This window comes from Eretmochelys imbricata, chromosome 8, assembly GCF_965152235.1.
Source record: "Eretmochelys imbricata isolate rEreImb1 chromosome 8, rEreImb1.hap1, whole genome shotgun sequence".
NCBI classification, from domain to species: Eukaryota; Metazoa; Chordata; order Testudines; family Cheloniidae; genus Eretmochelys; species Eretmochelys imbricata.
The window spans coordinates 88,768,714-88,840,802 of record NC_135579.1 but is presented as its reverse complement, the minus strand read 5'-3'; the positions used below and the strand labels follow the sequence as shown (position 1 = coordinate 88,840,802).

Sequence of the window (72,089 nt, the reverse complement as noted above, 5' to 3'; positions counted from 1 at the left end):
TGGAGGACACAAGGAGCCATACTCCCATCTTCAGCCCTCTGAACAGTGACTAACCACAGTTATCCCTGAGCTCCTCCAAGCACAAGGGCTGCTCAGGGCTAGCACTAGCCTCTTCCAGAGGGAGAGAAAGGAATCAGGGCCATGGACCTACCTACTCTTTTGCAGAAGAGTATGCATGATGCACCATCCCTAAAGGGGTTCAGAGACTTGGGCTCCAGAAGGCATGGTGCCTCCCATAGGCTTCCCACCAGGGACAATACAGCTCCAGGCTCTCTCCTTCTGAGAAAATGTTCCTTAATGGCACAATCTGACCATTAAAGAGCAATTTCCCCCTGAAGAGCGATTCTGTAAAAACAGCCTCTTCTGACTGAGCACATCTGCTCTCGGTGTGTGTTCAGGGTCATAGCTGCTGAGGTTGATGGAAAAAAAAGCAAGTTTTTACTACTGTTAGCCCTGCAGAACTGAGAGAGCTAACCGGATTATTTTCTGGCTCACTAGCATCAGTTGAATTGTTTGCTAAGTTCCAATTGCAAAGTCACCTCTGAAACTCTCAATTGCTCCGGTGCAGACCTTCTTACACAACCGGTTTGCACTGGTATAAATGATGGAATGATCTAAGGAGCATGAAGTTGCACTGAAGGCAACTTGTAACTGAAGGCAATATTTGCCCCACAGAACATTTATTACTGGTGTTGTTGCACAAGCCAGAAATTACTACATTTGATTTTTAGATCTCAGCCTGTCAACCAGTTAGACAAATAATCTTTTACTTGTAAATGGAGCAAGTTTGATAGGGAATCATTGGAGACACAATAAGAGCGAACCTCACGATAGCATTTTTATAAGGTCACTTTTCAGAGTAGAACCACATTTTTAATCTCATCTCATACCATGACTAATGCAAGATTTAAGTCATAAAAATAAATTTAAGAATGAAAGAAAAATGTAAGTTGAACAGATGATATAATAGGGAAACATTTAAACAAGTTAGAATTATGCACATTTAATAGTCCATTTAGGCAGGATGTGTCCTTTTATCCAGTTGTCACAGCTAGTTTCTTCAAGTAAAATTTTCCTTCTAATACGAATCTAAGGCAATGCAATGCTACTGGTAAATCTCCATGTATTTTCCTCAGCTGTAAATACGGAGGGATTTCACTGATTCTTACCCATTAAAGCTGTTAGAAATGACTCTTCATTCTGACTACTGGCACTTGTAGGAGGGCACCAATGAGAAGTGTCTGTATGGTCAAGAGTAGATGGTAAATGGGCTTGGCTGTCTTGCTGACAGAGGACATCCAGCTTCGGAACATTTTCAACCTGGATATGAGGAAGTATTTGTACATGTTAACATCATATCATATTTGTAATGAGTCACCATTAAAAATATAACCCTAACATGGAAACTTTTAAATCATCTTCATGGTAAACAGTATGTCAGAAACTTTAAATGATCATGCATTTAAAGCAAAAAATCAGACCGAATAATAAAAAAAAAAGATTAGAAAGTATAGTATTTGTGGTAAAATGAAAGAGCCCAGTCACTTGAATTATAAATAAGAACACAGGACCTGCTATACCAGATCATTGCGTAACCATTTATACTAAGCTCATGACAGAATCTCATTGCCCAATATAAAGTAAGTATGCACAAAATGTGGATCGCTTATACAAATTTTGTAGATTTCACATTTAGAGACAGGTGCTAGACTCAGATATGTGAGCAAACACTGCCAGCCTCTCTCTCTCTCTATATATATCTCCGTAACACTGCTTGTGTGCATAGTGTAAGAACGTCTGTTAAAAAGTCAGTATTTGTCAGTAGATACCCATAGGATTACAACTGATATTTCCTCTTTTAAGTATAGGGATAAGGTGTGGCAGCTTAGATATCACTGTGTTGTAGTTATTGGCAAAATGTTACCATATTCTTGAACTACATGCTGATGTACATCTGAAATTGGAATTTGGCTTTACCCTGAAGGAAAATCCTCAGGTGTATCAGAGTTGTGAAAGCAGGCACTAGTTGTTATGGCTCAGCGGGGAAGGAAAAAAATCGGTCTATGCCAATCAGAATATATTTAGCCCCACAGGGTTATAATTCCGTTGAACAACAAAAACAAACTCCACACCTGCTCCTTTTACCTTCTTCTCCCCTGCCCTGTCCCTCACCCCCTCCCCTTGCCTTTTCTTTCCATTTAGCTCATCCCCTCCTAACTAAACCCAGCTCCCCAAAAAACTGTGAAATTAATATGACAATGATTGCCATCGTATTGTTCACATCCTGCTTTTGTGTTTTGCCCCTTTCCCCCACTCTCTCTGACTTGCCTATTTAGATTATAAGCATCTCAGGGGAAGGACCTTCTACTAAGCACCAAGCACAAGACAGCCCCATTCTTGGTTGGCCCTTCGGCACTGCCGTAATAAAATGATTAATAATAAAAGCTAATTGTTTATTACAAGAAATATTTTGATTTAGTGCTCAGTAGGAAGAAGACTGATTTTTTCACTTTTAGTTTGTTCCATTGGCATTTTTTTTGGCTGTCTGGTCCACCTTAAGATACTTACCTTTACTGTATGCAGCTTGTGTTATATTAATGTGGCGTGAATGCAAGAGAAGCAAATATTCCAGGAATGCCTATGCCAAGTAGCCCCATAGTCACATGTTCACTCATTTTGTCAGGTTCCTCTCCAGCAAAGCCTTTTTAAACACTGATCACTTCCCTAAGTTTACAGTTGACGTTTATACTGTATGTACATCAAGTTCAGAACTTTCTGCAAGATTGCCTCATCTTGTAGCAATCTTGTTTTTCCATTTATTCTAAATGCCATCAAGTTTGCTATGTTAAATTATACAAAATAAAATGTTTTAAGTTTTGCAAAAGGGGACACACCCATGGACCAACAGATATTCAGGTAGTTTGAAAAAAATTATGTTTCACTAGAAAGAAATTGTGATCTGTATTTTCTGTAGGAAAAAAAAGAACTAACTAGCATCTCTGATTTGCCCCTCATTATGATGAGTGATTTTCATGGCTATCTAAATTACAGCCAGAAAAGGAATTTCCCCTCTAACAGACACCTCCTTCTTCCATACCCCAAAAGATGATGTAAACCATCCCAAGAAGAAATTAGTATCGGTTTTAAAGCATGTGTAAATCTGGCTAGAGTTAAGACAGCAATTAGTTCGTAGTTTGGGATTAAGATGAAAGTGGAATTTACCTCTGTGTTCCACTTTGGTCTTCTGTGAACTTTTGGTCTAAGACTAGCAGATTTTACTTTTTGGTTTAGTTTTAATGAAATAAAATCTTCTTTTAACGTGTGCAGATTCTCTATAAAAAAAGATACATATGAAATTAGGAATAATTTGAAGAGATTATTATAGTGTAGTATTTTAAATTAATAGGTTACATTAGAGGTGAATTAATCATTAAAATAAGCAGCCACATCAAGCAAGGAAACTGCTGAAGGGACAGTGATTACATGTAATGTTGTGCTCCCTTGCTTGTCCTTGCAATGATGTAGCAGGTTTACCTCAAAACACTATTTTTTAAACAAAACCGTTCTGACTCATCCACATACAGCGCTCCTTTCATCTGAGGTTATACCAGCACATTCTGAGATTCTGGAGCACATACCTTATAATGCTCAGCACTGTCTCCAGGAGCAAGGGCTTTTTGGTTTTTTCTTAACACAGGGAGCTGTATTGTTGGATGGGAGAACTAGTTGAACCAGGACAGCTGCAACATTTGTGGTTTCCTTTTCACAATGTACTGATTCAACCACATCTGAGCTAAAGACCTTCTCCCACATGTACAGTCATTACTTATATCTTAGATGGCTGTTACATGTAGATGCAAGGGCCTGTAAGCTCAACACATCCAAACAAATTGTTTCTTGCAACTATTTTTCTTTTGCTATGTCTTCACTGTAAGAAAAAATGCATTTTCCCCATCAAGTTAACTAACTCTCTCGATGTAAAAACACACCTTTTTGGCAGTGAAGACATAGTTTAGTGTAGACTGGGTGCAATAGTGCTAAAGTCATGCTTTTTGAAATGTGAAATCGAATGTCAATACTTTGCATACAATGTTTTACAGAATTGCTAAACAAGTTAAAGAATGTGTATGTCAGAATCAGCAGTAACCTGCGATACATAAAGAAGTACCTTTCTGATGACATGCTTTAGCTTGCAAGGTATCTGGAGCACTAAATGGCCTTGCAGTTGGTTTGCCAGAGTGACTCTTTCTAGCCGTCAGTCTTGAGGTCACAGATTTAAGTCTGGAAGGACTAAAATCAAAGCTGTACATTTGATAGACATACGCAATAATATCTGACTAAAAAAAGTTAAACAGGTTGGAAAAGGTAACAGAATAATACAGTAATACTTTAGCTAATATTGCAAAAGAAAGGTTGTCCCCCCAAGTGATAAGAAATAATGGTAATAACAAAATTTAGCACATATGGGTGATAGCTCTAGGTCCAAAATGTTAGGTTGGGCCCTATCATTTAATATTTTGTGTATTTACTAAGAGGGTTAATCCTGAAAGATGCTGAGCACTTGAACTGTGACTGAAATTAATGGGAACAAAAGGTGCCCAGTATAGACACTAGTACTTTTGAAATTGCTTTCGCGGAGTGGCTGGCATTCTAACACAGTCTTGCTGCTTTTGAGCTCCCTATTGTAATATGCACTATACAAACTGCAGCAGCTGCCCCTTGAGTCTTGAATCTGGAAGAGAATTTCCATTAAATGAACCATTGTGAACGATGCTTAGAACTGGAATTAAAGTCAAATTATTTAATTTAATGTTATATTTCTATGGCAGGAGCAGTGTTCAGAGGTACAATGTCTCCAAACTTGAGAGTGTTCAAAGTACAGATTGGATTTTGCGCTACCCCTCTCTGCCAAGTAGCAGGGAACAGGTATATAAGAATGTATGAATGGCCTTACTGGGTCAGATCAATCGTCCATCTAGCCTGGTATCCTATCTCTGACAGTGGCCAGTGCCAGATGCTTCAGAGGGAATGAACAGAACAGAGCAATTTCAAATGGTCCTTCACCTGTTGTCTAGTTCCAGCTTCTGCCAGTCAGAGATTTAGGGACACCCAAAGCATGGGGGTCCCAGACCATCTTGGCTAATAGCCACTGATGGCGCTATGTTCCATTAATTTCTCTAATTCTTTTTTTAACCCAGTTATACTTTTGGCCTTCACAAAATCCCCTGGCAATGAGTTCCACAGGTTGTGTGAAGTACTTCCTTTTGTTTGTTTTAAACCTGCTGCCTAGTAATTTCATCCCCTAGTTCTTTGTTATGGGAAGAGGTAAAAAATACTTCTCTATTCACTTTCTCCACAGCATTGATGATTTTATAGACCTCTATTATAACTTCTCTTAATCATCTCTCTGCTAACCTGTACAGTCCCAGTCTTTTTAATCACTCTGTGTGTGGAATCCATTCCATACCCCTAATAGTTTTTGTTGCCCTTCTCTGCACATTTTTTAAGACAAGGCAGCAAGAACCGCATGCAGTGAATTCAAAGTGTGGGTGTGCCACGCATTTTATATAGTAGCATTATATTTTCTGTTTTTTTTCTATCCCTTTACTAATTGTTACCAATTTTGTTAGCTATTTTTTTTTTGGACTGCCATTGCACATTGAGCAGATGTTTTAAGAGAACTATCCATGACAACTCCAACATCTTTCTTGAGTTTTAACAGCTAATTTAGATCCCATCACTTTGTACGTATAGTTGAGATTATGTTTTCCAATGTGCATTACAGTACTTTGCATTTATCAATATTGAATTTCATCTGCCATTTTGTTGCCCGGTCACCCAGTTTAGTGAGAGTTTGTAACTCTTTGCAGTCAGCTTTGGACTTGACCATGAGTAATTTTGTATGGTCTGCAAATTTTGCCACCTCACTGTTCACCCCTTTTTCAAGATCATTTATGAATATTTATCATATTGAAAGGTATAGGTCCCAGTATTTACCACAGTATTTACCTCTCCATTGTGAAAACTGACTGTTTCTACCCTTTGTTTCATATCCTTTAATCCATTATTGATCCATGAGAGGGCCTTCCCTCTTACCTCTTGACTACTGAGTTTGCTTAAGAGCCTTTGGTGAGGGACCTTGTCAAAGGCTTTCTGAAAGTCCAAGTACACTATACCAACTGGATCATCCTTATCCACATGCTTGTTGACCCCCACAGAGAATTCTAATAAATTGGTGAGGCATGATTTCCTTTTACAAAAAGCTGTGTTGATTCTTCCCCAACATATCATTTTTATTTATGTGTCTGATAATTCTGTTCTTTACTATAGTTTCAACCACTTTGCTTGGTGCTGAAGTTAGACTTACCAAAGCCTGTAATTGCCATAATCAGCTCTGGAGCCTTTTTAAAAAATAAGTGTTACATTAGCTACTGTCCAGTTATCTGGTTCAGCAGTTGATTTAAGTGATGGGTTACATACCACTGTTGGTAGTTCTGCAATTTCATATTTGAGTTCCTTCAAACCAATATCATCTGGTCATGGTGACTTATTACTGGTAAATGTATCATTTTGTTCCAAAACCTCCTCTACTGACACCTCAATCTGGGACAGTTCCTCAGATTTGTCATCTAAAAAGAACGGCTCAAGTGGGGGATCTCTTCCATATCCTTTGTAGTGAAGACCAATGCAAAGAATTCATTTAGCTTCTCTGCAATGGCTTTGTATTCCTTGAGTGTTCCTTTAGCACCTTGATCATCCAGTAGCCCCACTGAGCATTTGGCAATCTTCCTGCTTCTGATGCCCTTAAAAAAATGTTTGCTGTTGGTCTGTGTCCTTAGCTAGTTGATCTTCAAATTCCTTCTTCGCCTGCCATATACTTTTACACTTGATTTGCCAGAGTTTATGCTCCTTTCTATTTTCCTCTCTAGGATTTGACTTCCAGCTGCTCATGGACACAAACTTTATATAGCACCTCAAACCCTGGTATGTAATCACTTTGGAGATCACAGGAAGATTGCATCCTCAGGTGGCAAACTAACTGCCTGAACGTTTCCAGCTTTTTCTTTTGGGATAGGATAATTTCTAGCATTCAGTCACGTGAGTTACTGTTTACACAGCTTCCTGTTTTATGGTGAGGAATCATTTCACTACAGGAAACAGCACAGAATCCCCTTATTGCAAGGCTTTTCCTAACAATAATACCTTTGACACTAATAATTGCTATTTCAAATGGCTGTAGATTTGGGTAAATCATGCAAACAAGATAGTTTTAACAACTCCAATTTAATTGTGCTAAGAGTGAACTGATGTAAAAGTCAAACAGTAATGGTATTTTTATGATATTTATAGCATCTCTAAGTCAAACTAAAATTAACACAAAACATTCTAGTATGGGGTCACCTTATTTGCTGATGTCTGAAGAGCTGTTCATCTTCTGAAAACTGCAGTGCAGGTTTAGACCTGCAAATATTTATTGTTCTAGCACTGGGTATATCATAATCCTCTTTAAATTCAAATGTCAATGGGGTTGTCACAAATGGCTTTAACGGCAATCTCCCAAGCCCTGGGCTCTGCAACAAAACACCCCAAGCATACATGGCCTTAATTGGTTAGGACTGCAATATCCTTGTTTCTATTACGTGAAATATTACTAATTTTGTGAACCACCAGCTATTGTTATCTCTTTCTGCAATTAAGCATCTGAATTTAAAGCCAACATGAGTCAAAGCAGTAAAATCTTGTTTATTTCATTAACTTATCATTGCCTTGGAAGACACACATAGGGAGCAGAGCTGTTAATAAGAAACTGCCATTTTATATAATCACTCATTAGAGTTTAAATGCACTTTAAAATGTCTTTTTACTTTAACTGCAGTGCAATGCAGTAGCTGAGACAGCTTAGTTAAATATTACTGTGATACTGGTTACCCTGACTTCTGCTACAGAAGATTTTCCCAGGAAATCAGTTTGCTAGAATTCTGACAACCTACGATTTTTTAAAGAACACATTATAAAACCTGACAATTTTACACGTCAGGTAAAACACGAGGTAAGGGTGGGGGAGTTGGTCTACATATACCGATATTGTGGCAGGTGCATTTACAGGTGCTCTGTGGTGAGATGCTCCATTGGCTTTTTGTCATGGGCCCATCTGAGCCAACGGGGCCTCTCTCAAGGCAAGCCTGCCTTAATTGTACAGCAGTAAATGTATATTTAACTCAAGATGACCACCTCGGTTTCAAATTCTGTAATATAAAAGAGTCTTTCACTATTTCAACCAAGAACTTCACCGTTCCCCCAGAGCTGGGCCCTAGAACTTGGCAGGTCAGGTCAGAAAAACAAGCAAAAGTTAACTCTAAAAAAAAGTCCAACCCACTGCTGCTTTACAATAGAGATCTCATTACTCCATTACTTTTAAAAAAACAAACAATTACTATGGTTATATTATTCATGCATCAAAACTTAGCACCTGCCAAGTGTTCTCATCCTTAAAGTGTTCATGGCCCCGGTAGCCCCAGATTGTGGAGCTGACCCCAAGCATTGGGTGCTGTGAGGATTTTCACACTGTTTGGCTGTTTTTAGGCAGCCACCTACACCCCATGTATCCCTCAGCCTGTTCCCAATCACAGCCGCACCACGCAGCTGCCTGTGGCACAGCCATCTTGGTTGTAGCCCAAGCCCTGTACAGCCCCTTTCACACAGGGAGACCCGCACAGCTGCCGTGGGCAAGAATGGGCAGCTGGAGCCCATGATAAGTGAGGGAGGATGTGTTGGGGGGGGGCCCTTGCCTGTGAGGGGTCTGGGCTACTTCTCTTTGGCAACAATCATTCTGCAAATCCAAATCCAAATTATTTTTTTAAATAAAGTGTATATGGGCTCAGAGGCACTTGACTGGCCTTCCCTGGCCACATGGTCAGAAAAACAGCCATTGGCATGGGGTGTTTCTGAGGTTATGCCAGCACGGGAAGACGTTCTTTTCAAAATGCTCACTTCTCACTGAGATGCACAAAAAAACAGCAGCCTGCTGCTTCAGAAGATCATGCCTGCTGGGCCCTGACTGGCTTCCACCTGCTCCCAAATCTTCTAGCTGCTGGAGGACCAACTTTCATTGGTTCTGCCAGCAGCTGATCCTGGGGGGCTTCTCAAGGCCACTCTTGGAGGTCTAAACTCGCTATTTCCCCCCAAGGGATGCCTTCTTTGGGCAGTGTACGCCAAAGGCAGGGCCTCCAGCAGGGGATGCCAAATGCTTGGTACTCCCTGTCACACTTCTAATGTTGTTCTTTTCTCTGTTGCCAGGTGACCTGCTCACTTTATCAGTATTCCTTTGTTGCCTGGAGTAATCATCAGTCAGACATAAATCAGTCTCTCCCTCTCCCATCCGTCTCATCCATCTACCTTATAGATATTTATGATATGGTGCAAGTCATGATAGTGTGTAGGTACTGGCATAACTCGAGAAACAGTTCTTTGACAACGGGTGCGTCTATCCTTGATTTGATTTCGATATACTCCATACTTACTTCAACCTTTGCATATTTGGCCAGTCTTTTGCGTGAATATTGTTCCAGAGAATCAAGTTTTCCTAAGAGTCTCTGCGTCATTTTTCTTTAATTAAATTCCTAAAATAAAAAATAATAAAATAAATAATTATAATAATGAAATCATGATTTTAGAAAAATTGGTGCTTTCATGCTACAAACTTTGAAAAACTCTTTGCGGAGCGCCAGTAACTTTGTGGCAATGTCATGGAGAACAATCCGTGGATCACAACACCGTCCCATCACTTTGTTAAAGGTCATGTTATCCCCTAGCAGGAAAAACCTGGAGAGAGGTTAGGAGTTTCCTTCTCATTCAATAAAAGTGGATGAGGAACAGAGGCAGGGCTTGGCCCTTCCTGTATTTTATGAGATCAAACACAGATTTTGGGGCACAGAGATATATGGCCTCTGCACAGCTGCCCTTGTAGCCCCTCCCTTAATGCTGCTATTGGATGCCTCCCCATAGGCAGTCACAGAAGGTACTCAGGAATTAACTGCAGAGCTGTATTAGCTCCTGATTGGATTTCCCATGTGAAATCTGCTGGTGAGAATGCGGTAAATAGCCAAAGACATTAAAGGTGACCTGAAAAGGGAGGGCGGGGAGACTTTTCCCTTTTAAAAATGTCATAATGTATGCAGAGGGACAGAAAGGGGTATTCTTCCCCCCAAAATTATTTCAGACTTTCTATTCTCAACACTGGGAATATAGTTTTATCTCTGCTGTTTTTTCTGGAAGTCTCCTTGGAGGCCCAGAGTGCTCTAGGATTTGGAACATCTAGCCTTTCAGCGAAAGGGAAGGCATGTTGGTTTTTTAACAAAGAGGTCTTTTCTCCCAACTGTTTCTCAGGGGTTTGTTATATCGGTGTTAACAAAAAACAGAATCAGACTTCTAAACAGTCTGACAGTCTCAGGTGCTAAGGTTTCACTCTACAGGTTTTGGTGATGTCATAATCCTACTAGTTTCTCTAGTTGTCCATAGGGTCTTCCAGGAAAGACAGAGTAGACAATGTCTGAATGTGGAATGAAAAAATACAAGCCGAAAAACAAACTCTTTTAAAACCAGGTCTTCTTGATACATCAAAAAGCAACAAGAAAAAGGGCACAAACAATATTTTCTTCTTTGCAGATCATTTCCTAGGAACACAGTATTTACCATATTGGATTTGATTCAGGTCTATTTAGCCCAGTCTCCTGCTTCTGAGAGTATTCAATACTAGATGCTTCCAAGATAGGCAAAAAGCCTACTACTACCCCTGTCTAATTGTGCAGTGCAATGTTTGCTGTCTGAGGAGGAGATGGGGTGGGTTGGAGGTTCCTTCCTGACTTCCATGTGGGATCCATTTATGCTTTGAATCCTCCTCAAAGATCATCCTGCTGTGATCCCTGCTTTCCCAGCACAAACTGGCTTCTGCATTAGGTGACATAAAATTACAGCCTTGCTGAGCTGATGGAAGGGAAAAGTGTAGAGACTCACAATAGCCCAGATGGTGAAGTATGATGGGTCCAGCTGCAGGATTTCCACAAGCCTCCTGTGCAATGAAATTAGCAAGCGTCCTCCGAAGGCTTCATCCAGGCTTTCGCTCTCTCGTTGTGTAACCACCTTGCACTTCACTACAACATGCTGCAGCAATGAAGCCCAAGTTCAGTGAGATGCAAACTGAATGAGGCTTCCATGGTGACAAGCTTCATGTGAGCAGGGATGGGGGAAATGAAGAATTATTTATGGGGAATGTGGGGGGAAGAAGGGGGAAGGGAGGGGAAGATGCTCCTTGACTTATAGTAGAATTTACAGGAGGCCTGCATGGTAATAATAATAAAATATTATTTAGCTGTTACATAACAATTTACATGCTTAAAGCACTTTACAAAGATTAATCCTCAAAGTCAGAGAAGTTAGTATTGTCCTCATATTACCAATGGTGGAACCAAGATAGAAAGGTTAGATGAGTTGCCCCAGGCTACACAAAGAAGCACTAGTAGAGCAGGGACTAGACTACAGGCCTCCAGGCTTCTCAATGCACAAACTGCTAGGCCAAATTGACTGATAGCACAATAAAAGCTTGTGGCCTCATTTTCAAGTGGGCTGAGCACCCTCAATGCCCATTGTCTTGGAGTTGGATATGCTCAGCATCTCTGGAAATCGGTCCTTGTGTCACTATGAGTTTTTGAACACTTAGCAGTCCAGCTTTCAACAGCAAAAAGAGCCACAGAGTATAGGGGATTCTACATGGCAAGATTTGGTCCCTCCTTTTTAGTATGAAGAGAAATGTGATAAATCAGTTTGTTAACAAAAAAGATTCCCACGCACAAGTTTTAAAACAATGAGACTCAGGAGCCATTGTTCCAGTATGATGAAGCAATTCCTCTTCTAAGGGAAGCAATAGCTTGTAAGCTCTCATGACCTGAGCTTTGCCAAGCTCGTAGTTAAGTCCCCTTGAACTTCATTGCCAGGTAGGGCATGTTCTTAAGTACTTTCCTGAATGGGGTCTGAGACTGAAGCAGCACAGATATATGCCATGATGCAGCTTCAGCCCTGAAATGTGACTGGCAACTGCTGAAAAGTTACATCTTTTGTGTTATACAAAAAACTCCTACCATTCAGAGAGAGAGAGAGAGAGAGAGAGAGAGTGAGCGAGCATGCACATTGTACCAAACACATCCAAAGCCCCATGGAAACCTTTATGTGTGTATTTGCAAAAGCTTAGAAAAGTCAACTGCATGTTCATCAACATCTCCAGTTAAGACAATGAGATAATATACTATAGTACAATTAGATATAACATGATACATATATATTTAAAGGTGCAGCACAATTTAAAAACATGAGTTTTGAGGTTTTACTCAATCCAGTTAAAAGTCCAACCATAGATTACTAGTTCTAAAAGAGGTTAGAGAAAATAAAGTGATTGTTCTGATTTTTCGGTTGATTTTGTGCACTTCTGTAACCCACTTCATTGACTCCCCTGTACAGTCAGTCCGTGAGTTGGTTTCTCCTGTCTGCGTGAGTCTTTTATACCAGAAAAGGGTAGAGTAAAACTTATTTTTAAACTGGAAAGTGTGATTGTAAAACCAGAACTGTTTTGAGGAATTAGAGGCAATCATAGTGGCTAAAATTACCGATTCATTGTTTTAAAAAACTGACTGTACTTGCAGTTAACCACACACCTTCCAAACAACAGCCTGGCCAGTAGCACAGTGAGATCACATGTACACCTAGACAGGATTGCACCTCTGTAACCTGTTACTCTAAAGCCTGGGGCTCTAATCAAAATGGTGTTGGGGCTGACAGTGGGTGTTGACAATGCATGCAGCGTAACTGGTGTAAACTGCATGTGCAGACAGCTGGTCTATTCTGAACAGCTGGCGAACACTGTTTGTCCTTGTCTGCATTTGCAATTAAAGTCTGGTTGTCAAACTACAGTCATTGTTAGCCTTGGGACATTACCATAGTGTAGACCTGGTTAATCCTTTTCAGTGGGCATAGGGCAATTACACCTGGCATCTTCTATCCAAGAAACTCCATTCGCTTTACAAATCTTGAGGAAGCTTCACAACATACCTAGGAGGGCAGGTATTTATCCCCTTTTACAGACAGGGAAAACTGAGTAACTGCTCCTCCTCACCTCTCCTGTCCTTCCTTTCCCAGTTTCTCCCTCTCCTGTTCAGAGGTGCTCGAACAATTTTTATAGTGGGGGATGCTGATGATAGTAACAACAAACACCAGCTACATGGTTTCTACTTCAAGCTAGGGGGTTGGCAGCACCCCCAGAACCTGTATTTCCAGCACCACTGTTCCTGTTATAATCCACTGCTGCTTCTCCCTTCTTGTCTCCTCATCATTTCCCCCAATCCTGCTGCCACCCACTGGTTCCCCACAAATCTGGCTTCCCCTTCCTCAACACCTGAGTCTTGCTGCTTCTCCTCTTGTCTAACCCCACTGCTGTTGCCTCTTCACCAGTTCCTGCTTCTTCTCAGGGCATCTAGGATCCTGACTGTGTTGCCCCACGTGCCCTCCAGTTCTTCCACTTCCCCTGCAGTTCTCCTAGCTTGCTGTGGCACTTACCAGAAGAGATCTCCAGGGCCCCTAACCCAGATCTCTACAAGGCTGTCCTGAGCGCCTGTGGTCTGCTCCAGACAGATATTGTGTGCATGGTGGGGAGACGCAGTTCAGTCAAATGGCCTCTTCACCTCTTTCCCCAGGGATAGGACCCTGCAGTAATTCTGCCATGTCCTTTTGTTACAGTGTTGCTCAGCAATAGCTTCCCTGGCTCACTGGGCTTGGCTTCCTTATTGTGTGTTGGTTACCGTCAGGCACCACCATGCCTATATATTCTGTTCCCAGGTTCAATCATTTGAACTGGGGCTTTTCCCCCAGGGCGTGCAGTCGTGCACAACCCCACCCAGCCTGGAAAATGGACTAGTCTGCCTCCTGGAGCAGGGCTTGCAGGACCGGATTCTGCTCTGGTTTATGCTGGTGTAAATCTAGAGGAACTGCCTAGAGAGACAAGGTTTGCACTTGTCTAACAGAGAAAAAAAAATGTGTACTTTCCTGTGTGACTTGCTGCCAAGCTGTAAGGTGAGCAGGACAGGAGAGGAAAACTTATGGCCTGATCCAGATAGGGGCTCAAACTTTGTTAAAGGATTACATTTAAAACTTAGTAAAGACTTGAGTTAAGTTTAGTTGAAACATGGGTCCAGCCTGTTTTATAAGGGCTTATTTACCCCACAAATACAGCCATGTTGGGGGACCATTACAGATCTCCCAACATGGTTGCATTCATGGGATAGAGAGAAAAAACCCAAACACAGTTTGGCCAGCCAGTGTGTTCAAAGTGAAACCATGTTAGAACTATGCTTAAAAAGCCATGTGGTTAGGGTTGCCAACTTTTTGATTGCAAAATACTGAACATCCTTGTCCTGCCCCTGCCACCCCACCCCATCCCTGAGGCCCCACCCCTGCTTACTCCTTCCCCCCTCCCTCTGTTGTCTGCTCTCCCCCCCTCACTCATTTGCTCATTTTCACCGGGCTGGAATGGGGGCTGGGGTGCAGGAAGGAGTGAGGGCTCTGGCTGGGATGTGGGCTCTGGGGTGGGGCCAGAAATGAGGGTTCAGGGTGCAGGAGGGGGCTCCGGGCTGGGATAGGTGGTTGGGCTGCGGTAGGGGGTGCTGGCTCTGGGCAGCACTTACCTTGTGAGGCTCCCAGGAAGCAGCGACACGTCCCTCAGCTCCTAGCCAGAGGGGCAGCCAGGTGGCTCTCCACGCTGCCTCCACCCACAGATACTGCCCCCACAGCTCCCATTAGCCATGGTTCCCGGCCAGTGGGAGCTGCTGAGCCGGCACTCAGTGCGGGGGCAGCGCGTGGAGCCCCTGTTGCCACCTCTCCACCTAGGAGCCAAGGAACATATGGCCGCTTCTGGGAGCCACTTGGAGCCAGGTAGGTAGCCTGCCAGCCCCACACCCCACAGACTTTTAACAGCCCGGTCAGCAGTACTGAGCGGAGCCACCATGGTCCTTTTTCGAGTGGGTGTTCTGGTTGAAAACCAGACACCTGGCAACCCTACATGTGGTTCTAACAATATTTGCTCCTGTCCATGCTGAAGAGGCACTGCACTGAAGGCAACTTCTTCACACACACACACCCAGCTCCTGACTTACGTATTCTCAGCACTACAATGGTGAGACAGAAGCAGAGACTTCTCTTGACTGTTGTTCAGAGAGCAGTCTCTCCTGTAATCTCCATATCCCAGAATCCTTTGCATCATTTTACCACCACAGTCTATTAACTAAACAACTAAATATAATGTTTTTAAAAGCATTTTGAAATTGTAAAGTGCTATACTGCTGACTACTTAACCCTCACACTTGCCTTCCTCACAGGGATGGTAAGTATTCTAACAACTCCATGGCCACCTAGAACTATACAGATGTCACAATGCTCAGAACATTAGACACACCAAGGCTAGAACGCAGATCCTTTTGCTATAAGAGCCCTGACTGCTTGAGCTAATGGAGAATTGCCATTATTTTTGTGCACTAGAGAAGGCCAGGCTGTGATATTTGACCAGTTCTGATTCCATCCAGCAGAGGGCAGTGATAACCATACACAGCTCACTTGGTTACAATGTTTTCTTCTATTACAGTAGATACAAAAACCAAAGCCGCCACCACCACTATGCTAGCAGAAAGCCAAAGGCAAGCACTCAAACGTTAGGAAATGCCTGTGCAGCCTTAATTCATAGACTTTAAGGCCAGAAGGGGCCATCATGATCAGCTAGTACGACCTCCTGCACATCACAGCCCACAGAATCTCACCCACCCACTTCTATAATAGGTCCATAACCTCTGGCTGAGTTACTGAAGTCCTCAAATCTTGATTTAAAGACTTCAATTCACAGAGAATCCACCATTTACACTACTATAGTTAAAAACAGCAAGCAACCTATGCTCCACTTTGCAAGGAAGGTGAAAAACTCCCTGGGTCTCTGCCAAGCTGGCCTGAGGGAAAATTCCTTCCCAACCCCAGAGATGGTGATCAGTTTAGGGTGACCAAATGGCCAGTGTGAAAAATCAGGACACCTTTTTCCAGGGAAGGGGGGTTAATAGTTGCGTTTATAAGATAAAAAAATAAATAAAAATAGAACATGCATATAGGCCTACCTTGTACTGTAGATTGTACAGCTCTCAATTTTCAGCACCAGCAGTCTCATACTTCTTGGATGACTTGGCCATGCACATAACATCCTTTCTGACGATTAAATAAGTTTTGAACTCCTTGCAGCTCATGATGAAATTCATTTTTACTTGCATTTCGGACCTCACCAGCTCAATCCTGCTTTGATTCCTCACGTCAGTCCATGCATCCTTCATCATTGAAAATACGGCAGGCTGGTATACTGAGCATGAAGGAAACCAGCTTCTTTATGTAAGGAAGATTAGCACCATCTCCCTTACAGCTGAGCACCTGAGCCCAGAGTTCCTCAACAGTTTTTTCCCCCGCTCCAAGTTCTTGATGATTTCTCAGACAGTACAAAGCTCAATGTAGAGCTCATCCAGGTCCACGGTACTCTGCAGATTTTTGTTGTTACAGCTGCAGACAGACCCATGAACTCCAACTCCTTCTCTTGGATGATATTAAAACATTGAATTTTGTACAAATAGCCGCTAGTGGAAAAGTCAAACTATTTCTCCAGATATTTGACAGAAACATCATAAAGTTTGGTAAAGTCCTTGCGAAGGACTGAATACAAAGATGTCATTCCAATGAACGCATTCTCAACTTGAGCAGCGAAGAATGGGTCATTTTTTCGTTGCTGTAGCTTTATTTGCAGACCGTTTATTATGGCATACACTGCACACAGAGTCACACTAGCCTTCTCCAGGCAGAGAGAGCATTGCTGAACACTTTAAGTACATTTTGTAGAAAATAAAGGTGAACCTCAATACTGTTGGTTTCCTGACCTTCTTCACCAGGCTCACTCTCAACAAACAGAGGCCGCAAACTCCGTGGACAGTTGTCACTGCCCAGAGACACAAAGTAGCTCTTGACTGCTTGCCAAGTGCTAACCAGTCTGTTCACAGATGGGAAAGACTCAACCAATGTGTTGGCATGTGACGTAGCAAAGCAACTTACTCAATGTCCATAAACTCAAACATGTCCTTCAGCACAGCCACTCTCTTAGTAGAACTGCTGAAGTGGTTAAATGTCTGAATCACCAATGATTCATTGTCCACTTGTAGAGCCACTGCATTATGCATGATGTGGCCTGGGCAGTTGGCAGGTAAAATATTTTCATTCTCCTTTTTCAGGTTCTGGTATACAGATTTCTGCCTACCATCAGGGACACTGGGACCAGAGGAGGTTGGGGAGTGCCAGGGTGCCCTGGCCCCATCACTTTTTTCCAGCTGTAAGGTCAAGCAAAGGGGGGGAGATGGGGCGGAGAGGAGCGAGTGGGGAGGGGGGAGGTCTTGGGTAGAAGGGGTGGCGCAGGGGCAGGGCCATGGTTCAGGTGCTGGTCCCCCCACAAACACACACTTTTAGGGAGCTTTCATCGCTCCTGCCTGCCATAATTAACATTTGCATTGTCAGCACAAAAGGAAGAGACTTACCTAAGTCAAGTTTGTGAATTACAAATTTTTGAAGGAAAGTGTAAGTTATTGACTTGAAGTCTCCTCATTTTCTTCATAAAAGTCTAACAGTTTATCTTGTATTCCTAGTTCAGGGGTTCAATATCTTAGGGACAAGGGAAAGGTTTTATGTTACCTTTTGTCTGATGCATCCGTGGCAATTGAGAAGTAGGGTCTGTCTTGACTGTGAAGAATATTCGCAAGTTCAGTTAACGGCAGTGATGGCACATTTTTAATCAGGGCTTTCGGCTTTTGTATGGCCACAACTAATTTGTTTTGCAATCATTGAATCTGGGTACGAGGTGCAAGCTTCAATTCACAGTCACAGGACCAATACGACTGTTGGTGCACTATCACTATGTGATCCACTTGGGTAAGCTCTGTAGCAACAACATGGGTCTCCAATGTTTCATTGGGCTTGCTGAAGAAGTTTGAGACCAGGGTATTCTGTTTTGCAATTTGGCAGTTTTGCACATGTTGTTTCCTGCTGGCATGATGCTTCACATCCGACTCGCTGCTGTGTCTGATGCTGAATTCTTTTTTTACTCAATTTACAAAATGCCTTTGTAACCCAGTCATATGATTGACAAATCCAGTTGTAATTTCCCCCCACACTCTGGTCAGTACTTGCATTGTCTTTTCAGCTCTTTAGTGACGGGTTCATCAGCAACACTAACCATCATGACACTTTGCAACAAAGTCTTTGCCAGTGAACTAGCATGGAAGCACACACAGAGGCATGCACCAAAAACATGACGTGATTAGATAGCCACATAGATGCGTTGCCACGGTAACTCAAACAAACACACAGGGCCGGCATTAGGGGCTAGCAAGCAGAGCAATTGTTCATAACAGTCACATATGCCATCATAGGCAATCTCATCATTACACCCCCTTCATAAATTTATCAAGCTCAGACTTGAATCAAGGTAGATTTCCCCTCCTCCTCCCCATTCCTTCCCTTGGGAAGCTGTTCCAGAACGTCTCCCCTGTGATGGTTAGAAACCTTTGTCTTAGTTTCCAAGCCTAAACTTGTTGATGTTCAGTCTGTATCCATTTGTTCTTGTGACAACATTGGCCCTTAACTTAAATAACTCCTCTCCCTCCCTGCTGTTTCAGTTCCCTTTGCACATAAGCTTTGTGATACAGTCTTTAATTACCTGATGACATGATATTTTTTACACAGGACTCCAGCCTTATTTAGCTTACAGTTAAACTTTCCCTTACAATTTTCTCTGTCATAAGGAAAAGTGAAACCACATTTTTCTTCATCACAAAACAATACATATTACCTGGGCGAAATATTCATCACCAAAGTGTCCACGTTCATGAAACTTCTGTGAAATTGTAAAAAAACCTTTTTCTTTTTTTAATTAATGTTTGTGTAAAACATTTTAAGCTCCATGGAAATTTGGGGAAAAAAACAATAAAACCATCTTAACATGAGAATTTTTTGTACTTGAGAATTTTGAACAAGTTGCTGATGAGTTCCAGTGATCCAGAGACTGGGGGGTTAGGAGTTCTTTTCCCACCTTTACGTTTATTTAGATAGGCCTCACAACATCCTTACAGATCAGGTAAACACTGTTTCCCCATTTTACAGATTAGGAAACTGAGGCTGAGAGAGGTCAATTGCCTTGCTGAAGGCCATACTTTGGAGACACATTTTGTTCCTGTGAGACTTTGTAGGTCATGCCATCCCTCACATCCATGGAAGAGCAGTCTTGAAGGTCTATTTTGGAGGCAGTGGGTTAGTTTAATTAGAATGTTGAGCTTTAATACAGTGGTTCTCAGACTAGGGCCGCTGCGTGTTCAGGGAAAGCCCCTGGCGGGCCGGACCGGTTTGTTTACCTGCCACATCTGCAAGTTCGGCTGATTGCAGCTCCCACTGCCCGTAGTTCACTGCTCCAGGCCAATGGGGGCTGCAGGTAGGTGGCCAGCACATCCCTAGGCCCGCGCCACTTCCTGCAGCCCCCATTGGCCTGGAGCGGCGAACAGCGGCCAGTGGGACCCGTGATTGGCCAAACCTGCGGATGCGGCAGGTAAACAAACCAGCCCAGCCCGCCAGAGGCTTTCCCTGAACAAGCGGTGGCCCAAGTTTGAAAAACCCTGCTTTAATATCCTTGTCAGCTTCAGCAATTTACTCTGCAGAGGTTTGTGCAAACTTTTTAATCGATTTGCAGTCCAGTTTGGGTCACTCTTGTCCTGTCCCTGCCCCAGATTTCAAGTTTAAATGAAAACACAATCTCCAGGCACAAACCCTTACATTTCACAAAGGTTTCAAGTAACAAACAAACACGAACTTTGCACCATTTCAACATAAAACATCAACCCAGTTGTGAGGATGTGTGTCATCTCTTTAAATATGCAGTGGGAAGTCAGGCTGAAGTGGCTGGAGGAGGTTCTGGGTCAAAACGGTTGAAGTAGAGAAACAGAGCAGCTTTAGGTTTAGAACCTTATTCTAGAAAAGTTCCTTGTTTGCCAGAAGAAAGTGACTTTTTCTGTGTCCTTTCCCATTGTCACATGACACCAAGTTCGCTCAAATGATCCACAAACTTTAGCACATTTATTTTTAATCAGAGGGATGGCTGGCTTTTCTTGTTTCTTTAAGTATTTGCTCACCCTTATCTGTTTTGTAACAGGTTAATCTTCCCTCATCTCAATTATTTTCTTATACACTTTTAGATCCTATTGATTTATATCTAACTTCTAAAACAGAAAGTTCCTTAACCAAACTTTCTTCTTCGAGTGCTCTCATCGTATTGAGGTATGATTCTTTATTTATAAGGATCCTCCTTATTACTGCCTTTCTGGCATTCTAGAGAACGCCTGAGCCCTTCCTTGCCATTTTCTTCTATTTCTGAAAATTTTCTTCCAACTCTTTAATTCTAAAGGGGTTATACAACAAAGCTCTATTCAACCATCAGACACTTTGTTTTTCTACTGGGTCCCAATCTTTTAATTAGGGCTGTCAATTAATCGCAGTTAACTCACGCGATTAACTAAAAAAAAAATTAACTGTGATCAAAAAAATTAATTGCAATTAATCCCACTGTTAAACAATAGAATACCAATTGAAATTTATTAAATATTTGTGGATGTTTTCTACATTTTCAAATATATTGATTTCAGTTACAACATAGAATACAAAGTGTACAGTGCTCACTTTATATTTATTTTTATTACAAATATTTCCACTGTAAAAAACAAAAGAAATAGTATTTTTCAATTCACCTCATACAACTATTGTAGTGCAATCTCTTTATCATGAAAGTTGAACTTACTAATGTAGAATTATGTACAAAAAAACCTGCATTCAAAAATAAAACAATGTAAAATTTTAGAGCCTACAAGTCCCCTCAGTCCTACTTCTTGGTCAGCCAATCACTCAGACAAACAAGGTTGGTTACAATTTGCAGGAGATTCTGCTGCCTGCTTCTTGTTTACAATGTTACCTGAAAGTGAGACCAGGCATTCGCATGGCACTGTTGTAGCCAGCGTTGCATGGTATTTACGTGCCAGATATGCTAAACATTCACATGCCCCTTCATTCTTCAGCCACCATTCCAGGGGACATGCTTCCATGCTGATGATCATCGTTAAAAAAAAATGCGTTAATTACATTTGTGACTGAACTCCTTGGGGGAGAATTGTATGTCTCCTGTTCTGTTTTACCCACATTCTGCCATATATTTCATGTCATAGCAGTCTCGGATGATGACCCAGCACATGTTCGTTTTAAGGACACTTTCACAGCAGATTTGACAAAACACAAAGAAGGTACCAATGTGAGATTTCTAAGGATAGATACAGCACTTGATCCAAGGTTTAAGAATCTGAAGTGCCATCCAAAATCTGAGAGGGACGAGGTGCGGAGAATGCTTTAAGAAGACTTAAAAGAGCAACATCAGATGCGGGAACTACAGAACCCGAACAACCAAAAAAGAAAATGAGCCTTCTGCTGCTGGCACCTAACTCAGATGATGAAAATGAACATGCGTCGGTGCATTATATCCACTGTTTCGGATCGTTATTGAGCAGAACCCGTCATCAGTATGGACTCGTTCTCTGGAGTGGTGGTTGAAGCATGAAGGGACATATGAATCTTTAGTGCATCTGGCATGTAAATATCTTGCGGCGCTGGCTACCACAGTGCCATGCGAATGCCTGTTCTCACTTTCAGGTGACATTGTAAACAAGAAGTGGGCAGCATTATCTCCTGCAAATTGTAACCAAACTGGTTTGTCTGAGTCATTGGCTGAAGTAGGACTGAGTGGACATGCGGGCACTAAAGTTTTATATTGTTTTATTTTTGAATGCAGTTTTTTTTCTACATAATTCTACATATGTAGGTTCAACTTTCATGATAAAGAGATTGCACCACAGTACCTGCATTAGGTGAATTGAAAAATACTATTTCTTTTGGTTTTTTTACAGTGCAAATACTTGTAATAAAAAATAAATATAAAGTGAGCACTGTACACTGTGTATTCTGTGTCGTAATTGAAATCAGTATATTTGAAAATGTAGAAAACATCCAAAAATATTGAAATAAATGGTATTCTATTATTGTTTAACAGTGCAATTAATCACGGTTAATTTTTTTAATATCACAAATAATTTTTTTAATTGCTTGACAGCCCTACTTTTAATCCAATATATGCAGGGGCACGATCAGACTAATTTACAACTCCCAGATTATCTTTCTTTGACTACATTAGCCAGGGGCCAAGAAACAAAAATCATATCAATACTGGAATAAGATCCATGAGTAGCAGAATAAAATGTATAATGCCTGACATCCTGATTCATCTCCTGCCAGACATTCACAGGTCTTCATTTTCTAAGTGACGGAACAAATTTTCACTTGATCCTCAATGGCTTGTCTGGTATCTATAGGCACTCTTTTGATGGGGGAGGAGATAACGCCTTTTGTGGTGAATAGTATTTGGTAACTTGGTAATGCTTCTCCCCTGACTGTGGGGGTTTACGGTCTTAGCAAACGTTTTTATAATTACAGAGAAAACGTTATAACTTTACCTAATAACAACCTGGGATACAGATATTATAAGTAGGCTTAAGACATGCAGCCTCCTACAAGTATTCCAGTCAGTCTAAACACACTCTTATAACCCTAATATCTATTCAACAACACTAACACACGGGCGAGCCAGGCAGGTTTCCAGCTATGCATTTGTCAGAGTTTTGCGAGGCTCAGTGGCCTTGGCATGAGCTGGCAACTGGTCTGCCAGCATCAAACCCTCTCACATATACCTCCTCTGCTAGTCTTTTTAAAACAGCAAGCCCTCATCAACTTATCCCATCCATCTGTACAAGCAAGCTGCCTCCTCAAAACTTCAACAAAGATTGGTGAAAGGAAGTTTCTCCTGTCAATCACCAAGTGGTTGGACCATGTACCTCCTGGAGAGGAGACAGGGGCTAAACATTGATAAACAGAGAAAAAATGGGATTTAAGATTCTGAATATTCATAATTGGCCCATTTTAGACAGCTCCTTAAATGGTTTCTTCTAAGTAACTGATTTAAACTTTTTCTTTAGTTTCATAGCACATAGTTAAGATTGCTTACTTTGCCAGCTATAAACTGGCTGGTTAGTTATTAATAACCAGCAGGTCCACCTGCCCTGAAACAAAATTCTTTTTGCCATCTATAAACATTCTTAGTTACCCAAGGATATAATAAGGAATGGATTCATAATAATTTTAGGAAGAAATATACTTTGATCTTAACTTTCCCACAGAAAAGAACCCCCCTTCTCACCCCTCCCCCCCCAGAGGTGGTTCCCTCTTAAGGGTGTAGTGTCTTTTTAAGCTCTCCACTGAGAGACATACAGAAGAGATTTCAGAGTGGTAGCCATATTCATCTATATCAGCAAAAAGAACAAGGAGTACTTGTGGCACCTGAGAGACTAACAAATTTATTTGGGCATAAGCTTTCGTGGGCTAAAGCCCACTTTATCAGATGCATGCAGTGGAAAATACAGTAGGAAGATTGTCACAGCATCTGCTCAAGTTTCCACTCTCTTGTGCCTGCGCCCTGTGTTGGCTGGTTAAAAAAAGGGTCCCCACGCCTTCTTCAGTGCTTCACCCTTGTGTCTTTATTTACAGTGAAACAATATTATCCCCATTCTTCCCCCAACGGCTATCCCCAGTCAGACCCTTCCCAGGGTCTGCTGGCTCATGAGGCTCCCTTCTTTGGGTGAGGAGACAGAGCTGTAACCCTCCTATCCCCTCCCAGGCTCACCTCCCAACTGAGCTTTCCCCAGGGCTTTTATAGCCCTCTCCTCTTGAGCCCAGCTGTCACTACTTAACTCAACTCATAGCAGTGAACCAGCCCTCCTTAGGGCTTGCAGCTGGGCTCTCAGCTGACCGCCTGGGCCCCCGCACCTGGCCTCCCTACCAGAGATTAGGGCTTAGCCAGCATTTTAGCAGGGCATTCAAGGGGTTTACCCCTGCCCTGCCACAAAGATATATATGAAAAAGAGAACATGAAAAAATGGGTGTTGCCATACCAACTCTAATGAGACCAATCAATTAAGGTGGGCTATTATCAGCAGGAGGAAAAAAAAAATTGTTGTGATAATCAGGATGGCCCATTTCAAACAGTTGACAAGAAGGTGTGAGTAACAGTAGGGGAAATAGTTTTACTTTGTGTAATGACCCATCCACTCCCAGTCTTTATTCAAGCCTAATTTAATGGTGTCCAGTTTGCAAATTAATTCCAGTTCACCCGAACCCTAATCCTAACCCTAAGAAGAGATTGTAACGGAAGCCACCAGTTTATCAGTTGTGTGGTTTGTTTAAGGCTGTCTATCTTTAATAATAAAATAGGTATGGACAATGATTGCGATTATTTTGCTTAGTCTTGATCATGGTGTCCCCTAAATATGTAAAAGAACCCCTGTGACTAAATATTGGGAACCACACCCTGGAGTTGGCAGTAAGAAAAACAATTAGGCCTACCGTTCCTTGTTTTTCTAAACTAAATATTTTTAGTAATTTTAAAAATACAATTTTTTGGCTTATCTAGGGACCTGATCCAGCTCCCAGTGTAGCCAATAGCCCTTCAATGGAGCAGGATCAAAGCCTGGATTCTTTGTGAGATGCAGTAAAATACTATGTATGGGTCCAGCAAGTGAGACATGCAGAACAGTTGCTGTCACCGAGCCAGGAAATGTAATAAGGAAGAAAGGAAAGAAATGTGAAACGTGTTTCCTAAGACCAAGGTGCCAGTTGCTTGTTTGAAGTAAGAGCTATCAACATGAAAAATATACTGACTACTGAAGAAGGACCAGAACTAAAATACTGGATCCAAGCATCCAGATTTAGGGGGTTTATACAGCTGTGAATTTTGCAGCTTGGGCTGTTTCTGTACTACATTAAAAGAAAAGAGGAAAAAGTTGGTAGACAGGTGACACTCTCCAAGTCCCCAAGGAGTAACCTATACAAAATTGACCTTTTTTCAAATACATAATTAAGCACTGTCAAAAACAATGTGTTCTCTGTTTAAGCAGAGATGCAAACCACATGCTTGCTATTACATTTAGGTCAGAAGCCTGCACTTCTGTATAAAGTTTAAATAGACTCATAACTCTGAGACAAGTTCTATCCTTGGCTATCAGCATGCAACTACTGCATCTTTGAAATCAAATGGGAGTGGTATGCAAGTTTCTAAGGGCAGGATTCTTCTTGGTGTGATTAAATCACTTTTTTACAACTGATTCATGAAGAATACTGTTTTAATTATTAGTGTTTATTGTAGGACCTATTTTGCCTTCCTTACTCATGCTGGTAGTACTTTACTCTGCCAGTAGTCTAAATGATTTCAGTGGGACTACTTGTGTAGTAAGGCACTAGGCTGTTAGACACCAGGCCATGGGCTGGCTGGTCTAGTGGTTAAAGTGAGAGTTCAGACTACCAGTTACAGCTGGGTCCATGGTGGGCAGAGTTCAGGAACAAGCCCAGGGCCAGTGCTGGAGGGACAGAAGGCAAATGCCAGAGCCAGAGGCTAACTGGAGTCATAGGTCAGATGCAGAGTTGAGGATCAGCACTGGAGAGACAGGCGCCAATAGGAAAATGGAACAAGCAGGAGCAGGGACAGGCATGATACACATTGTGCAGCCAGCCAGCTACTGCTGGGCTCAAAGCCAGCCAGCTGCCCTTCCTGACCAGTCAGATGGTGCAGTCAATCAGGTAGTCTGCTGCAGGCCAGCTGTGCTTGTAGGGTTGCCAGGAGACTGACTCCGCTGCAGGCCCTGACATAGGTAACAGGGCTAAGAATGAATGGATTATGCCGCATGTGTTAAAATGTAATTCTGCTGCTTTAATTATCTTTAAAGGGAGAGCCATTGATGAGAAAATGGCTCTACCCCCTCATGATGACATAGGAGACCATGTGGGCAGGTAGTGAGTTTGGCCAGCTACAAAGGAAGATAAGCAGCTGGTCAGTCTGGGGTCCCCTAAACATAATTCATGAACATTAAACTAAAATATTTCTTTTTGAAAGACTAGTGGCCAGATCCCCAGATGGTGTAAAGTGGCCTGGTTCCACTGAAGTCAATGGAAAGTTACATTAGATGAGGCTTGGGCCCTAAGACTGGTCACTTTCGCTTCCTGACCCTCACTTTCATGAAAAGCATTGGTCGGTTTAAAGGCAGTAAGAGGTGCTGGTGTGCGTGGTGCTCCATAAGCCAGAGACTCTTTTTAGGTGAGCTTTATATCTGCTTAAACTGTTGCAAATATAAAATGATACCACCCTAGCAGAATGTGGTAAATGTTTTGTGTGGTTACAGTGTCTAATGAGGTTAACACAGCTACTGAGGTTAACTCTTAAACTTGTCGTGAGAAAAGAAGCCACCTCTTTAAAAGTGTTTTATAGTGGAGAAAAATCTGTCACTGATTGAGAAAATATTATGCTAATGTAATCCTCAAACATCTCACCCCAATCCTCAGGTTCTTGTCAAATCTAGGTCCTCTCTCCCCGCAATCCTAGGGGGTTCAGATCAGGTATCACTTGTTCTCAGATGTTGGTAGCAACCAACTGCTGTCTGGAGACCCAGTTGATGTGGAACCCAAATCTCCAGTAAAAACCCTGCCTCACAGACCTAAATTCCTCCCTTTAGCTTTTGTTGCCAACGCACCCTGCCTCAACTCTACCCTGCTGGGACCAGATGGCCTTATCACTTGTGATTTAGTGGGGTCCTAGCCAGCAGCCCTCACTTGTGATTTAGTGGGGTCCTAGCCAGCAGCCTTTCCCCTAAAAGGAGCACCCCCCACAACAGAATTTTTAGGGAACTGCCTTGTATAGGTCTATGCCTCCTAGAATCCATAAAGGTTCTTCAGGAGCAGGACTGTATTTATCCAGACTAGCTAAAGTTTTGAAGAAAATCTGCTGAGAAGTAATCTACGTTAATGGGACCCTCTAAACACTCACATCACCCTTTACGTGCTATTTTTGCCTTAATGCCACATACAACAAGCAATGTCTCAGATTACAATGTCTACCATTGCTTTAGAGACTTCATTTTTAATCCTGATTTCTCCTTCCCCTACTTTAAGAGAGAGGGCATCTACTGGAAAGCACATACTAGGGTTACAGGGAGCAAGAGATCTCCCTAAGGGACTTCTTCATTTCTTCTAGAGAACAACACCTGTAAAACAGCCCTCGGCAGAAACACTTTTTCCTCCATTTGGGTAACTTTCTGGAGAAAGTCTCACCTTTCAGGGACATCTCTTACAGCCCTCTTCCTTCAAAAGAGGATATTCTTGCCATACAATTCTTCTTTGCCTGGAGCATTCCTTGCAGAACTCTGCGCCTTCTAATGAATCCATTGGTGGCTGCCTCTGTGGTGTGAATGGACTGTAGTCCATAGACTGGAGTAGGAGTTGTGGGTGGGCTTTGCTGCACCCTTCCACCTGGCACCACTTCTCTCACCCACTGCACTTCACCAGACTAGAGCCCAATTAAAATTGGGCTTTCTGGGGTGAAGTGTACTTTTCCCTCTAGTAGAGGAATGAAGGTGCTTGTCACAATACTGAGCTCACTGTTCTATACTGACCTAAGTGACAGGGCCAGAGGTTACAGGCAATACTATGAACTCACTTGTCAAATAGGATGGTCAGAATCTCATGTTTTAATGGTAAAAATGGCATTTGTGTATCCAACTGTCCACATGAACACCTGAAAGCAGGTTTGGTGCCCACATTAGGTGCCCATATTTTAAAGTTGTGGTCAGAATCTATTCTTAATCACAGCATTGGGATATAATATTAGACATCCTGGGAATCTACTTCTTAAAACATTCAACAAGAGGGGGAAATTCTGTAATAAATTCAATTTAGGAAATAAGTGAGAAGGGTAGCAGTTTGGGATGGAGGGATGTGACTGGTGGAATGCTGTAAGGTAAATATTAGGAACATTTCTGTTCATTTCACACATAAGCTGCCTGGAAATAGGGGCAGAAATAGAATGTGATTAAATTTGATGCAGCTGAAAGCTGGAGCATTTTGGGGGTGGGGGGGAGATTTTTGTAATAGGTTGATGTTTGTATTATCAGAAAGACATTTTTCTTAACAGCTGAATTAAGCCTAACTCATTGCTATCAAACAGTAAATATGAAATATATCAGATTATCTTTTCTATATAACTGGCAAACATTAGGAAATTGAGAATGTTTGTTTGTTTGTTTGTTTGTTTTTAAAAAAAACCCTGACTAATAATAATTTAAAAATAAACTTTTCCAAAAAGCCACGAGAGAAAAAATGAGACTGTTTCTTTAAGGGGTGCTGGGTTTTCCCACAGAATGACTCAGAGTCAAAGATACTTGTCAAACTGGAAACAATAAGCTATTTTTGAGTGATCAGTAATGTAGGTCAGGGTTTTGCTGATAGTTTCTGTTAGAGCAGTGAACTCTGAATTAGTCCCAGCCTCTTTAAAATGCTGTGAGGTAGCAGGGAGTAGAGAAATCAAGGAGCTGACTACAGAAATGGAACAATGTCCTGACAGATGGCAAGGTAAAAAAATAACCAAACTCCTCAAAACTTTGATAAGATTTTGTTGTTTATATCTGAAGCTGCTAGCAGCAGGCTTGAGTATTTTACTGCTTTCTTGTTCATGCTTTCTGTAAACATGCTTCACACGGTACAACTGCTTTGTCCAGATTATTTGCTGTAAGTCAGTGGCTCTCAACCAGAGGTCCGGGGTCCCCTGGAGGGCCGCAAGCAGGTTTCAGGGGGTCCACCAGGCAGGACCAGTGTTAGACTCACTCAGGCCCAGGGCAGAAAGCTTAAGCCCTGCCATGCAGGGCTGAAACCCAGGGCCCTGAGTCCCACCACCTGGGGCTGAAGCAGAAGCCTGAGCTACTTAGCTTCTCGGGGGCCCCTGTGGTGTGGGCCCCAGGCAATTGCCCTGCTTCCTACCCCCTAATGCCATCCCTGGCTTTTCTATGCAGAAAAGAGTTATTCTGGCACAGATGGGCCGTGGAATTTTTATAGTATATTGGGGGAGCTCAGAAAGACAAAGGTTGAGAACCCCTGCTGTACGTTACAATGCAGTGTCAGTATACTAAGGTATCTAGGCACTGGAGCACTCAGCAGTGCAGCAACTAACTGACTTAGGAGCCTACCTCTCATTTTCAAAAGGGATTCAGACAGTTTGGAGCCAAAATCCAATTGACAGTCAATGGGATTTAGGGTCTTAAGTACCTAAATCACTTTTGAAAATGAGACTTAGGTACCTAAATCAGTTAGGTGTTGCAATGCTGAGCACCCCAACACCTAATACTTTTACAAATCTGGGTCTAAGACAGAGGTGGGCAAACTACAGCCCACGGGACTGTCCTGCCTGGCCCTTGAGCTCCCCGCTGGGGAGACTAGCCCCCGGCCCCTCCCCTGCTGTTCCCCCTCACCCGCAGCCATGCCTCCACGCGGACAGCCCTCTGGGCTGGGCGACGCGGCTGCCAGACACGCTGCTCTGAGCAGATAGTAAGGGGGCCAGGGCCGGGGTGAGGGGTCCTGGGGGGCAGTCAGGGGACAGGGGGCGGTTGGATAGGTGTGGGAGTCCTGGGAGGGCCTGTCAGGGGGCAGTTGGATGGGGCGGAGGTTCTGGGGGGGGCGGTCAAGGGACAGGGAACATGGGGGGTTGGATAGGTGTGGGAGTCCCGGGGGGCCTGTCAGGGGGCGGGGGTGTGGATAGGGGTCGGGGCAGTCAGGAGACAGGGAGCAGGGGGGGTTGGATAGGGGGTGGGGTCCCAGGAGGGGGAGGTCAGAGGACAAGGTGCAGGAGGGGGTTGGATGGGTGGGGGGTTCTCAGGGGGACAGTCAGGGGGCAGGAAGTGGGAGGGGTCTGATGGGGGCGGGGGGCCAAGCTGTTTGGGGAGGCACAGCCTTCCCTACCTGGCCCTCCATACAGTTTTGCAATGTGGCCCTCGGGCCAAAAAGTGTGCCCACCCCTGGCCTAAGAGGTTTTTAGTAGTCAGAGTTCTTAGTAGAGATGGGATCGAATCTCCAGTGCCAGATACTTCTAAATTATTGGGATGTTCAAATTCCAAGCCTGCATCTGATTCTAAAGTTTGCAAGTGGCCCCTATAAATTGGAATAAAACCGTAAATTTGAATAACTCCCAAATAGGTGTTATTTGAAATCCTGATCTAAATGTTACAGCTGGAGGTTAGAAAGTTCTTCTGAAAGAAGAACTTTTTCAAAGCATGTGTGTTTTTTATTTGTTTCTTTTAACTTGCAGGAACGTAGCAGGATGTTGGTAGGGTGTTAAAATAAAATGTACCAGATCAGATAAGGAGAGAGAGTATGAAAGTTGATGAAAGGGACTAAGAAGTATTTTTGCCATCTCCAACACAGAGGAAAATCTTAGAACACTGTGGCAAAGGCAATACAAGGAGAAATACCAGGATTCTTGTTATGCATTAGACATTCTAGATATGTATTCTAGATCACTATGTACAGCAGTTGAAGAATTACCATTTCCATTGGAAATATATTTTTTTTTTCAAATCATTGGGATTATTTAAAAATATTATTTGGCAATATCTACTTTTGATCATTTTTCTATAGCCTTAAGTACCAGTTTAAACAGCAGGGTAGAGCGATTATTGACCTTCAGCTAGTGCCAATCCTGTATCTCCTAGAGCTCAGTTTTGAACTGAGATCCACAAATGCATAGCCTCACAAAATAGAAACACTGCTGACTCCCCTCAGAGAGCCAGCTGCAGCAGCATACTTTCATATGCCTCAAAGTTGTGCTTGAGTAGCTAATGTGTATGTGCAGATAGCCTCCAAAATAGATGTGGTATCCCAGGAAGAGGTTTCAGTCCTGCCCATCAGTCATGCTTGTGTACCCATCAAAAATAAGCATGGCTGTGCCAAGTTTCACCAGCTCCAGATATTTCATAATCTAGCCCCTTCAGAGGCATCATCAATTGAGAATTCTCTGATTTTACCCATGTTACATCTAACTTGGGTCTCAATGTAAAAGTCCAGCACTGTGAAATATCATGTGGATTTCTGGCATTCTCTGGAGGGCTGTGGGCTCATAAGAGAGAAAATGGTCAGGGACAGGGTGGTATGGAGGGATTAAAACTAGGTGTAAAGGGATCGAATTCAGCAAGGAAAAATTGAGATGGGGTATTAGAGAAGACTTCCTGAGAGTGATAAGCTAGTCTCTCAAGGAGAAAAGGAGAAAACTCATTGCTTGGGACTTTTAAAACTAGGCTGGATGACGCCCTAGAGAAAAATACCAGAGTGATTAATCCTGCACAAGTTAGGGGAAGGTAAAACCAATCTAATAGCATTATAAATGGAAGAGACCTAGGAAAACAATTACAGCTCCCATCATATGGGTCGTCAATAGGTGGACCGTAGGCCAAATCTGGACCACCAGATGCTATTGAACGGACCGCAAAATCTTTTATTTACTTATCATCATTATTGTTTCAGGGGTGGCGGGGGGGAGAGATTTTTGTAATAGGCTGATGTTTGTATTATCAGAAAGACATTTTTCTTAACAGCTGAATTAAGCCTAACTCATGGCTATCAAACAGTAAATATGAAATATATCAGATTTCTTTTCTATATAACTGGCAAACATTAGGAAATTGAGAAAGATTGTTGTGGTGTGAAAAACGTTTCTTTGGAGTCTGGACCTTGACTATATCTTGACCAAGAAATTTGGACCTTGACAAAAAATAATTGACTACCCCTTGCATAATCTTATGTATGTAAATAGTCCCATTGAAGTCTCTAGCATTGCTTCTAATAAGGAAGATTATTCATCTGTAACTGGAGCTTTCCAAGTATATTTCCTCTGCAGATCTGCTCTTGTGGGAAGATGCACCTTGATTCTATGAGCTTGCTACTACCTGGAATGTTGTGATATTTGGAGCCATTTTTATTCTATTGTATGCTTCCAGATGTTTGATGCAAGGCTAAATCTCCTTAGGTCCTTTTCCTACTGCCATTAAGTATTGCGGTCTCAGAAATCATGTTCCATCCATTGGTCTTTTTGACCCTTTAATCCTCTCCCTTTACCCATTAGTTTGTTTTTGAATTATTGTAATTTAGCTAACGTTTAATGTTTTATTTAAATAGTGAATTTTTAAATGGTAGTCCATAGTGGTACATAATTATAGACAGGTTCTTCTGAGTGCAGTTGAATGGTTCCACACCAGAACTAGAGAAGAGATACTAGTGTGTCTAGACAAGAAATGACTTGCAAGCCTGTGCTGATTCAGACAGACACAACAATCAAATAAATGCATGAACGTTAACCCAGATTCATCTGCAGGTTTAAGATTGAATGTGCTTCATGAAATGTAACTTCAACAGACCCTGGTCGTCAGCAGGATTGAACCGGGGACTTCTGGGGCATAGTGCATGAGCCTCTACTGCATGAGCTAAAAGTCAACTAGCTATTAGCCAAGGCTGTAGAGCAAACTCATTTTTTCTCTCTCTCTCTCTGAGTGGTCTCTGCCACTGGATGGGACAGAACACTACACCCAGGAAGTGTGTGGGTTATATAAGCACACATGTGAAAACTAGGGCTGTGTAAAAATGATTACAACAACCCCCAAAATTCAACCCAGGCTTGCAAAAAGGTTTGAGCCTGGGCTAAGCTTTGGGGGTATGTGCACCCTCACCCTCCAATCCATTCCTGGCACACACCTACCTCTGCCTAACAGGCTGCTGGATTCCCCATATGTCTGAAATCATCCAGGGAAGAGCTCCATTCCCCCTTCCTTCTTGTCTTGACTTTGGGGACTGTCCCCTTCCCTCCCTGCTGGGAGCCTTCAAAGTAACAGCAGTTAGCCCCGTCTTCTGTGCTTGGAGTGAAGGGGTGGCAGGGAGGAGAGTGTTCTGGTAGCTCTCTCTGTTTCTTGCTATCCTACCAAAAAAGTCTTCCAGGGAGCTGGAAGCCACCCATTTCCATCACCCAAATGGGGTAGGAAGCAAACTACTCCTGCTGATGATGACTCCCAGAGTCACTCTACAGCCAGGAGCCACAAATGCAGAAGTTTCCTGCCACACTGCTGCCTGATAAAGGGAAGAGAGGCTTCCAAACACCCCCTGTCCTTAAAAGACCTTCCCAGGATTGGGGGACAGCTGTCTCATCAGACAACCCCCTGAAAAGGGCAGGCTAAGGAGGCTTCTACTCAGCATGCCTTTTAGACGCACAGTAAAGGGGCGATAACCTTGCCCTTGAAGACCTGGAATGAATGTGAGAGGAGGGCTTGCAGGCCACTGATCAGCCTTCCTATTAGGCTCCAAAGAGAGGAGATAGGGGCTAGCACTGGGCGAGGAGTAGCTGTGGATAGAGAGAGAGAAGGGCTTAATGAGGATGGAGCCTGGGCTCCTGCCATTCTTAAGTTTCACGTCACCCAGATGGTGCTGAGTTTACTGAATATCCCTGGAATAACACACCCAGCTCAGAGCCAGATTCGGTCCCATTTCTGCCATGCCAGGTAACAATACATGGTGTAAGCTCTGATGCCCTAAGGGCAGAGAGGGGTACAGCACATTTTTGCACCTATTCCTTTTGTTTCTAAACAAGCTCAGATTCGAGCTCTTCAAGTGCTGAGTACCAGCAGCCTACAAGGAAGTGATGTCTCTGGATGGCTTTACCAAGAAAATAAGTTTATCCAAAATCCATGCATGTCATGAATTCATGAGAAGAATGCATGTACATGGTGGATTGCCTCTCTCTTCAGAACATTGATATATTTCCAGGCCCAGTCTATTTCTTCCTCCATGGGACTGGACATCAAACCTCTAGATCTTTACAAGGCTCAAAAATTCCAAGTCCTTGCAAATGCTGGCAGAGATGCATCTAGAGCAGTGGTCCCCAAACTTTTTATGCCACGTTCCCCTTATCCGTAATGTAATCTATCCGCACCCTCTGGGAGCCAGGTCCAGGATTGGGAGCCGAGGCTAGGGCTGGCCCTGCAGCTGGGGCCGTGGCCAGGAATGGAGCTGCAGCCAGGAGTGGGGCCAGGGCCAGAAGTGAGAGTTGCAGCCGGGGTCCAAGGCTGGGGTCTGAGGCCGGGGCCAGGCCGTGGATGGGGCCGGGACCTGACACCAGGACCTTGACTGGGGGTGGGGCTGGAGCTGGAGTGCTGGAGAGGGGACTGGGCGCAAGTCGGGACTGGGGAGGTGCTCCCTTCCCACCCCCCATAGGGGCTGGCCCAGTTCTCACCGCAACCCCCCCGAACATTTCTCCGCGCCCCCTTAGGGAGGCACGCCTACAGAGTGGGGAAAACTGATCTAGAGCAATCAGGTTGCAGTGAGGCTTAAGGCCAAGATTTTCAAAAGTGACTAGTGAATTTGGGTGCTCAACTTTGAGACTACCTTGAAGGGGCCTGATTTGGAGAAAGTGCTGAGTACCCACCCTTTGGCCACTTTAAAAGTGTTTCAAGTTGGGCTCCAAGAGACACCCAAAATTACTAGGCACTTCAGAGGCTTAATCTAAATCTTCTAGAGCCTGATGGCACCTGCACAATAGGTCAGGAGTAGGAGGGGTAAAAATCACTTTGTCTCCCTACCAAAGGGGATGTGGGTGTCTGAAGATTACTGGGGGTAAAAATCCCCTTCACCATCAGAACGTGCCAGAAAGTGTCACAGGAAAGTACTAATTAGAAAGTACTCAAGTGAATTTGCGGTAGATGTGACATCTTTCTTAAGAAGTCAAAATCTATCTTCAAAACAAAGCAGAAGAAAGAAGAGAAATAGAAAAATGAGAAACAAAGTCATAACCAGCAGGCAAATTAACCAAGTGCTCCACCTTACAGCAAGTCATTTTCCTTTTCTCTAACTGACAGAAAGGAGTCAGTTAAAAACAGGAGCTGTGGGTGGTCTGCACTTCTGAAAAGCAGGCCATATCTACTTTAGGTACTCACCATGAAAGACATAAGATTCCACATTATAGCTTCTGTATACTTTCCTCTCTAGCAAACCCTAGCCCTGGAACTCAGATCTCTGAATATTGCCTCCTCAACCAGCTCTAAGCAATGCCTCGCCAAATTCACACCCCTATTAACTTCAATGGAATTGCCCCAGTCATGAATTTGGTCCACTGTATTTAGCAGCATCTAAGGATGCATCCTACTGTGACCAACATTTTCAATTTTTGCTGCTGTAGATCTGGAAAATTGCCTTAGGCCCTTCTGTAGGTCTGGAAGTTAGGTAGGACCAGAGCTATAGCAGTGTGTACAGATCCAGAAACTAGCAGGACCAATGACATTTGTGTGTTATAGGTTCTGATACTGGCCTTTCCTGTTATTAGTTTTGTTTTGTCTTAGAACCTGGTCTCAGAATTGTATTGTTTAGTGTGAGAAAGGTCTAATATTAATTTCATTTTTTCAGAGGCCATGCTTTTCCACTGACCCCAGCCACGGATCAATCAGGCCATGGTGAGATTTAAGGTGGCAGTGGTGCTCCACATACTCTTCAGCTGGATTTACAGAGGTATAGTCTGTCTTCCATCTCCCCACTTCTCAGTGCTGAATTCAGGAACAATAGTTAGTGTAGTTTTGTGTCTTAGAGAAATAAATACATTTCAGCTAACATAATGGAACACAGAGCTGATAAACCGCCAAGTATAAAATGAATGTAGTTGAAATAAAATGAACATATTAACTATTTTGGGGCCTTCTATTAGCTGTTTGCCACCTACAGACATATAGATATGCCTCGTTTTATTGCACATTTTAGAAGTCAGAGGTTTCAAGGCAGCCACGCCTTTCCAGGAAGAACAGATCACATCTGATATCACTCAGAAGCTAAATTTGTCATCTCTGGTGCAGAGCTGTAATCTGATCATAAGGGGCCGTTGTGCTTCTATCGTGGACCTGCCTTAATCCACTTATATTTGCTCTAGCTCAGATCTGTTTCTAAAAGGTTATCTCCCTATAGTCATTATTAAAGCACAATCTGAAATTTGTGAAGTCAGGTGATTCCTATCTGAGTTCTTACTGCATACTGCTGACATTTCAGAGGGCCAGGTTCTATGTGCCTTCACAGGAGAATGTGGGGGCATTGGGGATGAGGCACCCCCTTAATCTCTGCACCGTGACCTGTACCAGTGAGAGCTGTGCAGAAGGGAGAACAGCATGTATCGAGTCACTGTGTTTCCCCCCTCCCACACAGGTGGAACCTTGGCTTCATGCCCACAATGAACCAGTCAGTGTGCTACAGGATGTATGATAGATCACATATATATTACCTTTCCTCTCCCCCTTTGTCACAGCTGGGTGAGCTGGGAATACGACTGACTCTCGAGTCAAAATCTGCTTCCCAGTCTGTTCCTGGGTCAGCTACATGCTGCCTCCTATGGAGGTCTGGTGGCAGCGAAGCCACCCCATGCTAATTGGTGCTGCCAGTTAAGTTTATGATCATTGATAAATACTGGCCATGGAGCCATATTCTGACATCCTTACTAATCTTCACTAGCACTTTGCTTCCCATTTGCATTTCGGTGGCGCGGTGTCCTGCAGGCGCACACAACTGCCCCGGCGCCATTGCGCTCGCGGGCACGGCGTTGGGGACCCCTGTTTTAGAGGGTCTGGAAGGCAGGGCTTCTGTACTCCAGGATTTCACAGCCACTGATTTGCTGTAGAAATGTTCCCTTTAGCATGACATTGTGATCTAAACTCTAAGCTCTCATTAGCTATCAATAGCTTTGCACAGGGGTGGGCAAACATTTTGGCCCAAGGGCCATATCGGGGTTGCGAAACTGTGTGGAGGGCTGGACAAGGCTGTTCCCTGACCGTGCACTCCCGGGACCCCCTGCCCCTAACCACCCCGACCTTTATCCACACCCCCGCCCTCTGACAGGCCCCCCGGGACTCCCACACCTATCCAACGTCCCCTGTTCCCCGTCCCCTGACTGCCCCCACCACCAGAACCTCCGCCCCATCCAACCACGCCCTGCTCCCTGTCCCCTGACTGCCCCCCGGAACCTCCTACCCCTTATCCAACCCCCTGCTCCCCACCCCCTTACCATACCGCTCAGAGTAGCGGGACAGGCAGTCTTGCCACCCGGCCGGAGCCAGCCACACCACCACCCTGCCTGGCAGGACCTCGCAGCCCCGAGCACTTATGTTTTCAAACATGTATTTCTCACACAGTCTCAGTGCAAAAATCTGTGGCAAACTGAAACTGCAGGTGCAGGGTAAAACAGGTTACACTTAGTATCCAAACAAATAATACAAGGGATATTATACTGATTGCCTTATTCATTTTAACAAAAGCAACACTTAAATCCTATATAATGCTTTTCCTCAGTAGATCTCAAAGTGCTTTACAAGGGAGGTTCATAACTAAAATCAACAGACATCCTCCATTGTCTAACCTATACCTGAAGTGGGTGTAGAAGTTCCGCTCAGGACGCTACTCTGGAGCACTGCAGAAACCAGGGACAATTGTTGGACTTAGGTCTGACCTCGTTCATTAAGGCCTGGTTTTAAGCAGCGTCCACTGGAATCATTTGACTCGTCAAAAAGAAGTGCAGCCAAATGTGCTGCATAACCGAAACGTTCGCTTCTTCTATTTCAATAGGCAACCAGAGCCTTATTGTAATCCAATTCTGCTTTCACAGGTGTCATAAACGTTCGCTGCTCTGGATACGTGTGGATAGAGCCAGCTCCAGTCATTCAGATGGGTTTGAACATTTCCATAAATTGCCACTCTACGGTAAACTGTCAAATGGCAAAGTTATACATGATACTAAATAAAACTCATATAGAAGACAAATTATTAACAACAATAAACAAAACTACAGTGCAACTTCAGCTTCATGATTTCAGGATACCATATTCCACTGTCCTGTGTTATGCCAAGTGTCCCAGCAAAGCGGCAAATATGGTAGTATGTGGCACACAGTTTTCTGCAGGACGTAAGTAATTTGCTGTGTGTATGATGGTTTCCCCACTAATTCTACTTCATCCCTTTTAAGATGGTGTAAACTGTTATTCCTTCCTAGACGGTGTTAGTATTTTGGGGGTTGCAGGCTATTTTCAGATTTACAGTATTAGACCTTTTAATAGTTTTAGATGCCTCCCCTCCCCTCAATCACACAAAAGCAGTGTGGGTATTTTTTCCAGTTGAAAAGTGAAACTTACATTTTTTATTTTATTTATTTAACAATAAAAGGTTTGGGGTCTTATTAGTAATTACACCTATATTGTAGTTAACCAGCAAGTTATGTTGTAACTGGAGTCAGCTGATATACGTCATTAGTAGCAACTTCAGTGCATATTCAGTGTACAGGTATCTGGACGTGACACTGAAACTATCCTTGTCCTGTCATGTGCTTGTCCAAATGGCAAGGAGCTATTGAACTCCCTGAGTCAAGTAACAGAAGCGACTTTATGCATCATTCCAGGCTTATACCACCACCTAACTCTTATACAGCACTTTTCAGTGGTAGATTTCAATGCGCTTTACTAGGAGGTCACTACCATTATCCCCATTTTATGTACAGGAAAACTGAGGCACAGAGAGGCAAACTGATGTGCCATAGTTTATTTCCTTCTACACCATCACTAGTATGGGTACCCTGACATGTGGAGTTGAGAGGAGGAAGATGGGGCAGCCAGAGTGTGGAAGGAGTTGGGAATGAGATGGTTTCCTTTCCAAATCCGTGCATTTTATGCAGACGTGGCTGCAAAATTTTTAATACTGTTTTGAGTAACATTAAATCCCTCCCCACACTCCAGAGCCCCTCATTGCAGCAGCCACATGAACACTTCTGCTGGCAGGAGAGCTGCCGTAAGATAGCAGTACAGCTGGATTTACCACCAGTGTCTGCTTGAGTGTGCTGGAAGTCACACATCTGGCCTGGGATTAATAGAGTTTAAGCAGTCTTTGCTTTCAGATCCTTGGCCACCGCCTCTGAGCTTTTGACAGGCTGTCCCCCACCCCTTCATGCCTACCTTTCTCACTGTACCCATCTGTAAAATAATACTGATCTACCCCACGGAGGTGATGAATCTTTCTAACAAATAAATGCCAAGATGCCCATCCACGTGGTATCTGGCCACACACTGACATGGCTTAAATTGGCTCATTAACATTCTAAATTAGAGGAGAAAACATTACGTTTCCCTGGTGCCTGTAGCTTTAAGACTGAGTGAAGACTATCTGGACTGTCAGCTAAGGCCCAGATTCACATTTTAAGTGTGTTTCTGGCAGAGTGAATCCCATAGGTGCCAGGAATGCCCTGCCTGCAGCCTGCAAGCTCCATCCTTAGGACAATGAGTTCCAGCATCCCAGCCCAGTGGAAGATTAATTTCATTAATACTAGTGGAGTTTACTTTAAAATTTCATCTAAAACCCACTATGGAAAGGCACAGAATAACACAATCATCTGATTCTGGTATCAAACAATTATGGGTAAAATGCAGCACGTCTTCATAACTTCTGTTCAAAGATATAGAGCCCTATATTTAGGTTCTATAGGACATTACAGTTTCAAATGTCTAAATGTCCAGTCATTGGATGAGCTGCCCATTAACTACCTAACTGACGTACATTTGCATATAATCTATCTTTGTAGATCCACCGGACAGTCCGACCAATTTAACTTGTGTCATTTATGAACATTCAGACCACCTCACTTGTGCTTGGGATGCAGGGAAGTACACCTACCTAAGTACTAATTACATTCTCTTCCTGAAGAGGTAAGTCCTGCCTGGACAGCTTCTTGCCATGTTTAGTTGAAAACCAAGAACAATTGAAGTAGAGGGCTCTCTGCAGGGCTTAGAATGTGGCTCTGAGTGTTTCAAAGGAATAAAAGCAAGAGGCTCTCACTGATTCTCTCACTTGCTAGTGTGCTTTGTGGTAAAGGTGCTAATGGTATGGAAAGAAAACAGCAGAACAAACTAGGTTAATTGGGGGCAATGGTTAAGACTGGGGAGCTCTTGTAACCTGAAGTACCAGTATGACTATGCGGTCTAATCGTATGTGGTCAGCGTAACAGCAGCCACAAACCAAGCACGATTATATAAATGTTCTAGTTTTGATGACTGGAAAGACAGAGTGTCCTAGTTACACTTTCTAGAACACCACCTTACAGATCTCTTCAGGTGAACTGCCTTGTGTATATGGCTAGCTCTCACTTAACGCAAATGAGGTGGTGTTTAGGATTTAAATCTTTTAAGACCTAGGTTTCTGCTCAGTGTTGTAATTACTTGTCTAATCAGTGCTATTTGGCTCATAGTTGAGCATGTGTTTCTAGTCAAACCTAAACCGAGAATGTAAAACAAAAGCCAGCTTTCTACTCAATGGGCCTGAGCCATCACTGTGTTATGTTACTTGTATGCCGACGTATCTCATGCTCGTAGAACTCCATGGACTTACCCCTCTGTAAAACTGGAGTAGTGGCAGTGGGAGAAAAGGGCCCCGTGCTCTGTTGGGAGGTGCTAGACAGCATTAATTATCTGTAACACTTAGCCTTCCCAACAAGATCAGGGCCCCATTGTGCTAGGGATTGTACAAACACAGTATAGCTACACTGAAATCGGAGGGGCAATTGCAGCTCTGGTGCAGACATCTGCACTGTATCTTTACTCTAGCTAGCAAAGGTAATAAGAGCCGTGAAGACACAGTGACACAGTCAGCGTTGCAGGCTAGCATTACTGGTACGTACCCAGAGTTCCAGGCAGGCTTGTACAGCCGGCTCTGGGGTCCATGCCACTGTGTCTTCACTGCTATTTTTAGCTGTGCTAGCTAGATTACAGCTTGGGTAGGCATACTCATTCTAGCTTTAATCACACCTCCAATTATAGTGTAGACATGCACATAGCAAGAGATAGTTTCCTGCCCCAAAGACCTTACAATCTAAACAGACAAGACAGATAAAGGATGAAAAGGAAAATAATATCCCCATTTTACAGATGAGTCACAGAGAGGTTAAGTAACTTGCCTTAGGTCACACAGGAAGTTTGTGGCAGAGCCAGGAATTGAACCCAGCCCTCTAGAGTTCCATCCTCTTTCAATAGCGTACATATACTCATGAAACTTAACAGCAGAGAGAAAACTGACTTCCCGCAGATTAATCAAAAGACTGTGGATTGGAAAGTGAGAAATAGGCAAGTCAGAAACAGAAGGGTGGGGTGGAAAAGGAAGGAAATATAGAGTAAAGCTCCCACCCTCAAATGTATGGCATGTATATGTTTCTATTTGTCAGTAAGGACCCACTGTCCAGAGATCGTATCAAGTTGTTTAACCAGCCCTGTAAGAGGTCTTGAGATGCTATAATCTACCACAATGTCTTGAGACAGTAAAGCAACAATTTAAATAAATGCTAAAATACTGTAGTGTTTACTGCAGAATTCTTCCTCATTGCTTAGCTCTCACCTGTCAATTTGGACCTTTCTAAGTAGATCCATGAAAACTAAATACACCAGGTTCTATTTTATTCAGAAAAAACAACACTGTCAGTACAAAGATTCACAAAAAAGTATCCAGTGAATGAGAAATCACCGTCTTTCCTTTTGTTTAGAATTCTGGACATGGATGGCAAAATGAGAAATAATGGGGTTATGATGCAATGAAGTAGTAGGAAAAGAGGCTACTACAACAGTATCAATTTGGCAATGGTATATATTGCTAAGGAAAAAGGTGGCATCACTAGCCCGACAGTCGTCCTATTTGGTCTGGGTGACCAACTGGAGATTGTTCGGGAATGTAGGAGACTGCCACAGTGCAGGAGGATCAATTTATTATCATACCACTGATCTTAAATGAGCTGCTGGGCTGCATTTGCAGCAGAAGATAAGACTGACAAAACCGTTGTAACAATGTGGTGGCCCTACCATCCCCATTCTCACGGATTTTTGTTTTTAAATTATATTGGTTTAAACTGGCTTTCATGCTGTCTCTTTCCTTGCTTCATTGAAGTCAATGACAAAATTCCCATTGACTTGAATGGGGCCCGGAATTTACCCCGGTGCTTTTTGCTTTTTTAGTTTACAGACAGAGGAGGAGAAAGCATTTCCTTCAAATGCAGCGCTCAACGTTTCATTGAGCAAATTACAAGGAGGCAAACTGTATTCTATTTGGGTCCAAGCCAAAAACGACCTAGGCACAGCACATTCGGATCATCTGCAAGTTAACCTTGAGGATTTAGGTAACATGTGGTATCTCAGTAATGGCTTTGAAAGCAGGTTGTAATATGTATGAACTAAAATAAACCCTAAACAAAGTGATAAAATCTACATCTAGATGGATGTGCAGTACTGAAGATTTCTGAGCGCATCGGTGATAAATTGATAGAGTGCTGTTTAACATTAGGGAACCAGCTGCTGATGTACATTTTGATACACTGTCTTATGGCCCTCTCTTATTTGTTCTTCTCAAGTTGGTCTGTAGTATTTTCCATCAATATTCTTTCACTGGTCAGTATGCTCTCTCCTTAGTTTTTTGCGATGTGCTGGATTTGAGTAAAGTACTTTGACATTGAGGCTCACAAAGCCTGTGATTTGGTAGTACGTTTCAATTACAGCAAGTCTCATACTGCCTGTCTGTTAGTTCCAACTTTAAATTCCCAGTGTACATTAATGAAAGTATAAAACTGATTAATGGAAAGTTATCTTTAACTGACAGTGAAATTGTCCAGCGATTTTTCTCTGATGGGGCTTTTTAGCAGGTTAAACTGAAAAATCAAGATATATTTCTCCCAGGAGAAAACAGATCTCCTCTGTAGTAAAGTGTATTAAAAAATCATTATAGCAGAGCCTAACAGTGATAGACTGGCACCGTTTTCTTCATGGGCTCAGAATAGATTCACCATTCTTTTGTCTCTCTTCTAGTGATACCAGCTACACCTGTTGTCACAAATGTTGAAACTACAGACAGCTCAGCACCGAAAACCATGCTCCACTGGAAAAAGCAAACATCCATGGAGAACGTATATTGTGAAGAGAGATACAAAGCACTGGCAGACCAAACTTGGCATGTGAGGCAACCCTTTTTCAACTACATAACACGGGCCTGCTGCTGTTCCCATTGACATCAATGGCAAAACTCCCACTACGTTCAGTGGGAGCAGGATTGGGCCCTGCGTGAAAGATTGCTGGGCTAGATTATTGATACCAATTCTCTGGCGTTTTTCCATGCAGTCATTTGCTGTATTCAAATATGGAGAGGAGAACGTCTATGAAACAAGGATTTGCAAGCGATTGCATATCCTCCTTACGGACATAATAGCACCATAACAACAAGGGTATTTGGAGGGGTTGTTTTTAAAACATTTTAAAATTAACTAAGTACTTGTAAAAGGTGCAAAGCTACTAATCCTGGAGACTGAAGTCTTCTGTTTATTCAGACAGGTACAGCAGTGGCAGGATGGTGAAAGCTTCTTTGCACTATCCTGTTTGTGTGCATCAAACCTAACCTAGAGACACCTCTTCTGAGGGGTACTCTAAGATTTTCCACTGAAACTCCTACCAGGAGTCAATTAGTGATGTTGGTTTTGTGTGTGGACTTGTCCACTCACACCTGGACTGAGACCACCTCGTCGCTTCACATACACTCTCAAACAGCCATGAGATTACTAACTGCATTAGGGCATTTGTAATTTAGGCTGGATTCGAACAGGTAATTTGGAAGGGAGAGGCTCCAACTGAACTATTCAGTAACACCCACTCACTGCCACGTGCAGATTTGCATTGCTTTGTAACTCAAATTAATTTACCTCTGTACTTGCAGAATTCTTTAGATAAACCCTATACTAAGCAAAGGAAAATTAACGCAATATTCAAGATATTTCCCAGTGTTACAGTTTAATTTAAATCACTTCCAAAATGACCAACTGAGCTAGAAAAGCCACTCATACCAGAATAAGAGTGTCCGCCAGGGGAATTATACCAGAATAACTATTGCAGATTAAATTCACACCATCATACTGGTATAATGTCCCATGTAGAAGATCCCTAAGAGATGAGACTGCTTTTGTAGGTCAGTTTAACATCAGCTTGTTAGGTCTCTATTGTGCCCCGCCTCTGATTGACCATGCAAAAGGGCCAGGGTGTATGTGGAGAATTTTATCCACCCCTCACACCCTGCCAGAGGGACGGGGCACAATCCCAATCCCTCCATTTGGGGGAGCACTGCTTCTTCCTGACACCCCCAGAGGTGCAAACCCAGCCAGAACAGATAAGGAGGACAGAGGGCCATGGCTACGCTCCCCTCCACATTGGTATGAGGAGCTGGCCATGAACACAGCTCTAGGCTAAGGCACGGTGCAGTGCCCACACTGATCCTGAACTCCTAGGCGCTCTAGGGAGGCTGGGGCCTACTCCCTCAGGGCTAGGCCACTTGGGCGGGGATTGTTATAACATCATTAATAGGTGCCAGGACATGTTTCTGAAAGAATGTCTAATTTCATGAGGCTAGTTAGTACAGCTTGGAAAGTTATATTGTTTGTCAATTTTAGATGAAAGAATGGGACATAAATGTGACAAGAGGGCCACACACAGACTACAGCCTGGAGTCGAACACAGAGTATGAGTTTCAAGTGAGATGCCGATTAATTCTTGCCAAAAGCTATTGGAGTGGATGGAGTGAGCCCTTTATTTACACAACCCCAGAAGCAGGTGAGTTCACACCCAGGCTTACAAGAGAATTTCTCCATCTCTTGCTGTCATGCATCACTTTTTCTCATTTTTTAAAAACTTTGAATGAGATCACCCCCTTGTTTGGGGCAATTGTCAAAGGGAGTGGAATGGTGCAGGCTTCCAGTTACCCTGCTATTGGAACATGGAGGAATCAGTGGACTGTCAGGTGTACCTTACTGGAGCAGCAGATTATATATACTATAACAGGGTTCAAAAAAGAACTAGATAAATTCATGGAGGACAGGTCCATCAATGGCTATTAGCCAGGATGGGCAGGGATGGTGTTCCCAGCCTCTATTTGCCAGAAGCTAGGAATGGGTGATATGGGGGTGGATCACTTGATGATTACCTGTTCTGTTCATTCCCTCTGGGTATGTCTACACTACGGAATAAGGTCGAATTTATAGAAGTCGGTTTTTTAGAAATCGGTTTTATATATTCGAGTGTGTGTGTCCCCACAGAAAATGCTCTAAGTGCATTAAGTGCATTAACTGGGCGGAGTGCTTCCACAGTACCGAGGCTAGCGTCAACTTCCGGAGCGTTGCACTGTGGATAGCTATCCCACAGTTCCCGCAGTCTCCGCTGCCCATTGGAATTCTGGGTTGAGATCCCAATGCCTGATGGGGCTAAAACATTGTCGCGGGTGGTTCTGGGTACATATCGTCAGGCCCCCCTTCCCTCCCTTCCTCTCTCCGTGAAAGCAAGGGCAGACAATCGTTTTGCGCCTTTTTTCCTGAATTACCTGTGCAGACGCCATACCACGGCAAGCATGGAGCCCGCTCAGGTAACCGTCACCGTATGTCTCCTGGGTGCTGGCAGACGCGGTACGGCATTGCTACACAGTAGCAGCAACCCATTGCCTTCTGGCAGCAGACGGTGCAATACGACTGGTAGCCGTCCTCGTCGTGTCCAAGGTGCTCCTGGCCACGTCGGCTGGGAGCGCCTGGGCAGACATGGGTGCAGGGACTAAATTTGGAGTGACTTGACCAGGTCATTCTCTTTAGTCCTGCAGTCAGTCCTATTGAACCGTCTTATGGTGAGCAGGCAGGCGATACGGATTGCTAGCAGTCGTACTGTACTATCTTCTGCCGAGCAGCCATGAGATGTGGATGGCATGCAGTCCTTCTGCACCGTCTGCTGCCAGCCAAAGATGTAAAAGATAGATGGAGTGGATCAAAACAAGAAATAGACCAGACTTGTTTTGTACTCATTTGCTTCCCCCCCTCCCCTGTCTAGGGGACTCATTCCTCTAGGTCACACTGCAGTCACTCACAGAGAAGGTGCAGCGAGGTAAATCTAGCCATGTATCAATCAGAGGCCAGGCTAACCTCCTTGTTCCAATAAGAACAATAACTTAGGTGCACCATTTCTTATTGGAATCCTCTGTGAAGTCCTGCCTGAAATACTCCTTGATGTAAAGCCACCCCCTTTGTTGATTTTAGCTCCCTGAAGCCAACCCTGTAAGCCGTGTCCTCAGTCGCCCCTCCCTGCGTCAGAGCAACGGCAAACAATCGTGCATCTGAGTTGAGAGTGCTGTCCAGAGCGGTCACAATGGAGCACTCTCCTGGAGGCCAATACCGTCGAATTGTGTCCACAGTACCCCAAATTCGAGCCAGCAAGGCCGATTTAAGCGCTAATCCACTTGTCAGGGGTGGAGTAAGGAAATCGATTTTAAGAGCCCTTTAAGTCGAAATAAAGGGCTTCATCGTGTGGACGGGTGCAGGTTTACATCGATTTAATGCTGCTAAATTTGACCTAAAGTGCTAGTGTAGACCAGGGCTCTGAGGCACCTGGCATTGGCCACTGTTGGAAGACAGGATACTGGGTTAGATGGACCTTTGGTCTGACCCAGTATGGCCATTCTTATGTTCAGATTCACTGGTCAGTGCATGCCAGCTGGAAGTCTAGCCATTCCGGACCTCTGCTGGCTCATCAGAGTCCCTTTGGGCCAGGGTGTAAGGAATGGGAATGTTAGCTGGGCCCACCTCTTAGTGCTCTTAATCACTGATGAGAAATCCTGTCTCTGTGCTATGGTGGTGATAAAGAATGCTCCTTACATCTTCTTCCACCTTAATCCAACAAAGAAACCAGGGTTTGTCCCTTACCATGTAAAACAGGAACTTAGCATTTGATTTTCTAATCAGACTAAATGTAAAAAAATAGTCACTTAAGCCATGCCCTGTGTGACAATCTCTCTTGCTACAAACACTTCCCATTCCTCCTGGTTGGCAAGCTACAGGGGAATAAAGGCCCACTGTAAAGATATTTATGATGGCATGTGACACATCATTTCCCACTTGAAAGCATAAAGGGTACATTTTTTAAGAAGGGCTGAGGTGCAACCTCCCTTTTGACAGCTGTAGTTAAGTAGCTAGAGATGCAAGTAGCCAGGTTTGCACCTGGGATTCAAACACACACGCAAAAATACAAATACAAGTGTATCTGCAAAGAAGAGATTGACTTTTTGTAATCTTTGGGCTTTAACCTTTTCTGACATTTAACCAATCAGGATAGATGTCATTAGAATAGTTAGTGCCATTTTTTAAATGACTCAGTCAATGGAGACACAAGGTGGGCGAGGTAATATCTTGTATTGGGCCAACTTCTGTTGGTGAAAGAGACAAGCTTTTGAGCTACACAGCGCTCTTCTTCAGGTCATTTGTAACTCAAAAACTTGCCTCTTTCTCCAACACAAGATTTTACCTCGTCCACTTTGTCTCTAATATCCTGGGGCCAACATGGCTTCGACAACACTACAAACAACATCAGTCAAAGGAGACAGCATCTCTAATAGTTAAAGTAGGAGATTTGGAGATATCACAATTGTGTTCCTGGCTTTGACAATGACTTAGGCAATCATTTAAACCTCTCTGCGCCTCAGTGTACATACCTGCTAGATGGGTACAATACTCATCTACGTCATAGGGTCATTATGAGCCTTAATGTATATAAAGATCTTCACATGAAAGGCATTGATATGTGCACAGAGTATCAGTGCTAGTTACTGTCCTGTGTTTTAAACTGAGCTAGTAAAATAATTGCTGTACCCATTCTGCCTCTGCTCTAATGCAGCTGGCATCAGCCCTAGCCAATGCACTGTGACGCCTTTCCTTAAATCACTGCCTCCCACCCATGGCACATGCAGGAATGATACAGCAGCACCATCCAAAGCTTGAGCCAAAGCCACTGCCGTCAAAGGGAACCTTTCCATTTACTTAATTAGGCTTTGGATCAGGCCCCTGATTAGCATCTCATTACTGGATATAGTTTTTTAAAGATACCATGAGTACTTCCATCCAGGGAGGATAGATGAACCATGGTAGAACTCACACACTGGTCATAAAGGCACTATGCTACTTACCTGTTTGCAGCGTGCCTCATCTTTGAAAGTACAACAGAGGCTATTTCCTGGTATATCAACCGCATAATTAATTTGATCCTATTCTTATGCCGAGTTGGATTATTCAGTCATTCTATGTGCTCTGCTGTCGTGCAGAGTGCCACTTGATTCTGAACAGAATTATAAATTAACCCCCCCAATCCTGCAAACATACCCCAGTAACTTCCCACATGTTAGCATAAGCAAACGCCCCACAAATTGATGGGCAAATGGAGTTAACAGCACATCTAGGAAAGAAGTGGTCTCGCAGCAGTGTTTTGCTGGTGCCCTCTGCTGGCTAATTCTGGGTCTGGCATTGTCAGTAGCCAGAAAGCTTGCTGGTTGATTTCTGCTTCCATCTAGAGGTGATGTATCACCAACTGTTATAGGAGCAGACGTCTCAACTCTTCCTGGAACCGTCCTGATTCCAGCCCCACACACTGGTGTGATGCCTGCTCTGCCTCTACCCCTGTTGATCGGGGCATTTGAGATTCTGTTTTAATAACGCAGTCACAGGGTTGGTTGGTTACATTTGCATTTACATACATTCCTCTGCAGGGGGTGGGCTTTGTATTAATTTCCTTCAACTCCCCTTCACATAGGGACCCTACTCAATGGGAAATGGCTTTCTCACAACCACCAGATGCCTCACAAAATATCCCATCTCCCCTTTGAGAGAGACGGTTCTAATGTTCCGGCAGCCTCTGCTTTCTCCTGAGCTCCACCCACCTCCACTTTGGCCACATTAGGTATTCTGTGACGTTCTTGGAGCAAATGCAGTTGTATCTTAGGGCTTGGCTATAGACAATGGATCGTGTGATATGTCCTGGATGGAAGCTGGAGGCATGTAGATAAGAATAGTGATCAATAGGTTTCAGGAATGGGGTGGTGTTTATGTGACCATCACTTATTTGCACTGTAGTGTCCAGGAAGTAGATCTCTTGTGTTGGCTGGTCCAAGCTGAGGTTGATGGTGGGGTGGCCAGCTGGAATTCTTCAAGGGCTTCCTTTCTGTGGGTCCATATGATGAAAATGTCATCAATGTAGTGCAAGTAGAGGAGGGGCACTAGGGGACGAGAGCTGAGGAAGCATTGTTCTAAGTCAGCCATAAAAATGTTGGCATGCTATGGGGCCATGCGGGTACCCATAGCAGTGTCACTGACTTGAAGGTATAAGTTGTCCCCAAATCTGAAATGGTTGTGGGTGAGGAGAAAGTTACAAAGCTCAGCCACCAGGTGTGCTGTGGCCTCATCAGGGATACTATTCCTGATGGCTTGTAGTCCATCCTTGTGTGGAATATTGGTGTAAAGAGCTTCTACATCCATGGTGGCCAGGATGGTGTTTTCAGGAAGATCACCAAGGCATTGTAGTTTCCTTAGGAAGTCAACGAAGATAGCTAGGAGTGCTGGTAGCATAGGGTCTGAGGAGAGAGTCCAAATAGCCAGATAGCCAGATTTGCTCCAATCCCTCAGTCAGAGACAAACACCTACAAGATCTTTATCAAGCATTCTTAAAACTACAATACCCACCTGGGGAAGTGAGGAAACCGATTGACAGAGCGAGACGGGTACCCAGAAATCACCTACTACAGGACAGGCCCAAAAGGAAAATAACAGAAGACCACTGGTCATCATGTGCAGCCCCCAGCTAAAACCTCTCCAGCACATCATCAACAATCTACAACCTATCCTGGAAAATGATCCCTCACTCTCACAGACCTGGGGAGACAGGCCAGTCCTCGCTTACAGACAGCCCCCCAACCTGAAGCAAATACTCACCAGCAACTACACACCACACCACAGAAACACTAACCCAGGAACCAATCCCTGCAACAAACTCCATTGCCTACTCTGTCCCCATATCTACTTGAGTGACACCATCATAGGACCCAACCACACCATCAAGGGCTCATTCACCTGCACATCTACTAATGTGATATATGCCATCATGTGCCAGCAATACCCCCCTGCTATGTACATTGACCAAACCAGACAGTCTCTACGTAAAAGAATAAATGTATACAAATCAGACATCAGGAATAGTAACATACAAAAGCCAGTGGGAGAACACTTCAATCTCCCTGGACATTCAATAACAGATTTAAAAGTAGCCATCCTTCAACAACAAAAACTTCAAAAACAGACTTCAAAGAGGAACTGCAGAGCTACAATTCATTTGCAAACTTTACACCATTAATTTGGGCTTGAATAGGGACTGGGAGTGGCTGGATCACTACAAAAGCAATTTTCCCTCTCTTGGTATTGACACCTCCACATCAGTTATTGGGAGCGAACCACATCCAGCCTGACTGAATTGGCCTTCTTATCACTGGTTCTCCACTTGTAAGGTAACTCCCGCTTCTTCATGTGCCAGTATATCTATGCCTGTATCTGTAATTTTCACTCCATGCATCTGAAGAAGTGGTTTTTTACCCACGAAAGCTTATGCCCAAATAAATCTGTTAGTCTTTAAGGTGCCACCCGACTCCTCGTTGTTTTTGTGGGTACAGACTAACACGGCTACCCCTCTGATATTAGCCTCCTCTTTGTGACTCGGCCCTCTGGCTGGGTCACCATACATGTTCCCACCTTCCAGAGTATCAAAGTCCCTCTTGGCAAATTGGCTCAGGCTCTCTTCCTCCTCACTGCCCCACTGGTGCCACTTTGTCAGTGGCTGGTAGGGGGACCGAGGTCCGCCCTCTACTCCACGTCCTGGCTCAGGGGCCTTCTCATCAGCAGCCAAGGTTTGACCTACCCCATACCTCACTGCTCTTTCCCCTGAGCCTTGCCTCCCTCTCTGGCTCTCCCCCTGCTCTGGGCTTGCCACGCCACAGCCCTCTTCCCAGGGAGTAACTAAGCTACTTGTCTCTAGCCCCAGATACACCTTCCTTCTCCCAGGGAGTGACTGGAGACTCCTTCCCTCCGGTTCCCCCTTCTGTTGTATGCACCTTGGCTTTATGGAAGTCCCACCTATTCCTGCCCTGCGTCTGTTCCCAGTCAATCCCCTGCTCTCTGGCTCCTCCTACAGGTGTAGTCTGTGGAGTTAATTGGCCTTCCTGGCCATCTGAACACCTTTCAGTCCTGTGTGGGGTAAACACCCCATCACAGGCCCATTCAAAGAAAATGCATTTTAAGGTAGTCAAATGCAAAGTTACAATACACATCTAGGAACGAGGAATGTAGGCCGCACTTACCGAATGGGGGGGCTGTATCCTAGAAAGCAGTGACTCTGAGAAGGATTTAGGGGACAAAACAACTGAACATGAGCTCCCAGTGTGATAACATGGCGAAAAGGGCTAATGTGATCCTTGGATCTCTAAGTATGAGTAAGCGTAAGGAGGCAATTTTACCTCTGTATATGGCATTGGTGAGTCTGGTACTGGAATATTGTGTACAGTTCTGGTGTCCACATTTTAACCAGGATGTTGAAAAATTGGAGAGGATATAGAAGAGAGCCACAGAAATGATGCAAGGTCTGGAAATCTCAAACTGTTTAGCTTACCAAAAAGAGTGAGAAGTGACTTGATTACAGTGTACAAGTACTTTGTGATGACAACATACTTTAACAAGGAGAAAATACTTTAATTTAGGGGAGAAAGGCAAAACAAGAACCAATGGTGGGAAATTGAAGTCAGACAACTTCAAATTAGAAATTAGGCACAGATTTTTAACAATGACGGTGATTAATCACTAGAAAAAACTACCAAGGGGATTCCTCATCTATTGGTGTCTTCAGATCAAGACTGGATGCCTTTCTGAAAGATAGGAGTTAGCCAAACACAAGTTATTGGGCAAGTTATCTTAATGCAATGGTAAATGGGTGAAATATGGCTTGTGATGCAGATCTAATAGTCCCTTCTGGCCTTAAACTCCATGAATCATCCATTGGTAGGGGGCCCATCACAAAGCATCTATAAGTACCAAACAATGAAACCAAACCACAAAACTTCAATTGAAAAGTCAGCCAAATCAGATTCACTGATGTTTGGGTAAGGCACTAAATATAGTTCAGAGGAAAACCCTGGGATTCTCATGGGAACTATCTACCAATAGAAGAGGACAATTTCCAACTCATACAGACAGGGTGGGGGAGTCAGGTAGACGGTACAAAAAGCCACACAAACAAGGGAGTGGACCCCAGCGGGTCACAGTTACAAATAGGGCTCACACGGTGCCCGAAAGGCAGTGAGAGACATGCTGTGTACCAGCAGGTCCCTGAGACCAGGCATCATCAACTCCTTCCCTGCTGTCTTAAGGAGCTAAACTAAAGGCAGCTCAGTTCTTAATTATTATTAGAAAGATTATAGAAACATATCTGCCAGAGCCTGTGTCTCAGAATGCCCCCAAGGGGGTGCTTTGAAAATACTTGCTGATGCCATTTCATTTGATTTTAAAACTGAACTAAGTCACATACCAAATCATGGCCATTACCTTGTTCATTTAAATGTTAATACCAGAAATCACTGATTCAGTTACTGTACTTCCTTTGAATGCAGCACCTTCTAAAATCCTGGATGTGTGGAGGGTTATGGGTCCAGTATACATGAACGGTAGCCGAGAAGTCACAGTCTTGATAAAGGTAATGCCATTTTCTTTTTCAAGCCACATGGGATTCTAAGCACCAGAGGGGTAGCCGTGTTAGTCTGGATCTGTAAAAGCGGCAGAGAGTCCTGTGGCACCTTATAGACTAACAGACGTATTGGAGCATAAGCTTCCGTGAGTGAATACCCACTTCTGGGTATTCACCCATGAAAGCTCATGCTCCAATACGTCTATGGGATTCTAAAACACCATTTATTATTACTGTATTACTGTAGCATCTAGGAGCCCCAGTCGTGGGCCAGGACCCTGTTTCCCTAGGTGCTGTACGGACGCAGAACAAAAAAAAAACAGCCCCTGTCCTGAAGACCTTACAATCTAAGTAGACAAAAGAGACACAGGGTGGGGTAGGGGCAGAATACGTCAGCAGCAGGAACAGTGTGATGGCAGCAAACAGCATGTTAGTGCCACTACTTTTGCGGGGAAGGAGGGTTAGGATATCAGCTAAGTAGAAGGGAGAGGGGACACTGGTGGACAGGGAGAGGGAGAAGAAGGTAAGAGGAGTGAAGCTGGGATGAAGAGAGACCATTGGTACGTCTACATTGCCAGCTAGCTCGGGCTGCGGGGCTGTTTCATTGCAGTGTAGACCCACAGGGTCCTAGAGCCCAGGCCGCACCCTGAGCCCAGAAGCCGACACTGCAATGAAACATCCCTGCAGCCCAAGCCCAAGCCAGCCGGCATGGGCCAGCTGAACTGTGGATGTCTAATTGCAGTGTAGACATACCCTATGAAGGAGGGAGAGGGGGATGGCTGGAGTAAGCAGCCAGTCACGAAAGAGCAGAGAAGTCCTGTCAAAACTGTAGAAAGTTTTCCAAAAAGGACAAAGGTCCCTGCTTTGGCTGTTTCTGCCCCTCTGGCTGGCTGGTCTTTGCATCTTTCTCCCAAGCCCACCTGGTGGAGGGAGGAGATATACCCCTGGATCCTGATACCACATAAGGGGGATGGGGGGGATGAGGGTGTCTCCCCTGCAGAGTTGTGGGCTCAGGGAGAAGGGGAAGGAAGAGATTTTAGTTTTGTGGCTCTACTGCGGAGCAAAATTAGGGCTCATCGGTGAGTGTTCCACATCCTGGTTACATGGGAGTTCAAAGATACAAGGAAAAGTGATGGTTTCCTTGTATAAGCAGTAACCAGCCAGTTTGTTCAAGGGAAGAAAGAGAACAAAGACAATGACATGCCTGTAGAAACTTAAGGCAAAATTTGTTTGTGTCTATTCCTTTAGAGGAAATTGTTCCGGAGTATTCTGCATGCTATGTTGATGAATCTCGCTCCAGTCCTTTGAGATCCTTTGTCAATTAACAATACTTTTGGCACATAGTTACAATTTCATGCGGAGCACTATGCGTGGGGATGGTGAACTGAGGAATGTAATCCCCAGTGGCAGCAAATAACACACTGTTCTATAAGGGCATTTATTTTCCATTGTTTTCAGCCTCTTGCTCCAAAAGATGCCAGAGGAAGAATTCTGGGTTACACTGTGTTCCATGAAAGCCAGGGAGAAATGATTAACTTATGTAACACATCAGACACCAAATGCAAAGTTCTGGTTTCCCCAGCAATGCGTACCATCCATGTGACTGCATATAATTCAAAGGGAAGTTCCATGCCAGCCAGTATAACAGTGACCCAAGAGCACAGTAATTTTAACGGTAAGATTATGCACACTTCATCATTGGCTTTAACTGAAATCTGATTTTGTCAGAACCGGGGGGGGGAATCTTCTGTTTATTGCTTTAAATTGGAGAAAACCCTCTGGAAATTCTGCTACCACCCACTCCTTTTTGTAAATGAACTTAGTGCTCTCCAGAAGACGCCAGACTGTGTGACCTGGAGACAATAAGCAGCCATATATTTCAAATGTTCCCCTCTGACAATGTTCAACAAGAGGTTTAAAAATAAGTTTTGGGCTGTCTGTATTGGCTGGCTCCAGCTGACACAACTGTGCTGCTTAATTAGGTCTTGAAAGCAGTCTTAGAACATGGGCATTTTCCTTAAATACACAGGACCTTAGTGAAAATAACCTCTTTCATTTCCCATAAAGGCAAGTTTCACCTTTACATCTCATCATTTAAAACAAACAAAACAACAGGGAATTAGAAGTAGTTTCAGGGTCTACATCTGCCTCAGATTCCCCAGGCCAATGACTGTGGTTTTCCACAACCACATTTTCCTGTTTTCTAAAATGTTTCTTGCACTCAGCAACGAGGGAAAGTCCCACAGACACTGCAAGTGAAAGGGGTTATGTAGTGAAAATAACAAAATAAAAAGTGCATTAGGTAAATAAAGTGGAAAATTCAGATTGTTCTTGAGTCTCTCTGTTAGAAGAATCAGAGGTATTTCTTGTAAAAAGCAATAGATACAGATTTTCAGAGAGAGAAGGTGCGATAAACTCGACAATGGGCCTTTAATATATAAAATGCTCCATGTATGTGTAAAATCTCTCTCTCATTTCAAGATCAGTTCTTAAACTATTTCAGAGCATAGGCAGTTTCCCTGTGCAGAATGAGCCATTTAATGGGCCTTCCTATGACTGGAAGGATCCGGCCCACCTTAGTCATATCACTCCTCCTACCTCGTTTGCAGATTTCCTATCCCCCATCAACATGCAGATTAGCCATGATGACAACAGAGGAATCTCTGTCAAATGGGAACTGCCTAAATACATTGGAAGATCAGTTCTGTGGTTCATAGTTGAATGGATTTCTGCAGCTCAGCATAATCAGCAACAGGATTTTTTATGGAAGAAAGTCCCCAGCCAGGATACATTTACATATATAGCGGGTAAGATATGGTAACAATCTTTTTGCTATCTACTTTCTCTGTAGTGCTATAGATGTACACAAGGCCTTGTAGCTCAAAATACAACAAAAGAAAACAAAGGAAGTGTAAATTTAAATTGAGCCCCAGCTCTCTGGTACTTTTAACAGTACAAATATGATAAAGGAGAGCAGGTATATGTTTGTAGCAGATAGGCAGGAGGAAGAGTTACGTGGTCTGAAAGAGGTTGGGGAAATTAATTGGGAGGCTGTTCTAAATCTAGGATGCTCTGTGAAAGGATGGACCAAGTCACAAAGAGGGAGAAGACAAAGAAGCAGTAAGACATGAAACTTGGCTAGATTGTGGGAAGGAATGAAGTCATACGTGGGCAACGAAGAGTGGTATATATGGAAATGTGTCTATAAAAAGTGAAAGGACAGGAGAGGAGGCGGTAATATGTGAGGCAACAACTGTCTTCTGCGGTTATTGTTACTGAACAATTGTAGGGGACAAAACCTGCAGGCGTTTCTCAGGCAAAATTCCCACTGAGGTCGAGCATCCGGCAAAATAAGGATTGTGTCCCATTTTGGTATGTGTCCCATTTTGCTGAATGCAGTGTTGTTGTAGCCATCTTGATCCCAGGATATGAGAGAGAGAGAGAGAGAAAAAGAGAGAGAGAGAGAGACAAGGTAGGTGAAGTAATGTCTTTTATTGGACCAACTTCTATTGGTGAAAGAGACGAGCTTCAGAAGAAGAGCCCTATGTAGCTCAAAAGCGTGTCTCTTTTACCATCATCAACTTCTGTTGGTCCAATAAAAAAGATATTACCTCACCCACCTTGTCTCTCCATTGTGTTGAATGCAGATCCTGCCAGCAAAGTGTTCCTGGTCCCCACATTTCCATGTGATCATTGACATATGTACTCCCCTAAAATCAGTCAGCATAGTCTTGGTGAATTGCATATAATGGGATCTGTATCCTGAGCAGTGTAGCAATATAGCCTAGTATGAGACTCCAGTTAACTGTATTAGTTGGAAAAAAGATTCTGTACTGATATATTATGAGGAAAATGTGAGAAACCAAATTCAAGTGAAAACTGGTAGCTGCTTTCATCATAATAAATACAGCTGTATAAATTAAAAAAATGAACACATCCTTTGTAGTCATCTTCTCATTGGATGCCATATTACATTACATGTAAATGAATATGAAACTAAAATCCCTTCCATAAACTGTTAACGAATAGGGTCTTTACAGTGGAATGTACAGTGGGGAAAACAGAGCCTCTGTAATTGACACACAATTAATTAATTCTTCCATCTGTTAAACCGATGTCACCACAGAGATTATAAAATTTGCTATGACACATATGCACAAATGCATTAATTTTGCTAAATCTGCAGCAATGCAGATTCAGGAAGGTTGGATCTATAGTTTTTATTACTGGTGAAAAATTTGATACCCAAATTCTCTCACAACACAGTCGTCTCCAATTTTATGTATCAGAACAGATCTGTCATACATAAGTTAGCTATCTATATTCAGTCTGTATTAAACTGTAATTTCCTTCCCAAGTTAATAATAATATGCTTCTCCTTCTAGGCATTTTTTAAAACCACCAGTCACTGTGGTGTCAAATATCCATAAGACTTTTCATCTTCAAAGCACTTTACAGATATTAACTAATTAATCTTCACTGCAATGTTAATGAGTGCTCTTCCCTTAGAGATGGGGAAGCAGAGAGAGGTTTCCAAGAAAATTTGAATTTTTTGTCAAAAATTAATATATAAATACATTAATTTTAAAAGCCCCGAAAATGGAAATATTTCAGCCAAACTCACAAAATATTTAGGTTTGGCCATGCTGCTACAGGCAATGCCTCCTGGGAAGTGTTGTTCACTTGCCTCACATCTCCATTGTCCTCTATGGGCTAGGCTTCCCAGCCAGACAACATCTTCCCATGATGCAAGGTGCCAAAGACACCCATGATGCACTGCTTCACCTCTCCAAAAGGAGAGCCCAGAGTGTATCATTCAGTAGTTGATTTTTCACTGCAAAAAAATGAAGTTTTCCACCCCCCAAAAAAAATCTGACCAGTTCTAGTTAAGTGACTTGACCCAAACTGGATAGTCAGTCTGAGTAATGGGAATAGAATTCAAGCATTCCTAGCTCCTTCCTGCTCCCATATATTCAGACCAGGTCTCTTTTCACCTTTTCTTTAAATATCCCATTAGAATTTTCTGCAGTTTTAACTTTAACTTGCACAGAAATTTTAAATAAAACATTCGTTTCAGGCGACATCACAGCAGGAATTCAAATGAACATTTCAGTATATGCAGTATATCATGATGGAATAAGCAAGCCATGTCCTGGCCAACTCTATCTGGTAGATTTAGGTAAGTGTGCTCTTGTGGTAAAGTCACTGCATGCTGGGATGGAAGTAACATTTCAGTGTTTGGTTTTTATGGAAAACAGTCTTCCCCCAGATCTTTCCATGATTTGGCAATTTTGTAGAGTTACTTGATTTTATAAACTATGGCTAAACCTATCAATTTTCTCCCACCTTCCTTGAACTATAGAGAAAAGCAGAACTTTAGAAGGAGTTTGAAAGAAGGCGGTTTTCTTTGGATACCAGAACACCACTAGCAGGGACCTTGTCAATACAGTTGTACTTTGCCTTTGTGTGGGTATAATGTAGTTTGCAGCTCATGGGACACAATATAATTAAAGCTGATGCTCAAGGGAATCAATTTTCACTTTTCAAGATGGTGCAAATACTGATGTGTTTGTGAATTTTCGTTAGAATCTGCAGATTTGTTCATGGGGAGAATTTTCATTTTTTATAATGGAAGAGGACAAAATTTGCTTCTTTTGGGGGCACATTTGACAATTAAAGCCCATGCAATGTGGGGAAACAGCATCATTATTATGGGGAGAAAATGACAAAGCTGTGACGCTTCCTAACCTCCCTTCAAGAAGCAGCTGTGTAGGTCCCAGGCCAGGCCCTACGTGGTCTAAATATAGAAAAATAAGAGAAAGCTTTGCATGACTTCCAGTATTCTGAATGCCCCTGCCTCCCTTGTAGGATAATTGAGTGGCCTCTAGCATTATTTTGACCTCTGTTCTGCTTGGGAACCAGATGCACAACATTAATTAAGATGTTCTGTGCAACTGATCCTTGGCCAGACCACCAGCTGAAGTGACACACTGGGACAAGCCAACAGCCAGTCAGGGATCTTCAGAACAATATGGGAGAACACAAGTATTTCCCTCTCCTACAGCTACTCCACATACTTTCACACCCAAATCAAACAGAAAGGGTCCTGTTTTCTCCTGGCCTGGACTCATGAAATCTGTAATGTACACAAAGCCCAAACCTGATCTTTTGTTCTGGATCAATAGAGACACACTTTTGGAGGCCATCAGAATTCTACTGGCTGTTTTCTTCGGGAAAGAAAAGCTACTGTACCCATAAGCGGAGACAAGGATAACATGTGTGTTTTTTTCCACAAAGCCACAAAATAATTTTTCATGCTGCTCTGAATATATTTCCAGAGGAGCTACCTGAAGCTCTACATACATTGCCCCTAAGACAAACTGGCTATGTTTCTGGCCAGGATTTTTCTCGGGGGCAGTCCTGCCAATGTTTTCCATCAAGGAGGCATGACCTCAAGTAAATACTCAAAGTTATTTGATCACGGTCTTCAGTGTTGTCCTTCCTCAAAGACAAATTGATTGTCTCCAATGTGGTGATCTAGTTACTAGGTCAGCAGACCGTGTTCCCATAGGAACTAACCAGGCTGCAGATATTCCATCTACTCGTGGGGGGGTGGGAGAATCAGTATAAGCAAGACACTAAATCTTGAACTCTCAACAAGACATAGCTTAGGGTGATGTTTGCTGCACTGCTGAAGACACTACAGGATCTAAGTATAGAATGTTATCGATACTATTGAACATATTGGTAATATACTCATAGGATTTAAGGCCAAAAAGGACCATTAAAGGATCTAGTATGACCTCCTGCATTACACAGGCCATAGAATATCACCTGATAATTCCTGCATCAAGCCTATATCTTCTGGTTGAGCTAGAACATATCAATATTTATATTGTGATTTTAAGCTACAAATGTGAAATCAAATATGTGCTATAAATGACTGGGGTCAACGATATACGTTATATAGATATATAATTTATCCCAGTCATCCACAACCCCAGTTTTCCAAGAGCTTTTTGTAATTACTCTAAAGCACTTAGTTAAATGGGTTTGTCTCTGTTAACAGTTGATTTAGGAAGCTCGTAAATCCTTAAAATGTAAAAGCTATTTCAAGTCCATTGGGAAAATAGGTAATATAGATGTGAATCACACTGGGGCAAAAACAAGTGAATAGTGTTTCTTCTTCTTTTGTGAATTAGTCACCTTCCCACCTTTGATTATAAACCATGTCAGCCTGAATGACCGGCTCAGAGCAAAGACTGCACTGAAACTAGTACCAAGACGAGTGTATGAAATAGCTTGACAGTTGACACAGCAGTGATATTGTGACACATACATTTCATCTCATATAACAGTTGTGGAGAAGGTCCAGAGAAGAAGAAGAAATCAGTCTCTGAGTTTGGCAGTCTTCCTTTCGCGTCGAAGTCTTGGTTAACCAAGACATTTTAAAAAGGAAAGGTTAACTACTGGCACGAGAGCCAGCTGAATAGCGGAAAAGGTGTTGTGTGAGTTTTTTTATGAAGAGAGGAGGAGTGCTGTGCAGGTGGGTGCACACCAGAGGTGCCCCTTTGTGATCAGGCTCAGGCATAGCGGGATCACTTCTTTTGCACTTGGGGATGGTAAGGAAACCCAAGCCTGCCCTCTCCTCTGGGTTCAGATCCAGCACCCAAAGTTAGGCAGCTAAGCTCTGTGCCTGAAAGTGCCATATTGCTGACTCCTGGATTGCTTCCTTACCAGTTCCCTGTTTCCCAACAGGTAAAGGAATAGACATCAAATAACTGAAATCAAAGATAAAGTCTCAGACCTCCTGACTGTGGCAAGGATCTCCACTGTGGGTTTAGCCAAGTCTCTACAACCAGAGCCTCAGGATCTCTTGTAGTGCTCCTTCATTCCAGACCTCATTATTTGCTATTTTTATAATTCATTCATTATTCCCGAGTTTAAGAGTATTTAATCATCCAATCAGGGAACAAAAACAATGCCATATGCCTTTGGTGACCAACCACACACACTATGAATCACAAGTAGTTAAAGACATAGTTGAAAGAAATACTTTGTGGAAATCAGTTTGCATAAACTCTTTTATGAATGCTTGCAAAAACCAAATATATTCTTAGAAATCAGGACTGGGTCATGAACAGAAGAAAGGGCCAAAGTGACCAGATAAACTATTTGCAATAACAGATTCAACTAGTTCTAAGTAACATCCATGGTGCAGGTAAATTGTTATAATTTGCATTTTCCACCTGAGCCACATGATGGCAGCATTCCATGTAGAATATAGTAATTCTGTCTCAACCCACTAATATTGGCTAAATATATTTGAATGTATAAATCAATACATTTCTCGTTCCACACCCACAGCTTTCCCCCTTCCCATAGTTCTTCAGTGTTAACAAATGATATATTGTGAAAATCGTCATACAATAGCAAGTCCTGACAAAATTGAACTTCATATAATGAGTTTTCACATAGGCCAACAAATTACATCAGGTGAAGGTCATGTCCTTAACCCAAATAGAGCACAGATCTAAAGATAACCACAATTCTTTTAAGTGGTGCTCAGTGACAGGGGAAAAATGATTTCGTGCTACATATGACCATTATTATTACTAACTGTGTTGTTCTAGGCACGACTACAATAGAGGAACCAAAGAACAGAGTAAATTATACGGTGCATGGACTGTAATTGTCCACAGTGATGACTCATTTGTATTCAATCAGTATTATAATGGTATTTCATATCCTGAGAATCAAACATATGTTCAGAATTCAGTATATCTTGTAATGATGTTTATCATTAGCAGGATTAGCAGTTCTCGAAATCCAGTACATGTTCATGTATAAACCTACAATATATTTTTCCTTTATAAAAAAAATACTGCATTACTCTATAGCAATGGCTCAAATCTCGATGTCATTCAACTCTACTTCTTACAACGTTTTATTATAAGACTTAGTGTAATGATATTGTCCTGTTGTAAGATATTATAAGATGGAGAGTTTTGAACCTTTACGGTATTTTGTTAAAAAGGGATAAATTGTATATGTAAACTTTTCTTTGTTAGCTTTAAAAAGTCCTTCAAAATAACGTATCAGGGTTGGACTTGCTGGCCTGAACTGCCAGGTCTAGGGGCACAGAGTTTGACTGTAACTTTAAAAACAAAGTGAGAAGCATAGAATGGAACTTCAAAAATTAAAGGAAGAGGTTTTCTGTGGAATCAAAGACACCTCCTATTGGCTGAGGGAAATGGAGATGCCAAGGGAATTGCAACAATAAAACAAGAAACCATGCTCATGACTTTGTTCAGTAAAAATGTGCTTCCTTCCATGGAAGCGACGCACAATCACTGGCCTTCGCTCTGCATCCAGCCAGTCAAAATGAATGATATCAAAAAGAATTCAAAAGAAATTCAGGCAAGGCTGCAGTGTTGTTCTTCTCAGACATTTAGACTGCAGGGAAAAATGATTGAGTGGGTGTTCTCCATCTCCTGGGAGTCCAGATTATGAAGGCCTAAAATAGATAGATAGACATAGATATGGGACTCCATGGCTATAAATATGCTTTTTTTTTTAAAATAAAGGCAAGTTGTGTAGTACAATTTGTCATACTGGTCTGTGGTCTTGGCCATCAAAATCCACACTAAGCTAATGAAATCTCTCTGATGGGATCCCTGTCACAGCACAGTGGCATAGGGATTTCTCTCTTTTATCATTTAAAAATTATACAAAGAGGCTCATTAGACAAGGATGTTTGGCAACTGATTTACTGGCAGTCAGCATTGGTAAGAGAAATCTCAGGCAGGCATCCAGTTCAGAGTGGGGGAGCTGAAAAGGGTAAGTATGGGCATTCTGCACTTGTGTCTAAATTCCAGGCAGGTCTACAAAAATCCATACTGAATTGCTTGGGCACCAAGGCAAATAGTTGCTAACAGCTGCCTTGGGGCTTGAGTGAAACAGCTCTATTCTTTTCCTTCAGTAAGGACATGGGTAAAATGTTCAAAAAGCACCTAAGCAGTCTTGGGTGCCTAAATGCCATTTTGAACAGATTTAGGCACTTTAGATCCAATTTTTAAAGGAAGCATATTCTGTAAGGTTGTCACCACAACACTGTTTTCTCTCCCTCATTGAATTATTTCAGTGAAAAGGCTTCCAAACACAAGCATTTATACTGAACCTGTAATCGTCACCACAGCTACAGGGGAGATTTCCTATGGTAAGAAGATAGTATTTCAGAATGGGTAAGCAAGAGTTTCTACTTGACCAGAAGTGGGTGGTTTTAGCTGTGCTATGTGGTACCGATAGTATCTCAGAGACTGTGAGAGGGGATGGCAGTTTCGTGACGTGATAGCAGAGAAGTGAAAAGTTAGTAACACTTGGTTTGTTACTGGAGACACGGCCCAGCCAAAAACACACCCTTTCACCAGTACAAGAATGCTACAGCCCTATAAAGCAAACAACACATGTTGGTTAGTCTAGGGCATAATACTATGAGGTTGTATATACTATGCTATTGCAACAATTATTCTTTAGGTCTTTTTGTTTTGTTAAGACACTTAAAATTAAATGTATGTGACAACAGGTAAGATCTGAGAAACTGAGACAAAGAATAAGATAGCATTTCCTGATCATACACATTGGCATGTTGGCTGAGCTATTTTGACTCCATAATTTGAGCCAAAGACTTGTTTATTTCTCATGTAACACTAACCTCAGTTACTTTTCTGGTTTGTTGTAACCAATAAAGGTACTTCTGTGTTGCTGGTTCAGAGTCAGGCAGCCAAAACCAAATAAAAGATCAATTTAAAAGGAGTGTACACATTTGTTCTTATATGTAAGTAATGGTTAAACACAATGGCCATATTTCTCAGAAGTGCTTGCCTGGAAACTCCCTTCCACAGCTAGATTCTCACAGCCAGATCACAGCAGCAAATGTACAGAAGTCTGCAGTGTAAAATGTGCTGCTCCTCTAGCCTCTGGTCCTGCACTCACTGAAGACAGTGAGGGCTTGGGGTGCACAGGGAATGTACAATTAGGACAATAGTGCACATTCATCTCCCTTGCTTTGTCATCTTTAAACAAATGGGCTGAATCAAGCACTCAATATTCTATTTTGTGTGTCTCATCCCAGATTTTCAACTGGTGTAAATCAACATCGCTCCATTGACTTTAGTGGAGCTATGCTGATGTATGTCAGCTGAGCAATGGGCCCAACAACATTTCTTAAGAAGGAAAGATTTCTTCAGCCTTTCTAAGCTTCATTTTTGGAAAAAGGTTTGTCCTCTCACCAGGGTTTACAAGCTAATGCCCCAATCCTGCAAACCCTAATGCACATTAATAACTTTATGTGTGTTAATAATCCCATTGAACTCAATGGGACAACTCACACACGTGTGTACATGTTTTCAGGTTTGGGGCCTAGAAAAAAAATCTTCCCTAAGATATAAGCTATTTGATTAATTCTCTTTTTTTCCCTCCTTTTTCAGATAATGATGGAGAAGTTTTTTGGGGAATAGGCACTGGTGCGATCATACTATCAATTGTTTTCTTAACTTTGATATTTAAAAAATCACTTAGAAAAAGGTACTGCTTTCTTTTCAGTTTTTTCCCCCCTTAGTCTCCAGAATATACCTCTCTCTCAGAAAACCTAGAATTATAGAAATTGATCCAGTTTTGTACAGCCCCCTGTTATCCAGGGCAACTTTCCCCATTCATAATTATATGTTGCCAAAAGATGTCCTAGATTTTTTTTTTCCCCACACACAATAAGGTAGATAATCACAACACAAAATAATCTGACCATTTCTCTGTAAAGCCCATATTTAGAGAACAAGGGGTATTTCATAAAATAGGCATACAAAAAAAAAGAATAAGAAAAAACCTTAATCCAAACCCTAATTAAGTTTGGTCTCATGTTGGCCTATATTTGATCTTTTAAAACTTTATTGCTGAGGCATAAATGGAAATTACTGCTTAAATAGAGCTTGCCTATCAAAATCCCACATTAGGATATTTAGAAACAGGAATAGATCATGGGAGAGGGGCAGCAGAAAGAAAAATCAGTCAGAACAGTTAAAATATTTTACAAAGACTTCCTGACATCCATTTCACCAGTGCTACAGTATCAAATGTATTGTATCCCCTGCTCCTTCCCTCCGAACCAGGGACTTCACAGAACAATGGGCATGTTATTTGTGAATGACATCAACATTTGAATCTTGTGCTTCACTAAGATATTGATATCTAGGAATCCATCCGCTGCTGCATCAAACACACCTGTACAGGAAACTTGAGTGAAATGCTGTGGTTCTTGGGCAAGCAGACTCCTGTGGCATAACACCAAAATGGCTGATTGAAGGTTTTCCTAATGTGGATTAACCTGCATATGGAGTTAAGCTGCATGATCCAAAGGATGGCACTAACACAAAGTAGGCTTAGGAGAAATATGTGGACAGATGGTGTTTAGGGGTTCTCTGAACCAAACACAGAATCAGGTTTCATCTATTCTGCTGTTGATGCACCTGTTAAATAAAAGCATTTAATTGAAACCAGAGACTTCCTACTCCCTCAGGAACACTGTACCACACAGTGAGATCCATGGAAGTTTGGCTCAATTAAAGTTTCTTTTAAGTAATTTTCATTTGTGCAGGTTATAGAGCAGCTTTGATTGTAAGAGAGTCAAGGTTCAATACCACCGTTTTTCTGACCATGTGCCTGAGCCAATCTCAACAGATCAGGAAACATATGCATCCTCTTCCTCTTGTTTTTTCCAGTCTGACAGCTGGCAACACTGTAAATTTAAACCCATACATTTCGCACGAGGGCTTAAATGGCTTCCGTGATTTCTGATTCGTGGAAGCACCGCAGGCCTTGGAGGCTACACAGCTGCAAAGGCTGAATCTGAGAGGATACTGCCTCCTCAGTAGCAGCCACCTAGCATAAGACCAGAGTAAGCATTATGCAATTTCCAGAGCCTGTCCCCTTCCCAGGGGTGAAGCCAGACTCAACCTACCCCATCCCTCAGGCTCAGTCAGTCTGTTAGCATCAAACTGATTCACAGGGATAGGAAATGTGTGGGATTCAAGCTATATTCTCTTGGCCGAGTCCCACATGTAATCTGCAAATGGAGCTCTCCATGGTTTCCTTAGGAATTCTACATATGGAGGGCTTTCAGGATCAGGCCCTGACTCACTTGTGTGCATCTACCAAGCTACTTTCATGTTCCCAAAGAGCCCTGTTCAGGATTTACCTTTCTCTGACTTCTATGGAACTCAGTCTGAGAAAGGGGTACTCAACTGGGCACTTAAATTGAAATTTGCCAGGAGGTTTCAACATTATTTTTATGATGAAAATGGGATTCAGTTTTCAAAAAAATTCTGAGAATTCACAGCACACCATTATTTATATCACATTACTGTAAGTAAATGAGCCTTTAATACTCCTAGGGTAAATGTCACCGTTGGGCAGAGGGCACATGCAAGGCCTATATGCCGCTGAAGTGAGACATAAGTTGTGCATAGGTCTCATATTGCCACTCTGTCCAGAGGCAATTTTACCCTGCTAAGTGACTAATACAATACATTAACTTTTTACTTATTTTATTTTATGTAAGAGTTAACACAGCACTTGCATCATTGACACCAAAATGGCTGACTGAAGATTTTCCTAACGTGGAAAACAGCAGTGTGGTAAAGTCACTCCAGGTAACTAGTCAAAACAAGATCCCAGTTGTTTTCATTTTTCTATACAGCTCAAATTTAACTCCATATGCAAAAAGTTATGACAAATAAATGCAGACCAAAGTGAGAGAAATCTTCTCTCTCTGATAGATATGCTCTGGTTCAAACAGGAATTAATTCAGGGAAGTCCTATGGCCTGCACTAATAGGAGGTCAGATTAGTTTATAACAATGATCCCTTCTGGCTTTGGAATCTATGAATCTATCTGGAACAGGTTATGCTGTGGTTATGAGTCATGGCTCACCGTGATTCCACAGCAAGCATAGTGACATTCTGGAGTGGCTCTGGAAATCAGATTGCAAGCTCTTTGGGGGAGGAACTGTCATCTCTCTGTGTGTGTGTACAGTGCCTAGCACCATGGGGTCCAACCTGGTTGAGATCTGGAGACTCTACTGCAACCTAAATATTAAATAATAGTGCTACAATCAGGACTGGCCCTGAAGCGTGTTGAAAAATATTCAGGCACACTCACCTGTTCCCTTTCCTCCTCTCCTCTAGTTCCCTTTGCAGAAGGTGGTTAAATGATGGTAACACATGCTAAGAAAGAGACCGAAAGGGAGAACAGTAAGGATAGGTGAAATGAGTAGGATTTTGAATCTGCGCTCCTGTCTCTCTCTCAGGAAACAGCAGTGACATTTCTACCATTTACAAAATATTATCTATTTGTTAATTTTTTTTTTCAGGAAAAAAGTGATTTAATGAGTAGCAATTCCACCCAGTTGTTCTTGGATAATAATGATCCAGTCATTACGGAAGTACTAGAGACATCACTGCAAGAGGAGTGCAAGACCACAGACACCAAAAAGGGAAACAGAAAAGTGGCCACTGAGCATATGGACATCTCTCAAAACTCACTGCTTGTCAGCACTCCAGATACTGAGCAGAACAATGGCTATAAGCCCCAGGTTTCCAACAGAAGCCCACTGGGAAACGTATTTAGTAATACTTATGAAACACAGTCCCAAGCACTGGATCCAAACACATATCTCTCAAGCCAAGATACACATGTTTTCTTAAAAGATTATACAAGTCCTGTTACTTCCTTGTGGAATGCTGAAGGAACTGGGAGCAATATGTTTTTACTTGAGAAGATTAACCTTATTTTAAACAGCAACAGAAGCGGACAGAGCAACACTTTCAATACAACAGATGAAGAACCTAATACGCTTTTGGAAAACCAGTGGAAGAGTCCACTATCCACTGAAAATGTTCAAGAGCAGACGTTAGTTCCAGATGAGTTGGTCTCTTGCTTAGGAGCGGTGACTGAAGAATCCATAGGTATAAAGTCCTATTTTCCACAAACTGTTGGTAAACTATTTCGATAGAAATAATTGCAATAAAGAAATAATACTATTTTATGGCCATAATACATCTATCTCTCTGAATTTTCAAGCATCAGAACTGAAAACCTAATTCAAAATCTGAAGTTCATTGTCTTAAATTGAATCAAAAGACTTTTGGATGAGATAAAACACTTTGGGTCCATAAATCACTAATCATTTGTAGTCATTAAATTTCCTTGGCTTTTCAGAAGAATAAGTGTATAAATCATGTGCCTGAGATGAATTCAAATGTAGGGGATTATAGACTGCCTGCTTCAGTATCCTTGCAGTTTTAACTGGATACGGAATTCTTCTCCTATCCTAAATCCTAAGTCATTCTCATGTTAAATAGTTGCTATAGATATGTTTCACTCCAGAGCCAGTTGCATTTTAGTGAAGGATAAAATTATCCCTATATGTATTAGCTGAAGTTTGCAAAATATCTTGGGATCATTAGGAATGTAAAGGCACTACATTTAAGATGATGTTTATATATTGTATAATACAGGCCTGGAGTCTGAAAACCCAAAATCTTTTCCATACAAATGAAAATCAGTATTTAATTGTCACTTCCATCCTGTAATAAGAATAGAAGAACTAGCCTTCAGCACACCTTGCCCTGCCCAGTTGACTTAAAACGTCTTTCTAGACTAGTCATAAAACAACTTCTTCATACTAAATTAATGGGAACTTAATGTTACTGATTTACCACCATCACCTCCCCTCCATGCCCCCCCCCCAACTTCTTACTTCCTCATCAATTATTTTCTTATAGTCCAGCGTCAGTGTTCTGAGTGACCTGCAACGTGGCAATGAGAACGTGCATTAGGTATGTTGCAGGGAACACAGTTTTGTTGAAATCAAGATAATGAAAAGCCAGGCCTCTCTTTTCTGATATGTGCCTATGGGGATGACCTGGCCTGCTATCATGGAAAATTCAGCCTGTGCTTTTAAAGGTATCACATAGTGTTCCCTAGGCTTTCTGAAACTTACTTTAAATGAGAAAGGGTTGTATCATTGTGTTTAATATTTTTATTTCACATGGTGAGTCAAAACTTTTCAAAAAGCATGTGTTTTAAAGACTTAAATATGATAGTAAAGGGAGTTTAAATACATTGTTTAAAAGAGTAAATTCCACAGAACTTCAAATAATTTTGTAATTAATAGAAAGTGTCAAGTTTTTATATCAAACTTTCAGCAGGCCATTCAAAAACAGACTTGGAAACATTTGCTTTCCTAACATTTGCTTTCCTTTGTTACTTTCACTGTCAGCTCTTTGGCACAGGGGCCTTCCTTTGGTTCTGCGTTTCTATAGCAACTAGCACAATGGGGTTCTGCACCATGACTAGGGCTCTTAGGTGCTACTGCAATGCAAATAATAAAATAAGAACAATATTGTAATACCTGTAATTAAAATAAAAGTCTTTGTTAAGCACCAGGTCTGGACCTACAAACATCAGCCAATATTTAAATACACTGCTGGCTTATCATTGTTATAGTAAGGTTTTTAGCCATCCAGCTACTCATATCCTAAACCATCCTGCTACAAACAGCATGTTACTTGTGAGATGTCTAGCTCCACCTATGGGGTTGTTTTAAAACACTATCCTGAGACCTGGTCTACGCTACAGTTAGGTCGATGACAGGCATCTTGCATCAACCAATTCATGCATGTGTCTACACTCAAATTTGTCTCCTACTGACATAAGAGTCCCATTCTGGTGATGCAGTAACAAGACCTCCCTGGACAGCCTCGAGTCCTGGTTGATGCACTGAGGTTGATGCAGAGTGAGTGTAGACATTGCATGACCTACGTCAACCCTACTAATCCTCTAGCAGTGTTTCTCAACCTTTTTGCAGTGGTGCTAGAAAATAATTTAATAGTGGGGGTGCTGAAAGCCAACCCTCTTGCCTCTGTCCGCGTTCCTCCCCCCAGACCTGGGACCAGGCTATGTCTCTGGGATGGGGGGACCCAGACAGGAGTAAGGGGGCCAAGGCTGTAGCCACAGCTAGGGGCGGGCACGAGATAGGCCACCAGGACTCCATGTAAAAACTGCACTCCTACTTCCAGTGCCTATGCCTTTTTGATACCAGGAACCAGCTTGCTGCCTTCCTGAACTGTGTCAGGGAGATCTCAGGGACCGCTGCCAGTCCTCGGACTGGTCATTGAGAAACACTGCTCTAGTGCATGCCTGACACTGACTGCTCTGGTCACAACGGTGAACTTCATTGCCCAAGGGTCCTGCAGACCAGAAGCCACTCCTCACCTTTGGAAAACTCCGCATATTTTTGACATGCTCCTGCCTGGAGTAGACAGGAGGTATTGGATCTCCTGGGCCCATGGGGAGAAGGGACTGCTCAGGCACAGCTACGGAGTAGTCATAGAAATGTGGACATCTACACGTGAAAGCAAAGAAACTGTGGCGGGCATGCCATGAGGCCAGGGAGACCAAGATCTGGTGCTGAGCCACAGGCTTGCCACTGTTACAATGAGTATGGCAGAGTCTCCACCACCACCCCTTAGACCATTACAGATACCTCCGAGGAGCCCAAGACACAGACCCTGGCCATGAATAGTGACGAGGAGGAATATATGGGCTATGCAGTGAGCCAGGACCTCTTTGAGACGCCACCACATTCTTGCCAGTCCTACCAGCCAACCACAGATGAGCCTGATGAAAGGGAAGGAAACTTGGGTAAGCGTGTGCATGTATTTTCCCATTACAATGTTTAAATGGAAAGATGGTGCCTGGACCATCCCAGGTTCCCAAAGACACATGTATCGACTTTTCATCAGTTTACTTGTGTGAGAAAAGATTGCAGTGCAACAAGCTGAGGTAGAGTTATTTTCATTCCCCTGTAGGATTAGGTGGCGGGGGTAGGGAGGGCATGTGGAGCAGTTTGTTGCTATACATAAGGACGTCCCTTGTATCCCCCTGAGCAGGGCCATCCTTACCCATATTCAAAGTACGCAGCTGTGTAGGGCACCAGGAAACTTGGGGCACCAAATTTCCTGGTGCCCTGCGCAGCTGCGTCCTGCTCCAGCCCCCGCCCCGCCCCTTCCCCATGGCCCCCGCCTCTGCTCTGTCCCAGCCCCGCCTCTTCCCACCCCTTCCCCAAAGCCCCCGCCCTGCTCCACTGCCACCCCACCTCTTCCCACCCCTGCTCCACCCCAGCCCCGCCTCAACCTGCCGCTGAGGACTGCCACAGGGCCAGGCCTGCTCTCACTGGCAGTGGGAAGTGCAGCGACCCAGCTCCAGCCACGTTGCTGGTGAGTGCTGGGGGGTGGTTTCCCTCCTGCCCCCCAAGCCAGCCTCCCCACCCCCGCAGAGGCCTGGGGCCCCACACACCCCCGCAGGGGGGCTGCATAGGGCCCAGAATAGCTAGGGATGGCCCTGCTCCTGAGAGATCTCGATGAAACTTTCATGGAGATACTCTGTGAGGTTTCTAGGGTTGGCTGCCTTATTTCTTCCTCCATAGGAAGACACTTTCCCATGCTACTCCATGATGAGTTCAGCAGACACCATTGTCAGACCCTCTATGAGGTCCAGAGAGGCTCGGGCCAGTTCCAGCTTTTGAGGCCCCTAGCCATAATAAAAATAAAAAATGTCAACACATGAAAACAAAATAAGGCACCAAAAAAAGAGTGAGACATAATTTGAATATTTTTTTATTTAACAAATGCTTTTCTAGCCTTTTTCTGTGCAAATGCACTAATTATTGAGGAAAAATCTAGCTTTCGTGCAATATCACAGTTGATATTAAGCATTGCGAGCCCATTCAAACGCTCTTGTCCCATAGTTGAACGGTGATAGTTCTTTACCTGCTTCAACACGTTGAAGGTGTGTTCACCTGAAGCCACGGATGCAGGCAAACTGACAAAAATACGCAATGCAATTGTGATATTAGGAAACACCCCAGAGAGTCCAAGTTTGAGTATTTCTTGAAGCAATTCCTTTGGCTTGCAATCCAGTTTAAAGTTTGTGGAATATATTCGTTTGAGGAAGATGACCTCGTCACTGAGATCTTTTGAGATTTTTGTTGTACTGTTGCTGAAATTGTTCAGTTGCAGAAAGAAGATCTTCATTACTCAATCTGTTGAACTGCCAAAGAAACCCAAAAAGGGTACAAATCGACGTGTAAGGCCTGATTGAATAGAGTCAACGATGACAAGGAAGACATTGACCCTATAATGCTGCTTGGCATCTGTAGTGGGGTGGCTACCCCACTCCTAAATTAGAAGGGGTTAAAAGCAGCCCTGGAGAGGGCTGTGG

General features: G+C 42.9%; 1 protein-coding gene across 1 annotated transcript; it reads left to right on the top strand.

Moving 5' to 3' along the window:
- Positions 1 to 28,576: 28,576 nt before the first annotated feature.
- IL23R (interleukin 23 receptor) lies at positions 28,577 to 67,846 on the top strand. The gene is made up of 15 exons (XM_077824681.1): positions 28,577 to 28,695; positions 35,551 to 35,652; positions 37,784 to 38,080; positions 39,743 to 39,866; positions 42,156 to 42,316; positions 42,999 to 43,144; positions 44,624 to 44,783; positions 52,678 to 52,760; positions 54,210 to 54,426; positions 55,361 to 55,558; positions 57,829 to 57,930; positions 62,896 to 62,970; positions 64,241 to 64,337; positions 66,367 to 66,457; positions 67,177 to 67,846. Exons 2-15 carry the CDS (start codon positions 35,595 to 35,597, stop codon positions 67,816 to 67,818), a joined length of 2,451 nt encoding a protein of 816 aa, XP_077680807.1. The 5' UTR covers positions 28,577 to 28,695; positions 35,551 to 35,594; the 3' UTR covers positions 67,819 to 67,846.
- The last annotated feature ends 4,243 nt before the right edge of the window (positions 67,847 to 72,089 follow it).

What these genes read in the sequence shown, in the direction of transcription:
- IL23R (XM_077824681.1), top strand. Translation starts at nt 35,595, where the DNA reads ATGGTGAGATTTAAGGTGGCAGTGGTGCTCCACATACTCTTCAGCTGG. An exon ending in AAAAAATCACTTAGAAAAAG is followed by an intron (nt 64,338 to 66,366) that starts GTACTGCTTTCT and finishes ATTTTATGTAAG; the next exon opens with AGTTAACACAGCACTTGCAT. An exon ending in GTGTGGTAAAGTCACTCCAG is followed by an intron (nt 66,458 to 67,176) that starts GTAACTAGTCAA and finishes TTTTTTTTTCAG; the next exon opens with GAAAAAAGTGATTTAATGAG.